Here is a 72,089-nt window from a genome sequence, read left to right on the forward strand (position 1 = left end):
ACAATCGAGGAATGCATGGAGACATTGTTACTAGCTGAAGTCCACCCTATTGGCATCGGGATCTTCTGCTTTACCCTGCTTTGATGATCTTGGCTGTACTGAGGGGTTCTGGCCAGATGTTCTTGTAGACTGCCTCTCTATTGGATTATGGGACGATTTTTCACCAATAGGGTTTATAAGTTTTTAAGTGGAAGAGTACAGAGATGAAGTGTCATTCTTGTCACACAGTGACATGATTTGTGACTGTTGATGTTGACTTTGAGCACTTGGTTATGTCAGTGTCAGGTTTCAGCTTTATAAAGTTACTCTGTTCCCTCCCTCACCCCCCACCACTGCCCATACCCTAATCTTTGGATGGGGAAAAAAAAAAGGGAGAGAAAACCAAATTTGCTCTCTCTCCTCTGGAGCTAGGCTACCCTTCTTCTCCTGTCTATGGCCATCACTGTCCATGGGTCTCTGGACATGGAGCGCCAGGCCTTGCGCAGATGACCTCTGGTTGCCGAGACCTTCAGCCTCAGTTCTAAGGCCTTCATGCATGGACTGAACCCCTTTCCCAGTTGCCCTGGCTTTCCAGCCTGCAGATCAACCACTGTGGGACTTCTTAGCCTTTGCCATTATAATAAATTCCCTCCAATGCATGTATGTGTCTCTCTGGAGAATTCTGATACATTGCTCCACCAGTGAAAGAGTCCCACATTATTATTAGACATTCCTAGATGCACAAGGAAACTTGGGGAATAGCGAGTCCTGATGGAAAGAAACTTATCTCTTAAAACGTAATCTCCTATCTGAGCCTCAGGCTTAACCCAGCTATGCCGAACTACCCGTGTTTAGTGGAGGGATGAGAAATATGGTTGTCTGCATTAAACTATGTCTGCGTGGCAGCAGGGGTCCAGAGAGAAATATCTCCTAGAAATACAGCAAGGTGAGTAGATTTGCATCAAAATTGGACCCTCTCAAATTTTCCCACTGCTTCCTTTGCTAAATGAATTTTACTTCCTGAACTAAGAGCTAGTTATTGTTAAGTGGGTCCACTTGGATGCGCCCAGCACAACACTGAGTGCAGAGAATGATGAGAATTCTTTGTGCTAACATCTGTGCGGTGGCGAGTGATTCATCAGTCAGCAACATGCTGGCCTCCTCCACCTCCCCGGAAATCATTCATGAAGTTCTCTGAATAGCATCTTAAAGGCCCCACTCTCAACTATATCCCAGGGTCAGAAACTTTGGAATTCATCCCTTACCTCTCAGCCAGCCAGGAAATGAACTTGACCTTACCACACTTGCTATTGTTAATGTGCTTCTGGACCCTCATGTGGGAGTGGAGTGCATCACCCAGACCTGATTCTTTTCAAAAGGCCAATTGAGAGAGGTCTCGCCTTGAGTCCTCCCTTGAGTGAGGAGCCACTTGTCCGTCACTTCCTGCGGAAATGAGGGCTCAAGCTGGACTGACATCCTCTGACTACATAAAATGGCTCAAAGGTGCCATGTTGACCTATATGGTGGGTGATGGGAAAATCTTTCAATTATTCTGAGAGTGGAAGAGAATGAGGAATCATCTAGGCTCAAAGTTGACCCTAATTTTTTCAAAGAAAATGATTTGCCAAAGAGCATTTGACCATTTAATGCTATTACCTGCGCAAGACATTTGGGAAACTGGGTGTTTGATGTTGGTTTGGTGTCACCTCTATGCATACTAATGATCACATGGCTTTAAAGGCTTTGAGGCATGTTCATTGGAATCCTTGTCTTCAAGGGACTGAGCTGAGCTGTGGTTAGGAGCAGAGTTCGACACTCGATCTTAGCCAAAAGGCCGAGAAGCGGTAGGAGCAGAGTTCTCTTTGGAAGGGTCAGTATGGCTAAAGCAAGATATTGTTGGCTTCATTTTTATCTTTCACTTTAAGACATTTTTTATTATAAGGAAGAAAAAACAAACTTGTGGTGCATTTGGCCATCAAATAGAAGTAAGTTTTATTTCTGTTTAGAATGTAGCATTATTGGTTTTGAGGAAGTTGGTTGTCAGAATGTGGCCCGACATCCCAACAGCTGGCCTTTCAGGAGGGAAGCGAGCAATAAGCCCTAGACCATCTCCTTTCTTGGATGGCTCGTATCTACCTCATTTTTTTGGTCCTCGCCATCAACATCTGTGGCTAGTCCAAGGATGTGTCACAGGTTGGCTGCTTCTGAAGCTTCCAATTTATGCCTCATCCTGTCAAGGCATCCTCAGAGAAATGATTGGTTGTATCTGAATCAAATCACAGGCTCCTGAGCAAAAGAATCTCGTGTGTGACCTGGTAGAGGAAGTTGCCCTGTGGTGGCTTCTTGTGGGTGGGAGGACTTTCTGCTATGTACTTTACATCCAGTATTATGTCCATTTGAAAGATGAGGAAACTGAGACTTAACTTGCTTTGCTCAAGATCATGAAGCCACATCAATTTCTTCTTCTTGAATAAAGATTATTGCAAAATAATTTTATTTTGGGCAAAAATTGATGCTATTTATGTTGCAGCCATTTTGAGAAGTAGGAGCTATCTTTTGTTAAGGGGGGTACATTGTTTGGTAGTTTTTTGTATAATTTTGTCAACAGGAAACATTTGTTCTTAAAATAAAATTTGAGTAAATTAGAGTAAAATTTTAGTAGCAAAGAGAATGCATCCTATAGTCATCCGGGACAGTTATGTAATCACCAACTTCTCCAGTATTTCCACATTAAAAAACGTAGTACATGAGCAGGAAGGGAATAGAAATTCTTCATAGAAGCAAGAGCCACCCAGCCTGTGGGCCCCGAACCTGAGGCATGCTCAGACTCCTGTAAGACACATGCTCCTAACACAAGCTCGAGCCTAAAGCAGAACTTGACTGTTAGTGAAGAAGTAGATCAGAGTCTCTCATCTGATTTTTCCAATAACTGCTTAAGTTTTTCAATTCTTTAATGTTTCCCCCTGAAATACAGTGTCTGAGGGTTGTCAAAAATAAAATTAGGTAAAATAAGAAAGAAAATTGAAAATTAATTGTTCAGACCAAGAATACAGCTCCCTAGCTGGGAGCCTTCAAGCCAAGGTAGTAAGAAGGTCAGCTTGCACCAGTTACCGTACAGCTTGTAAATCCCAGGGGGGAAGTGTTCACGTGCTGCCACTGCACCTTAGCCATTCTGTCGGGATGAAACAGGATCCTTGATATTCTGTGAACTTTGAATTTTTTTAAAAATGAGAATTTGTAGTGGATCTCTCCCAATTCTAGTTAAAGTGTTATTTTCATAGTTTAAATAATTCTATTCTTTTCTCTCTTTCTCTTCCATGGTTTACTATAAACTGAACTTATAAGACCTAAGAAATATGAGAAAAGAATTGGATGCTGATTAGGATTTGCATTTTTTGGAATTTTTTTTTAAGTTGATGGAAGTAAGGACACTAAGAATATCAACATTACAGCAACTGTGGCTTGCTTTTGTTTCACTCTAGTCCTTTGCTCTTGAGCATATCTTCATGATCTACATTATCATTCCATGCTGCTTTTCCATAAATTACAACTACCCTGAGGATTTTGTTTCTAATGAATACATTCTGACAGCACACTTTGCTTGCAGCCTGTCTCAATTTGCCATCCATGCAAACCTTTCTTAAAATAACCTTGTTTCTTACATGAGTATTATGCTTTGGAGTCAATTAAAAATACACAACATATAGTAAAAAGGGCAATTTGCTAAATTAATAAGAACCCAGAAAACTTTCATATGAACAGTGTAGATTTTAGTCCTGTCTTGTAAGTAGATCAAAGATCCTGAAAAGTGCTTAAAATTGATAGCTCTTTGTATGTATTTATTAAGTGACCACAGAAAAATTGGTTTTCATCGATACCCAAGAAATCCAATGAAATTTAAATTTTGCCTAGGTAGGTAGGTTTTTACTTGGTCAATTTGTAGAAAGACACACACACACACACACACACAGAGAATTCAGTAGCTGATATGTATGGAGATAGAATGGCTTCAGTTTATCCTACTTGAGAACAACGATGCGTGACTAATGGTCTCCCTTTCCTTATGAAGAAGGTGAATCCCTCCATGTTGGTGCCAGGAGTTTTAGCTCCTGTTTGGTATTTTTTCTCTGTGAGCAAACCCTAATCCGCAGAGTAAACACTTCATCCTTGATGTTTGAAATTAGTTATTGGACTAATTATTTAGATCAAGTTCCTCTTGATTGATTTTGATAAGACCTTTAGAAATAACTCTTGCTCAGTCTTTGGATGATCTTAGTGTAACTTCAGATTTGAAGGAAATATTTTCTTAGCTATTGGGGAACACATCAGTAGAAAAGCTTAAGTGTCACTGAGTCAACAGAGATAAGGCAGGTGTTCTGTCTTTAGAAACAGCCCCAAAGATCAATAGCAAAACTCCACAGAAGTGGTTCCTTTCTCTTTGATGCCCACATCATGTGTTCTACCTATGGTGAGAGTGAGTGGTGGGTCAGGGCCTGGGGTCACACTTTTGCCCACAGAGGGAAAGATACAAACTATGGAGAAACACTGGTGTCCTCTGTCCACACGCGTTCCAGAACTTATTCCCTGAAGAAGGCTCCAGGAGGACTCGTTTACTCCCTGCTCTGTGACTTTTCTGCACCTTCATCCAGCTTAAGCAATGAGCATCTGTTAACAGATGTATTGCTGTCTTTTATGAGCCAGGCACATCTCCAATGTCTAATAATAAAAAGTGAGTTGGATTCAGGCTCTGTCCTCACCCGGTTTATAATCTGGCTGCAAGTACATTAAGGATGACTTGATGGCACACTGAAAGAGGGGCTGGGTGAGAAGTATTGTCATGGGAACACATCAGTGAGAGTGCTGGTGTTTTGAGGTTCAATGAGAGGAAAAACTCCTTTGTGTTACCTCCTGACTTCTCTGGGGCAGACCAAGATGGTTGCACTGCTGGGGATTTAGGTGAAAACACTACGTTTCATCACTTAAATATATGTTACACATATAATGTTGAATTTCATTTTTTCACGAACTTTTTGAAGTGCATTTGCATTTATCCATTCAGCAGGCAGTCACGTGATTCCTCTCCAAATCTGTCATCTTTCCATTTGGTTGGAAGATCATCCCAACCATGGTAAAGTTCTGTGGAACATAACCCTGCACTAACTTCTCTCCTCTCCTGCTATCCTAGTTCAGCCTGCTTCTTTTTTGAACAAAACAGGCATTTCCCTGCCCCAGGATGTTGGCACTTGCTGTGGGTCCTGCCAGGCTTGTGTTCTCTCCATCCTCCAACCTCATTTCCCCAGAACTTTGCCAAAATGTCACTCTTCAGATTATATTCTCTACTTACCTTGTAGGGTTCACAACTTCATTAAAGTAGCACTTTTGTCCTTCTTACCTTATTCTATTTTTTTCGTAGCATCACCAGATGGCAGAAGATAAATTAATGTAATCATTTGTTTATTGTAGTCTCTCTCCCTCAAACAGAAGGCCCAGGAAGGCAGAGGCTGTGTTAGTCACTGCTGAATCTCTACCAACCAATACTTTTATTTAGTGAATACTTAATGGGTGTTTATTGAATGGACAAATACATTTATTAAATCATATGTAGATTCTTAATGTTTGCATATCCTGGTTAATCAGATAGGTACCCCTAGTGGTCTAGTTGCCTTTCTGATCTATAGAGCCTTGCATGGGAAATACCCAACATTCTGATCCTCTCCCTTCACTGAAGGTGACTTTTGCAGGGTAGGAGTTGAGCAGGAGGTGGGAGGAGTAGGCAGGGCTATAGAAGCTGACTTGGATTGCAGTCATGAAGTCTTAAATCCATAACTCCTAGAAAATAGATTGGCTTTTGAGCTGAAGTCCCTAACAGGTGACCTGTGGTCACGTTCCTTGTCTAAGTGGGGGATTGGTGGTTTTCTTGTGCTGAGTCAGTCATGCTCTGGTTGTCTTTGACACTGACCTTGATAGTGTTATCCGTCCATTGTTCTACCCAGACCCTCTCTCATGATCTTCATGCTGAGGTTACTTGTTTGCCACTCTTGGTGGTTCCTAAGAGCTGCCTGTCTCTCACTTCCACTTTACTCACTGGGTGTGCAGTACTTCTGAGTGTCCTCCATGCTACTTAACTGAGGAGGACTGGCAAGGTGATCGTAGTCTCCTCTTTTTAACTACATTTCTGTTTTTACTTGCTGAAGTGGTGAAAGTGATGGGCAATTTTTTTATTACCATCTTCTCTAAGAATTAAGATTGGGAGTCAGGATGGGCACTTGGCACAACAGAAAGATACTGCTTGGATACTTATATCCCATACCAGAAGGTCTGGGTGTGAGTCCTGGCTCCACATCTGGTCCTAGCTCCCTGGTAATGCATGTGTTGGGAGTTGAGTCATTGACAATCACCCATCTAGGAGACCCAGACTGAGTCATGAGATCCCAACTTCTGCCTGACCTAGCTCTGGCTGTTGGGGAGTGAACTAGCATGTAAGAAAATTTCTCTTTTTCTGCCTTTCAAATAAGAATACATTTTAAAATTTTGCATAATTGAGGCTGTGCAGCACAAATACTGTCAACATTCCCAGTAATTATTTCCTCCCTCACTGCTAGGAACTTAGTCCCAAATGGGCGTTGGGGTATGGGAAGTCCTTCTCCTTTTAGTCAGTTAATACAGTAAGGGTAGTTTCTTCCTTCAGTGAAGTGGGCATTGTGTGAACTATTCCATCACTTTGTTACATCTGAATTACTTGTCATAGTCTTAATAAAAACATACACCACTTGCCATGAATGATTAATTGTATTAATAAGCTGTTGAGAGAAAAGTGAGAGGATTGGGAAGGCTGGCTCTTATTTAGAATTTGAAACATTGCCTTGCTTGAGCTCTGCAGGCAGGAATTACAGAGCTCATGCTAGTGGTCTCCAGGGAGTCCCCCGGTGCTTGGTGGAACACGTAGTGTGGGTGGGAGCCAGAGACTGAAAGGAGAAGAAGGTGATTTTTGATTTTGCAGAAGTTCCTACTTCATGTAAAGTACTAGGCTCTGTCCTTTCTTCCAACAACCTAGTTGTATGAAATTCAATGAGTAATATTAAATTCTACTATATGCTGGAGCATTCAAGGCATAGAGATCAACCGATGATCAAAGAAGATGAAGAATCCTTCTCCTGGTGCTTTACTGCTGTGGCAGGAGACAATCAGAAACGAAGCAGCACATTAAAGATTTGATATCAGTGAGGCCACTAAATACAGTGGTGGGAATGAGTGGCAGAGAGCCAGTGGTCAGGGAAAGGCATTTTAGGTTGTTCCTTGAGCAGAGGTCCACAGAGGGTGAAGGAATGTGTGCTAAACAGGAGTCTTGAGGGAGAGATGATTAGTTTAGCATCAAGTGCAAGCCTGTCTCCACAGACTTGATGCTGGGTCATGCCTTCTTTCCATGGGAAGGGAATTTTTTTGGTGAGATTTCCTAATAAGTGATGCATATGGTTGTAGCCTGCTGCTGAGCATATGTGTTCAATGCCTACATGGCATTAGTGGCCACTGTACCAGCACACATGTGGCATCTTCCTACGATTGTGAAAGTTCTGTCCTCAAAGATTCTTAATGATTGGATATGTGATTGCTATCTAATTGACTAGGGATATACTTGCTGTGGGGAAGTTTGCATATATTATCTCATCACAACCTCATCCAAACCCCAGGTAAACAGGTGGATTTATTCTCATTTGTCAAGTTGGAATGTTCACAGGGTTAAAAATGTTACCCAAGGTAGTACTACAAAGAAATGCTGGGAGTGGGATTGGGCCATAATGTAGACTAAAGCAAATGGCTTTTTTTTTTTGCTAGTAGACTTTGCTACTTATAGGTTTATGTGAAAAAAAATTCTCTGTTATGGAAGCTGAGATGACTTTTACTGAGGAGGTGACTATATCTTTTCGCTAAGGAGTAACTTAGCATGTTCATTTGACCTCTTTCATCCACTTTTAACTTTAGTACAGCCAACAACCTATTTTGGATGATTCCAACTGGTATCACATGTGGATACACTTTGCTGCCATCTGTTGGGGGACTTGTCACAGCTCTGTAAATGCGCAGTGTCTGCGGACTTGACAGAAGTCCCCTGGAATTGTCCCAAGAACACTCTGGAAAACCTTAAGTGGTGATCCAAGTCCAGTTGGTCTTTTGTTAAATTGAAAGGGACTTTAAGTCTTCTTAAATTGTCTAAGAAGAAGTGAAATATTTAACAGGTGCTTGTGAGTGACTCCTGTAGAAACCACCCACATTCCCTGATATTTCAGAACTGGGACTCATTCCCACTCTGCAGGCACTTGATGGGCATGACTCAGCCATCATGGGGCCCAAGACTGAACTTACAGCGTAACTTGTCACTGCGGCCCACAGTCAAGAAGCATTAGGGAAGCACAGATCCGGAGTAAGAGAGGTGGAGGCAGGGAAGAGGAGGGCGGGAGAATAAACTAGAACAAGATGTCTAGTAGCATTAGTAACACCCACAACGTATCTGTTCTGTTATTTACCAGCCACTGGAGAAGCTGCTTTACCTGTGACAGCATCTAATTTGTATGACAGTCCCATAAGGTGGGTTGTGTTACTTCAATTTGCAAATTGGGAAATAAATTTAGTTTCAAAGTGGGACAATCAGTAATTAGATCTACATATTCCTGGTTATAGGACCATAGTATTTCTTTGAAGTTAGTTCAGAGAAACAGAAGGTGTTAGAACATATGTAACTGAAGCATATAATTCAGTAAATGGGGAAAACAGTAAGTAGTCCTTGTTAGAAACAAGAATAGATTGGATAAAAGTTGAGATAGAGACAGTCTCTTTAAATGAAACATGCTTGGAAAAACTGCTGCCTCCTAAAAGAGACAAAATAAGTCAATAAGTCAATGGGACTTTGGATGTACTACTGCACATCAGACATTGAAAAACAATGATTCCTGAAAGATGGGGAATGAAAAAAGTGAGCCCTACATCAGCCTGTTTTCTCCACGGGAGAGTTTTCAGACGAGGCTCAAAGATGGGGAATCGGGCAGCAATCAGCTGAGCACTGATGGGCACAGGTGTATGAGAAGATGACAAAGACTAGGGAAAGAGCAGAAAGAACAACCCCACATGTTAGAGTAACGATGCCTGGGACTTCTCAGGGCCAGAGTTGGCACCTTTGCTTCTCACCAGTGAAACTGGAAAGCTTCATGCTTCTCTGGGCATTGGGCAAAGTACGTGGAAGGGTCTTTTCCAGTTTTAGGAGATAATTATCCTCAAATAGCCACTGTCCTTGTGACACCTAATAAACCAGTCTGCAAAGGGTAAAACTGTTTCCTAGTAATCAACTACGTCTTGGGACAAAGTTTGAGAATCTTTGAAGAAATTAAAAAAAAAAAATCCAGTATGTACTTGGAGTCTCAAAAAGAGAAAGAAGTGGACAGAGAAAGTACTTGGAGTTATGATGGCTAAAAATGGGTAAAAATTGTAGGTATACAAATCCAAGAATTTCAACAAACCAGAAACACAAGATACACAAAGAAAATTATACCGAAGTGCATCACAATATAATTTTTAAAAACAAGAGTTGCAAAAAATTAGAAGCGACCTGAGGAAAAAAGAGCATAATGTATAGAGATGTCTAGAGAAATAAATATAGGAATGAGGATCAATTTCCTGCAGCATGATACGATGAGCGCGGAAATCTCATTAAAATCCTAAATGTAGAAGCTGCCAATCTATACCTGGAGAAAATATCTTTAAAAAAATGAAGGCTTTTCCAGACATACATAAGGTGAGAAGCTACAAAAGAAATGTAAGAAAGATTAGAAGAAATATAAAAGGAAATTCAGTAGGCAGAGAGAAAATAATAGCAAATGAAAATACAGATGTACACAAAACAATGAAGGGCACCAGAAATTATAATACATGAAGTTACTTCCTTACTATTTAAATGTATTTTTAAAAATGTAATTGTTGAAACTGAAATGGTAATTATAATGTATTGGCTGTAGAGACCGTGGTAGAAGTCTAGCACAAGAACCTGGGACTGAAACTCACAGGAAGGAGCGGCAAAAGCGACTGCAAATGAATAACCAGGCACTGAATGAATCAGCAAAATTGACCTGTAAGCCAGAGCAACACAGTTTAGAAACCAGCCCAAAGGAGAAGAATCTGCTAACTAGAATAGCAATGACCAAGAGCAAAAGAGGAGTCAAAGGTACAATGAATATTACTGATGTCTCACTCACAAAGCAGCAAAATCCTTTTTCACGTTTAGAGTTGACTGAGGAAGGCATTGAGAAAATAGGGAATAAAGAATTTTGAAAACTTGTTTTAAAGCTTCTCAAAAACATTGAGAAGCACGTACAGGTGTTCAATGAATTTAAGGAATATGTCACACAGGAAATAGCAACACTGAAACAAAATCAAGGTGAATTATTAGAAATGATGGACACAATGGAACAAATTAAAAATTTGATGGAACCTTCAATAATAGAATGAGCAAGATAGAAGAAAGAATCTCAGAATGAAGGGACACTGCTACAAGGCTGAATGTAAGAGTTGTGGAAATTCTAGAAGGCACAGAAAGAGAATATGGTTTTTTTTTTTTTTAAGATTTTATTTATTTATTGGAAAGTCAGATATACAAAGAGGAGGAGAGATAGAGGAAGATCTTCTGTCCGATGATTCACTCCCCAAGTGAGCGCAACGGGCAATGCTATGCCGGTCCGAAGCCAGGATCCAGGAACTTCTTCCAAGTATCCCACACGGGTGCAGTGTCCCAAGGCTTTGGGCCGTCCTCGACTGCTTTCCCAGGCCACAAGCAGGGAGCTGGATGGGAAGTGGAGCTGCCGGGATTAGAACCAGCGCCCATATGGGATCCTGGTGTGTTCAAGGCGAGGACTTTAGCCGCTAGGTCACGCCGCTGGGCCCGAGAATATGGGTTTAAAAATGCATTCAATGAAATAATAAATGAAAACTTTCCTGACTTGGGAAAAGAATTGGCAAACAAAATACAGGAGGGGTACAGAACTCCTAATATGGGCGATCAAAAGTGATCTTTGCCACAACACTTGATAATCAAGCTCTCTTCAGGGAAAAGAACCTTAAATATGCACGTGAAAAAAATCAATTGACACATAAAGGAACTCCAGTCAGACTCACAGCTGACCTCTCCTACGAAACCCTGTAGGGCAGAAGAGAATGGGGTGATTGTAAAAGGGAAAAAATTGTCTGCCCAGAGTAACGAACTAAGCCAAACTTTCCTTTGTCTTTGAAAATGTGTGTAGTGCTTATACTATACCAGACACTGTTGGCACTGGGTTTATTTGCATTCATTTATGTGATCCTACAGCCATTATACACTGGCAGTATATTGTCTCCTTTGTGGCCTGTGAGCAAGCTGAGTTACTGCAAAGTTAGGCTGCTTGTCTAGTATTTCATGGCGCAGCTGGGTTTAACCCCTTGCCATCTTGCAACCATTTCCATATCCTTTACCGCTAGTAGTAAGTGATATCTATTAGAATTCGGAGGAGATAGAAGACATTCTACAATCGGGTGAGACTGGGATGGGAGTGATCTCCCATCTCATGACTTCAGCTGTAGAGAAAAAGCCCTGTTCTTCAAGGAAAAGTGGAAACTAATTAGCATGCACCTCATATTGGAAGTCTTTCCTTCACCAGACCAACTTTCCTCTCTTCTGTTCGGCTCATCATCGCACTCTTCAAGTTCCTGGACTGATGAGTACTGTAACATCTGTCTTCTGGGGTGGAATTCTGGTTCTTCTTTCTCTGGGAATCTCAGCCCTCTTAGAAAACAATGTATATGTCCACTACCGTATCAAGTATTTTACATGTATGGGATCTTATAATGTTTGCCCAGCTTTGTGGTAGATGACATTGTCGTCATGGGAGGAAATGCCTTCTGTCCCTGAGTCATAAAGGGAAAGAATGAGAGATGGACTGGCCCAGGATTGGATCACTAATGTTTGCTCTAACTTGCATCTTCCTCATCTTTATATTCCTAGAACCCACCACACAGTAGGCACTCAATGAATGCTTATTGAACTGAGCAGAGCAATGGATCACCATTAGTGTGAGCCTGGCAGTTTTTGTAGGTGTCTAGACACACAGCACCTCTCAGCAGAACAGGACACAGGCATGTGGGAATGGGAAGATAAGAGAAGCAAGGAAATGAAATATTGATGAGCACTCACAATGGAAGGCTTGGAGTTGAGAGAGAACATGGGATCTTCAGGCAGAGGGTTTTATTTTTGTTGTACTGTCTGCCTGGCTCGCCTCTGCCTCTGAGTAGGTCTTTCTAGCTGAGAATAATTCATGCTTTATTTAAAGCCCACTCTATGTGCGCTGGCCCTGGCAGTAATTCTCTCATCACATTTCTGGTTTCTTTTTAATCATCTTCTGGGTAGATAAGTGAAATTTCTCGTTTGAGCCAAAGGTTGGCCCCCCACTAATGCTAAGACGATTTCTAGGATACACACCCGGTCTCCAACCTGTAGGCTGCAGACTCTCACTGTTTTGTTTCTTTGTAATTGAGATCTATCAGTTAGGTACTATTAAAGGACTCCAAGCAAAATGTGAAAATTCACTACAGGAAATGAGCTTTTCCTGGGGAAAAAAAAGTCTCTAGTGTTAATATTGCTGCTGCTTAGCGTAATCTTCCAGCCTTAGCTTCAAGATGCTGTTTGCTGCATTATTCAGAGGCAGTTTACAAAAGGGTTTTGATCTCTGGCTTACAGCTCCTGAAGCCTAAAGAGCGTGAAACTCACTTAGAGATGGTGTGGATTTGAAACACAGTCCTTCTCTCTGCTCCCAGAGTCAAGCTCTGCCTGGGGGTAGGACTGTTTCTTCTTTCCACATGGGAACCCAGCTAAGGAGACCCTGGGTATGTTGCCACTTTCTCTCCCCTTCCATTAGCCACCAAACAGTAGCACCAGCTCCCCTAGCCTGCCCAGAGGCTCCTGTAAAGGCAGAGTGATTGTCAGCCGTCTGGACGGAAAAGAAGGCAGAGGCCCAACAGGCAGACTAACCAACCAACCCAAAGCCAAACAAACAGGAAAACCAGCAGAAATGTCTTGAGGGGCTAGATTGGACCTCCACAGTCTTTTTACTGGTTTTCTCCAAAAATGCGGCTTGGTAGCCTTGTCAGACAGGGTGGTTTTAGACAGCAATAGTGTTGAAGTGATCAATTATGCAGGTGTTTTAATGCAATTAAGCCTCATTTATTTTTGTACTTTACATTCATTCACTAGAGTGGAGCTTCTCTAAGCCCCAAAGACACAGGATCATTTTAAATATTTATAATTTCTATACACGTCTCCTTTGAGAATATCATGAAACCCTGGATATATAGAACTGTTTAAAACCTGCTTGTTTACTCCTGCTGGGGAATTTTCTCCCTGATTAAATGATTCATTTTATTCAAGGCTTATGACCGAACTTAACTAAGATTTTTGTGTTCTAGTTATTAAAGCAGAAAATCCAAGTGTGCAAACAGCTAAATTCCAGCCAGGCTATTACGGAGTATTAGAATATCTCGTGGCTGTCAGTAACTGCTTCAAGAGAGGCTAGGAAAGAGAATGCCAAAGCCCTTGGGTTTCCTTTGCTTGGCGGAGGGCGCTAGGCTTCCTGCCTCTGCACAAGGAGGTGCGTGTGGAGGGAAGGGTGGAAGGGTTTCCCAGAATGTTTCATTCCGTTGGTCACTCTGTTTTTGTCTCTTTCTGGTCTAACAGCTAGGAGAGGGAAAGGGCTGTTTCCAGGAACTAGAAAATGAGGCTTGTGACAAGCAAGAGGAGGCAGACTCTGCGACCCTTGCTGGGACCCAGAAAGCAGCCATGATTAGTGCTGCTCCTCGGGCTGTGTGGCTTGAGACGCTGGGAGAAGCATTTGAAAATACTACTTACAAGTGAATGTTAGGCTTGGCCGCCATTTGCTGCAGTGACTCAAATAACCCTTGGGGTTCCTGCATCCTCTATGGGGAGCCTGGTTTCAAGTCCAGGGTCTCCTGATTCCAGCTCCCTGATAACGCAGACTGGGAGGCAAGAGGTGGTGGCTTAAGGCAGAGAGAAGACAGAGATTGCCTTATCTCATTAGTGGGTTCAGCCAAGACTGGGAAGGGCTGAATTCGGGGCCCAGAACTCAATCTGCACAGCACTGTGGAGCCCAGGGACCCAAGCACCTGAGCCATCACTTACTGCCTCCCAGGGTGCATAGGAACAGAAAGTGGAAATCCAGAGGCCGGGCACTCCCACTCTCCCGCCTGAGATCACAGACATCAACCCCTGTTTGTATATATATTTTAAAGGGGACATAGCATATATTTTTTTATGTGACATGCATTGAGGAATTAGTACTCGGAATGATTAACCTAATGGATCAAAGATACCAGATGGGAGACTGTTGGTGGAGTTGTGATTTAAATAATCTGTGTGTCTTTTAAATCTAACTGGAAAAGCAGAAAATCAAATGTTAAATGCGCAGAGAGTGGCTTGGGGGTGAAATCACACTGACCCTTGCCCCTAGTCTAGTGCAGATGGAGCTGCTGTGTTCCATGGGGACGGCAGCCAGGGCAAGGGTCCCGCAGGATAGCTTAGCCCCTGCGGCCTGAGCGTTCTCGCTGCTGGTGTTTGCACCTGCACATTTGGGGACACTCAGGTACAATCAACAATTAATGAGAATTTTCTCAGGAAGCAATGACTCCCTTTAGATTTCATAACCATGTGGAATTGTAGCAAATTTGTACTTTAAAGCAGCAAGGCCAGTCTGTCACCGTTTTCCCATGCTGGCTATTCCATTAAGAATGAATCCCTGACGTGGTATTCTGTGGTGTGATGAGCATGAAACAAAAATGGGATTGATGTTCAGATGGATCAGGTCCAAATTCCAACTCTTGAATTTGCTCGGAGTGAAACATGGATATGTTTTCCTCAGCATAAATTGTACAAACCACAGCCTCATGTTGGGGTTGTGAGCGGTAGCTGGGAAGCAGGTTTCCGTCTGTTGTGGGGTTCCTTCTTTGCAACCCATCCTACTCCCCCTTGATATTGCCTTGATTTTATCTGCAACACAGCAACACAGCTCTGTGGAACTCCCTGGGCCAGGGCAGACCAGGCAGAGCCCTGTCCCCGCTGGCTTTCCTTCGCAGAGGAGCACACAAGTTACTTCTCGGGTGGTAGGAGCACCGTCCCGAAGACGTAATCCCTGCACTGTTTGCTACAGGAAATCAGGAGGGCTTCGCTGAGTGAGGAATGCCCACTTTTAAAAAGAAATCGGTTTTTATTTTATTTTTGAAAAACAGAGTTTTAGACAAGAGAACCATGGCTTTAGATAAGAGAACCATGTCCCAACTAAAAGTTGGAATTGGAATTCACCCTGAGCTTACAACTGCTGTCATTACAAGACCTGTAAGAAAAAAGCTCATTACCTTCTTGGCTGGAGCATTTGCCGGTTCATGCCTGGCGAGGGTTGCTCCACCTCAGCGCTGTTAACGGTGAGAGCTGGGTGAGTCTTTGCTGGTGGAAAGGGGAGCTGGTCTGGGCCTTGAGGGATGACTGCTTGTATCCATGGCCTGCATCCTTGCATGCCCGCAGCACCCTGTGTAGTGCTGACAGCAAAAGGCCCATGGCCATGGCTCAGGGTCCCTGGGGGACACTCTCGCTTCTTATTGTGAGTAGCGGCTTGGCCTCAGACCTGGGGCTGGGGAGGGGGGTGATTCTGTGTCCAACTTACTCCATACCTAGGAGCAATTTGGTGTCCAACCATCTGATGATAAAGAGTGAGTGCAAAATGCATTCTGCTTAGAAATTGTATGAGCTTTTGATAGAGAAAAAAGGGGAGCATGTAGCTGTATGAGCTGCCTTTGTCTCTCAGTGTCTTGTTTTGGGACTGTGCTTAAATCAGTTAAGGCCCAGTGTAGTTTAAAGAGAACATCCCTCCTAATGCAATATCCAGGTTAGGATCTTAGCAGCAGAAAGCACAGTGCCTAGGCACACGGGCCAGTTGTCTACAGAAGCAGAGAGGAAGCTAGGCCAACACACACGCGCTTCAGTGTGTATAAAACGAACCTCATAGTGGCACGTGTTTTTTTCATACAGGTAATTTATTAATTCTCAGTTAATTGCCCCGCTAGTTTATCTTGCCAACAGCAGTGGGCTCCTCCGTCCACCATCTCCCGGAAGCATGGCCTTTCTTCACCCACACATCAGAATTTGCGGCAGAGAATGAATGCTAACTCACTGCCTCGCCGTTTCCTCGCATCTCGGCGGTAATGGAATGCGATCTCCTGATCCCCACGTGAGCACTGAATACTGACGCGCGCAGCTGCCTTGAACCTTGAAGAATAATGCCAAATTACACCGAGTCTGTAAATAGGAGGTGAGGGCGCTCTTCCCTCCCTGTAGTTGCTTGCCACAGACTTTAATATACGAGTGAGTGATTTATAACACTAGTGACAAAGCTGCAACACAGCTTGAAATTTTTTATAACGGCTGTAATACCACATCTATCATAATGAAAAATGTCTATGAAATCATTTTTCTGCCAAAGAACATCTTCCCAGATTCTATTAAGAACTTGCTATCTACATGAACACCACATATTGCTGAAGGATGTGGCTTTCAGATGGGGCCCCAGGGGTGGGGCCAAGTGCTGCCATTGGAGTGACTGAAACCGCAGTCATTCACCATCAGGTAAGATCTGCTCTTCCCCTGAGCACGAAGGAGAAGACAGGAGCAAGGGTGAGAAGGGTCAGTTGTGCAGCCGGATGGGCCCTCTGTCCTCTCTCCGGCCCTCCTCCTGCCTGACCTCTCTCCGCTCTCTTCCTCTTCTCTCCTCTTATTCTCTCCTCTCTTCTTCCCTCCCTGCCACCCTCCTCTCTTCTCAGGTGGCCTGAAACTCTCCTTTTGGGTCACTCTAGGCTCTGCCCAAGGGGCTCTGGAAGACCAGGGTTCTGTCAGGTGCCTGTTGACCTGAGCACCTGACAGAGAACCCCCCAAAACTTGGCCCACCTCTGTTCTCCACTGAAGCAAGGCCTCTGGCAGGCGTGTGGGGCACACAGTAGTGTGGACTTCTTGCCTGCTCCCACTTGCAGGTGTTTTGAGTCCATTCCTGGTCAATCCTGCATTGCATGATGTCAGTTTGTGGCCTTCAGGTCTTCTGGTTCTCCATTGACAGTGCAGATGGACATTGGATGTGGACTCCTAGCTATTCTGAAAACACATCACTGAAGGAGCTCCTGGTTGCATTGCAGATCTCAATAGCTATCCCTTTCTAGTATCTTATTTTGTTTTACATTTATTATTATTATCATTTTATGATACATTTCCATAGGCCTGGGATTGTCCTCTCCCCCTCCTCAAGTTCCTTCCCCACCCTCACTGAGTTCCCTGTATTAGTACTCTAGTATGGTTCTTCATAAACAATCGCATGTCCATCATTGCAGGCAGGGACAATGACGGAGTCCAGCATCCTATTGTCAAGATATAGTTAACAGTTTCATTGGGAGTTCATCTTTGATCTGGAAGTAGAGATGCATACTGCATTGTATCCTCACATCTGGATATGATAATCTCCAATACAGTTACTATACATTCTCTTAAATGAAAAGCCACAACAAAATCAACAACAGGAAGAAAAATAGAAATTTACAATGCCATGAAGTTAAATAACATGTTACTGGATATGATAGTTCATTACACAGTTACTATACATCCTCTTAAATGAAAAGCCACAAAACAAAATCAACAACAGGAAGAAAAGAAGAAATAAAAAATGCCATGAAGTTAAATAACATGCTACTGAATAACTAATGTGTCGCTGAAGAAATGAAAAGAAAATCAAGAACCTTCTTGAAGAAAATGATGCTACTGTATGGCCTATGAGTCAGTAAAGAATTTAATGAGAAAGTGTTTTGAAGGGATGAAACTAAATTTAAAAAAACGTCAAAATTTATGAGATATAGTTTCACCAGATCTTTGTTGGTGAAACATGTCTTCTGTAAGCAACAAATAGATTTAAAAAAATAATTATTTATTTTTATTGAAAAGTCACATATACAGAGGAGGAGAGACAGAGAGGAAAATCTTCCTTAAGTTGATTTACTCCCCAAGCAATTGCAGCGGCTGGAGTTGAGCCAGTCTGAAGCCAGGAACCTGGAGCCTCTTTCGGGTCTCCCACAGAGTGCAGGGTCCCAAGGCTTTGGACCATCCTTGACTGCTTTCCAAGTTCAACCAGGGAGCTGGATGGGAAGCAGGGCTGCTGGGATTAGAACCAACACCCATATGGGATCCCGGCGCATTCAAGGTGAGGGCTTTAGCCACTAGGCTATCAGGCCAGGCCCAGCTTTTTGTTGTTTTTTTTTTTTAACCAGTCTACCAATCTATGATGTTTGATTGATGAGTTTAAGCCATTTACATTCAGGGTTAACATGAATGGATGGTAATTTTGTCCTGTCATGTTAGCAATGGGTTGTTAATTGATTTAGTCTTCTGTTGTTATTTTACTGGGATGTTCTTCCCATTTGCATTTAGTTTTGGTGGGTGCTATTCCTCGTCTCTGTCAAGAGAACATCTTTAAGTATCATTTGTAGGGCAGGTTTGGAAGAGGCAAATTCTTTTAACTTTTCTTTACTGTGGAAAAATTTTATTTCATTTTCAAAGACAAAGGAAACTTTGCTGGGTACATTATCCTGGGCTGACATTTTTTTTGCTTTTAGAGTCTGGAGTATGTTGCTCCATTCTCTTCTGGCCTGTAGAGTTTCCTGTGAGAGGTCTCTTGTGAGTTTAATTGGCATTCCTTTATATGTCAGTTTTTTTTTTCATGTGCACATTTAAGAATATTTTCCTTATGTTCGGTTGAAGAGAGCTTGATTATTATGTATTGTGGTGAAGATCGCTTTTGGTCAACCCTGTAAGGAGTTCTGTGCCCCTCTTCGATGCTGTTGTTTCCCAATTCTTTCTCTAGCTTAGGGAAAATTTCCCATATTATTTCATTAAATACATTTGTAAACCCAGCTTCTTTTTCTGCAACTTCTGGGACTCCCATAACTCTTATATTTGGCCTTTTAAATGCATCTTTCAATTCTTGAACACTTTTTTTGGCCTGATCCAGCTCTGCTTCGGCTTCTGGTTTGTTTTCTCCTGTTGACAGGAAATATCTTCCAATTCTGAGATTCTTTTTTCTGCTTTCTTCATTCAATTTTGGAGAATCTCCACTGTACTTTTAATTTGCTCCACTATATTCTTCATTTCTGATATATCAGCTTTTATTTGATTCATTTCCTGTGTGACATGTTCCTTAAATTTCTTGAATTCCTGTATTTGTTGATAAGAAGCTTTATAACAAGTGTTTTGAATTCTGTGTCCCCCATTTTCTTGATGTCTTCCTCAGTTAACTCTGAGGATGGCAAAGGGTTTTGCTCCTTTGCAGGGGAGTTTGTAGTAATATTTATTATGCTTTTGTTCTTTTGCTTTTGGTCATTGTACTTCTAGTTATCAGATTCTTCTCCTTGGGGCAAGTTTCTAAGCTGTGTCATCCACAGGTGTACAATTCTATTTTACTTATTGTGGTTGACATACAGCTTTTATTTGCCATCATTTATGCCACTCCCTCCAGTGAGTTCCAGGTCTGGGTTCTTATGTTAGACTTCTACCCTGGTCTCTGTAGCTCCAGCTCCTGGCACAGCATTCCACATCCTGTGATGCCATGCTGAGGCTGCACCGTTGTCTGTACAACCTTTCTCTCACTTCCTGTTAGAGCAGTTCCCATGATTAGGGAGACAGCAGGTGTCCTATATAACTAGATTGTTGGTGGTGCTGATCTTGCAGGAATCTTGTTAGATCTGAAGGCCATACTGACCTATTTTGACCTTTATGATGCCAAAGTCGATATTATTTCTCTGTGAGACCAGTGCAATTCACTAAGCTCAGTGAGTTTGCTCCCAGCTTAGCACATGTGCAGCTCACTGTTGTCCCTCCAATCTTAGTCTTTCCACACTGTACAAAATGGTGTCTGATGTGCCACTACTAGAGTTCTGATGTGCTGGCCATCAGGTCTGAGGGCTTCCTAGACCTGGGTGGAACCTGTAGGATGCCATATTATTGCAGTTCATTGAGCCAGAAATGAATTCACTCCCAGCTCAGTGCATGCATAGTACTGTCCCATAGTCTTTGCCTCCCTATACAAAAAGGCACCCTGTCTTGCTCCAGGGGGGCAGACTGTGCTGTGAAATCCACCCGGTTCCTGCATTGTCCATCTGGGACTTGCTGCTCTGTCTCTGCTCCTGGTCAACTTAAACAGACAAGCAGGACAGGCAGTTCTTTGTTTGTGTTCTTTTGCTTTTGGTCATTGTACTTCTAGTTATCAGATTCTCCTTGGGGCAAGTTTCTAAGTTTCTTTAATAGGGTTCACTTCCTAAGCTGAACAACTCTTTCCACCTTGAAAGTGAACAACTCTTTCCACCTTGTTGCTGGTGGAGTTCCAGCTGCCAATGTAGTTCAGATCACTGCTCACTGAATGCCACTGGGCTATCAGTCACTGCAACACCACAATGTGTGTCTGCTGGTTTCCCACATCCGTCGGTCCCCAGGTGCCCCTCGGCTGTTGTTCTGTCCTCTCCTAATTCCTGGAATGTGCCCTCTCTGCTTCACAATGGCTAATGTTTCTCCATCTGTTTAAACGTTTCCTTACTCTATTCTGCCATCTTGATTCTCTCCCTTCCTAGTGTGTTAAACTCGGCAAGCTGTGAGCTTCTCCCTTCCTTTACTTTCTACCTCCTCCAGCCTCTGGAAACCATCATTCTGTTCTGTGCCTCCACAAGAGCAACATTTTTTAAAAACAGATTTATTTATTTTAATTGGAAGTCAGAGTTACAGTACTGGGAGAAAGAGACAGAGAGAGAGAGAGATCTTTCATTTGTTGGTTCACTCCCCAGTTGGCTGCAATGGTCAGAGCTGAGCTGAACTGAAATGAGGAGCCATGATCTTCTTTCAGGTCTCCAAGGCAGGTGCAAGGGCCCAAGGCTTTGGGCCATTTTCTGCTGTTTTCCAAGTCATTTAGCAGGGAGCTGAGTCAGAAGTGGAGTTGAACCAGCACTCATAGGATTGTCTACACCACAGATGGAGAATTATCCACTGCTTTGGCCCCAGCAACATTTATGATTTCCCATAGAAGTGAAGTCCAGCAACATTTATCTTGGTGAACCATGTGTTGGTCAACTTGATTAGACCATCTGTGGTGTACACATGTTCCCAATATCACACTGAATTCCATCATCAAGAAACCAATATGTCAGAATTATTCAATCCGTGCTTTTCAGCATGGCCTAAGTAAAGATGTTGCGTTATGCCGTTGGTGCCTGAAGGGGATGGGTCTGGAGCTGTGTAGAAGAGTTTTTGTATGGCATTGAAATTAACCTGGTACAGAGTCACATCAGAGTGGGATAACGTTTGGATTTTAGGTGGAACCCCTGTAATAACCACAAAGAATCGCTACAAGAATACAATAAAAGGAAATTCAAATATTTTGCCACAAAAATCAATGGAATCGCAAAGGTGGTGGTAACGCAGGAAATGAGAGACCCCCAAAGCTATAAGGATAGAGAAAAGCCCAGCCAAGTGACAGAAATGAGACCTTCAAGTAAGTGGATTTATTTAAGCAAAATGAGTTAGACACTCCAATCCAAAGCAAGCTATTAACCAAAAGTTAAAAAATACCACATGCTAACAAGTATATAGAGAAGCAAGAACTCTAGTACACTGTTGTTTTGAATGCAGATTCGCACAGTAATTATGGGAAGCAGCACAGATATTTTTCAAAAAGCTAAAAGTGGTCTACCACATAACCCAGTTGTTGTGGAATGCGGCCAAAGCTATTGGAGTCAGCTCATGAAAGACGTAGCTGCTGTCTCATGTCTGTTGTAACAGAGATGTGGAATCACCTTAGGTGTGCACCAGCCCATGGCTGCATAAAGAGCATGTGGCATATTTACTCAATGCAATATTAATCATAAGAAAGAATGAAATCCTAATATTTGCTTGGAGACCGTTATGCTAAGCCAGACACAGAAAAACAAGTTCTATGTTTTCTCTCATATATGGAAGTTAATATGTAGAATATAAAAACAGTGCAGATGCCCATTTGAATGGTATATAAAGTATAGAATGCTGTCTTCACTTTCTTTTATCATCTGCATAACAATATGGCTTTCGTTCCCCACTTCATGATCCTTGTTATAAATCTCACATTATGTGTTGTATTATCTCTGTTGTAAAGCAAAATAATATGTATATGTATGTATATAATATGAATGTGGCAAAATGTGAGAAGTCATTAAATCTAAAAAGAACAATTTTAATAAAATGCTTCAGTGATAATGAACTATGAAAGAAAAAAAGAAAAAGAGACCCAGAAAGTAGCACTTCAGATCAAAGACATACGAAAAGGATAAAGGCTAACAGAAATGAGATCTAAAGATACTGCAAGCTAAGAAGAAGCAAAGGGCAGTGTGGATGGCCACGGAAAGGCCAGAAAAAAAGAGGCTTAAGTCAAAAGAATCTGTAAGATACAAGGACAGCACATGCTAAAAGTTTAATATAGCAAAGGGGTAGTTTTCTGAACCTAAGAAACACCCTCCCCCACCCTGCCTACCATGTAGAAGAGGCGGAAGGAATCAGAGTGGAGTACTAGAGCAACACACGACGTCGCCCTGCTGCCTCAGGACACAGGCCATCACACCTGCAGGTCACAGGATGCAGAGCCCGCTCAACTGCAAGGGAGGCTCTCTCCCGGGTGGACTCCATGTTGGGCTCCAATGTCAATCTCAGAGGTTTTTAAAGACAGAAATCATCCAAAGTATCTTCTTGGAATACAGTGAAAAATCAGTCCCCGAAGGAAAAGGAGAAAATTCATGATAAACTCTTAAAGGACCCTAGTCAAAGGAGAAGCAGCAAGCACAGTTAGGAAGTACCTGGGTGGACTTGGCCTGGAGGATGTGTGTGGACCACCCATGTTCCTTATCTGAGTGCCTGGGTCTGACTCTTGGTTCCAACCCCCCCAATTCCAGCTTCTTGACAGTGTGAGCACTGGGAGCAGTAGGTGGTGACTCAAGTGGTTAGACCTCTGCCATACAGGTGGAGTACCTCTAGTGGATGTTTGGCTCCTGGATCAGGCCACAGCCACATGCTGGCCCAACCCTGACTGTGCAGACTCTTGGGAACTGAAACAGCAGGGAACAGTTCTCTGTCTGTGTTGCTCTGTCTCTGCCTCTCAGGTAAATAAATCAGTATTAAAATGAACAAAATACTTAGAGGTAACAGGAAAACCAAGCAACACAAAATAGTAAAGTTACAGAACACATGGAAGCAGTGCTAAGGAGGTAATTTCTAACTATTGATGGTTCCATGAAAAAAAGAAGCAAGCCAGCAAATCAACAACCTAATTTCACAACTTAAGAAATTAAGAACACAATAAATCTAAATCAAATGGAAAGAAACAAGTAAAGATTAGAGCACAAATTTGTAGAGAAAACCAAGCCCAGATGTTGGCTTTTCAAAAAGATGAAAAAAAATTGACCATATATTTCCCAGATGGATTAAGAAGCAACAAAATCAGAATGATAGATGTACTATTACTACTGACGTTACACAGATGCAAAGGGGGAGGGAGATGGAGTACTGCGAGCTGCTCTTTCCCAACAAATCCGGTAACCTGCATGATGTGGACGGAAGCCGAGAGGCACCAGAACAGCCAAGACTGAGTCACAAAGTAATATAGAATCTGAATAGACTGAAAGCTAATAAGATGATAGAGTTACAAATTGAAAACTTCCTGACATACTAACCTGGGATTTGATGGACTCATTGGTGAATTCCACCAAAGATTTAAAAAAGAACTTATACCAGTCATTCTCAGAGTCTTCCAAAAACTGAAGACTATTAACTAGCATTGCCTTGATATCAAAACCAGAGGGAGTGACAGATTAATATCTCCTATAAACATTGATGCAAAAACTGCTTCACAAAATATTCAACAGATAAAATACAGCAGCACATTAATATGATCACATGGGATGACAAAGTGAGATTGATTCCTGGAATGCAAGGATGCTTTAACATTTGAAAATTATTTGATGTAATGTATTAGCATTGTGGATGTGGAAAATGCATTAGACACAATTCAACAATCTTTATGACTGAAAAAAAAAATAACCCACTAGAAATGGAAAGAAATTACCTTCTTACACAGCAAAGGTCATATCTATTAAAACCATGCAGATAACATTATGTTCCATGGCAAAAGACTAAGGAATGAGACAATCATGGGTGTTTTTACTCCTGTGAGTTAGCAGTCTTGGAAGTTCTTGCCAGAGACTTTAGGGAAGAAAAATAAATAGAGGTGGTAGAGATGGCTAGGAGAGAGCGTCCAGGCATGTGGGCAGGGAGGCTGAGCTCGTCTATTCCTGGCTTCCTGAAGGAGGTGCTCCTCCAGATGCAGTGGGGAACACCATGAGATGGTACCTGCATTCTGTACGAGGGCATAGGAGTGGGCACTGAGGCACAGTGATGGACATTCCCATGGGGACAGACAATGGACAAAGATAAACTGGCCGGGTGCATATTCAACTCCAGTGGGGAGATGAGGTGTCATCTCAGGATGTGACATCAGAATGGGGATCTGACTGAGGAGCATTCAGTCCAAAAATGTTCTGGAAAAGCGTCGTCTAGGCTAAGGAAACAGAAAGTGCAAAGGACCTGGGGTCATAAATCGGCTTAGGGAGGGATGGATCTCCAAGGAGGTCTGGGAGCCACATTTGGGTAAGGACAACCTGGGAGTTGGATGCTTGCATGTCTGTTCTGTATGAGTAATCTGAAGTTGAGGGATGACTACTTGTTTGGTGAAATCATCTTGCTCTGGCTCTCTATCCCAGAAACACTGCCTTTAGTTCAGAGGATAGTCATCATGCTGTGTAACTCATCTCAAAATAATCCCTTCTGTCCATCTGCAACTCAGTCCTTCACCAAAATCTCCCTTTGACTCTAGCCTAGTGGCTGTGATTCCAGTTTCTTCTAGAAGTTCACATCTTTAGGATTCTGCAGAGAAGTGAGATCATCTGCTATTTGTCTTTGTGAATTGCACAAGATGCTAGATTCATTTCTATCACCCAGAATTACATACACACATAAAAGCCACATTGTGCTCACAAATGTCTAGAATTCTGATTTGTCAATTAAAAGTAATACTAGGGGAGGTGTTTGGTGCAGTGGCCAAGCCACAAACCGAGACGCTGTCATCCCGCACCAGAGTGCCTGGGCTTAATTCCTGCCTACTTCCAATTTTATTTTATTTTTTTAAAAAGATGCACCTGAAAGGCAGAGTGACAGAGGGAAAGATCGAGTTCTTCCACCTGCTGGTTCACTCCCAAAACAGTCATGACACTTGGGCTGGGTCAGGCTGAATAGGTCCCCAACGTGGCTTCATTGACACTCCAGTACTGGAAGTGGACATTGCAGACAGAGCCTTAACCCCTTGCACCACCATTCTGGCCAATAAAAATTTTTAAAGTAGAAGAGGGGGGAATACATCCTAGTGTTGCATGGATGGTTCACAATATGAAAATAAATGTCTGATGGCACACCAGGCATTTCATTATATGATGCTAAACTATGTTGTAAAATGTTTATTCAAACACACAGTATTGACATAAAATAGACACATGGACTCACGGGGCAGGACAGAGACACTATAAGTTAATCCATACATTTACAGCCAAGTAATATTTTTTAAAAAGTGGTAAAAACATGTGCTTAGAAACTCTTTTCAAGACATAGAGCTGGAAGACCGAGCATCCATATGTGGAAGAATGAACTGCTTTCTTTCATCAAGTAAAAAGAGCACTCAAGGGCCCAGTGCAATAGCCCAGGGGCTCAATACTCACCTTGCAGGTGTCAGGATCTCATGTAGGTGATGGTTCGTGTTCCAGCTGCTGCACTTCCCATCCATGTCCCTGCTTGTGACCAATAAAATAAAATAAATCTTCTTTTTAAAAAATTCGAAAGCCGTTAAAAAATGGATCAGAGACTTCAGTGTAAGACCAGAGATTCTGAAAGCAACAGAAGTATACATGGGAGATGCTTGTGGAAATTAAAATGGGAAAGGGGTTCTTTGGACCAGACCCAAAAAACATAGAGGAACAAAAGGAACAATAGACAGGGCTTTCATTAACTAAAGAGGTTCCACACGACCAAGGAAACAATCAAGAGAGGCAAGAGACAGCCTGCAGCATGAGAGAAAATATTTTCAAATATTTAAGTCTGACAATTGATTACTAACCAGGATATATAGAGAACTCAAGCAACTTAATTTAAAAACGAGCAGTACGTCAGGAGTTTGGGTTCAAGTGCTGATTGTAGTGCCAATTCGAGGTTCCTGTTGAAGGGCATGCTGGGAGGCAGCAGGTGGTGGCAGCTTATGTGATTGGCTTCCTGTCGGTCACATGGGAGACTAGGTTGAGTTTCTGGCCCCCAACTTGGACTCAGCCCAGCATAAGGTTCTGCAGGCATTTGGGGAATCAGCGCATGGAAGTGTGTGCTTTTTCTCCTTGTCGTCTTTCTGCCCCTCTCTTATATCAGAACATTATATTTTTAAAAAGGGTAATTTTGCTTTTTTATATCCATCACACAGTCTATTCCAGAGCTTTTTAATAATCATGCCAAACAAACTTTGCAAACTAATCAGTTTTGCCTCAATTTCTTCCATCCCAGTTATATTTGGTAGATTAATATGATTATCAGATAAGTGTGTGAAGAGCTATAAATGAGGTATAACACAGGGTTTATGTTGGATGGTTGAGGGAAGCGGCATTAAGCCCTGATAGACGTGAAGGCAAGGGAGCGAGTGTGTTGTCTTGAGGTGTAGGATGTGACTAATAGGTTTGTGGTGAAGCCAGAAGTAGGGCAAGTGGCAGTGGCATTTTAATTAAGAAACTTACAAAAAAAACTTAAAAAAAATTTGAAAGGCAGAGAGATAGAGATAGGCAGAGATCTCTCATCTGCAGGTTCACTCCCGGAATACAACAGCTAAGTCCAAACCAGGAGCCAGGAACTCAGTCAAGGTCTTCCTTCTATGAGACAGGGGAGTCCCATCTGATGACCCCCGGGGCCTCCATCAGCAGGAAGCTGGGGTAGGGAGTCCCATCTGATGACCCCCGGGGCCTCCATCAGCAGGAAGCTGGGGTAGGGAGTCCCATCTGATGACCCCTGGGGCCTCCATCAGCAGGAAGCTGGGGTAGGGAGTAGAACCTGCAGCTGCCAAATGTCCCGTCCCTCATTTTATTTTTGAATTATGCATTTCTGTAGAAACATTAAGAATCTATGATTTTTACAAGACAAAATATCTTGAGGGATATTTACTCTTGGACATGGATGCTTTTGTCTGAGCGTTTTACTCATTTCTCAAGCAAAGGCCCAGCCCTTGGTGCAGCTCTGGGACAGTTTGGTTACAGAGTACGAGCATCTACTTGTGATGGGAGGGCATTGCATTAATCTTGCCCAGTGCAAGAAAAGCCGGATTGTATATGATTTTACTTCTGACATGGAGTTTAGTTAATCTTCAATGTACAGCTTCTTTGTTTTACAATGGAAGACATTCTTTTCTTTTCTTCAGATTCCTACTGCAAAGAAAGCCAGATAAAATCAACTCTGGCCAGTAAATGTGTTCATGGTTTCACTGGGTTGCTGAGTAGCAGACGTCCCAAGAGGAGTGCAGTCAAATAAACCCCACGTTAGTGCCTCAGTGTGTACAGCGCTCAGTGCTATGAGAAAGCCGCAGGAGCTGAGCTTGGGAAATGGATGTTAGTGCTGGGGGTGGGGGTGGTACACTGCGTCAAGTCTCTGCTTGCAGTTCAGCTTCCTGCTCATGCATCCTGGGAGGGCACAGATCATGCTCCAGTGCTCGGCTCTGCCAGCCTGTGGGAGATCTGGAAGGAGCGCCTGGATTCCCCTGGGGTGGCCCTGGCTGCTGGGGGTGTTTGGGGAGCAAGCCGGTGGGTGGAATCTCTCTCTCTCTTAAGTAGCTAAAAATCAATAAGCAAAGAAAAACATACACTGGCAGGAATCTCCTGAGAAGAAAACCAACAGGGTAAAGGAGATGGTGGGGAAATACACTTTTTGGTGTTAAGCCTGTGACTGCAAAGTGAAATGCAAGTATGCCATGGTAAAAATAAAGTAAAACCAAGTAAGGAAGGAGGATGGTGCGTGGGGAAGAGGGCAGAGAGCAGAGGGTTGGGAGAAAGGATCAGTATGCTCCTAAACCTGTATAAATAAAACAAGTTACACAAAAGAAAAAGGGGGGAAAATGAAATATTCCTCTTTTTGTTCAAAATAAACAACCCCTAGCCTTAATCTCATCAGGCTGTTAGCGTCTGATCATGAGAAAGGTTTAGATTCCATTGTGTTTTTTATTCGTGTCGCTGTTTCTCAGTTTTTCTAGAATAGAGGAGTCTCACCTGCCTGTGATCCCTGGGGTCTGTGTATGGTTTTCAGCGGCCCCAGGAAAAGGGAAGAATCTCATCTTGGTTTGTGCCCTGCTCGACTAGATCTTTCGCTCTGGCCAGATCCAGCCGCGTTTCTTCAGGAGACAGAGAATTTGAAGATGCAAACTGATCCAAATTCTCTGGCACTCACAGCCTTTGGTGCCCTGCTTGCTCCACCCTCCTCCCCGCCCTCATCCAAGAATGATGCATGGAAACTGGTAATAATGGAGGTTCAGTCTCCAAAAATGACTTAGCAAAAGGGCTTGGGGGTTGGCTATACATTTGAAACAACTTGTCATTCTCTTCTAGTTTGTGGTGCAATCTGTTTTTTCGTTATTGTTTTCGTTTTATAACAGCTTTTTTAGGATATAATTCACATTCCTGTTACTTCGCTCATTTAAAATATAAACTTCAGTAGATCTGGTACATTTGCAGAATTTTTCAACTGTCACTATAATCAATTTCAGAACATTTTATCACCCCGTAAAGAAACTCTGTAGCTATTAGAGACTCCCTATTCAGTACTCTCTCCTAAGTGTAGGCAGCCAAGAGTCTACTTTTTCATCTCTATAGGTTTGTCTGGATATCTTGTTTAGGCAGGTTTGTACAATATGTTGGCCTTTGTGTTTGTCTTCTTGCACTTGGCATAATGTTTCAAGGCTCATCTATGCTGTAAGGGTGTGTCAATGCTGCCTTCCTTTTTATTGTTGAAAAATATATTGTTGAAAAGTATATTTCAATCAATTGCTTAGGAAAAAACACTTGATAAAAACCTTCATTATTCTTGTATTAGACAAAAATAGCATATGCTGGGGGATTATTAAATTGTTTAAATGAAAGCATAGATCTTTGTTATAAAACAGGGTGACAGAGCAAGAACAAGAGTGGGAGAGAGGAAAGAGATCTTTCTTCTTGGGGTCACTCCTCAGGTGTCATCATGGCTAAGACTGGGGGAGATAAAAGCCAGGAGCCAGGAATTGTGTAATGGTCTCCTTCATGGTTAGCAAGGGCCCAAGTACATGGGCTGGCCATCTTCTACTGCTTTCCTATAAGGAGCTGGATTGAAGAAGTAGAAGACCTATGATGTGGGACTCAAATCATGTTGCTGGGGACAGATTAACCTGCAGAGCTACAGTGCTTGACCCCAAAGAATTGATGCTGTTGAGGTGACCAAGTGTGTTCTTGGCAGTTTTTGCTCATTTTTATGCATAGATTCCAGACAGAAATGGATCCTATGTATTATTTTTTATGGTAAGGAAATACATATACTAATTTATCCTAGGAAAATAGTGATACTTTCGTTTTAAGTGTCCACTCCAAAAATAAAACAATTTCTAAGAAGTCCTTTGTCTATGACCTTAGAAAATTGATGATAAAAAGAGGGAAAATAACATGAATATCTCTAACATATCAACCCAAAATATGAAAGTACAACTTTAAAATGCTGATTGTATGTTGTTTTCTTCAGTAATTTTCAGTCTGATTCTTGAGGAAGATAGCTTTAGGTCAGAAGTTTTAAATGATAGTTTTTCAGTTTCTTTTTAAAGATTTATTTATTTTTATTTGAAGGGCAGATTTACAGAGAGAAGGAAGTGCAGAGAGAAAGATCTTTCGTCTGCTGGTTTGCTCCCCAATTGACTGCAGTGCCTGGAGCTGAGCCATTCCCAAAGCTGGGAGCCAGAAGCATCCTCCGGGTCTCCCACATAGGTGCAATTCCCAAGGCTTTGGACCGTCCTCGGCTGCTTTCCCAGGCCACAGGCAGGGAGCTGGATGGGAAGTGGAGGAGCAGGGACACAATACAGTGCCCACATAGGATCTTGGTGTGTGCAAGGCGAGGACTTTAGCCACTGAGCCATCTCACTGGGCCCCATTTAGATTCTTTATCTCTGAAGCATATGGAAAATTGCATAACATGCCAACTTGGTGTTTGAGGGGGCTTCAGAAAATTCATGCAAAGATGAAATTGAGAGGGCCCAGCAGCATGGCCTAGCGGCTAAAGTCCTCGCCTTGAATATGCTGGGATCCCCTATGGGCACTGGCTCTAATCCCAGCAGCTCCACTTCCCATCCAGCTCCCTGCCTGTGGCCTGGGAAAGTGGTTGAGAATGGCCCAAAGGCTTGGGACCCTGCACTCACGTGGGACACCCGGAAGAGGTTTCTAGTTCCTGGCTTAAGATCGGCACAGCACCGGCCGTTGTGGTCACTTGGGGAGTGAATCATTGGATGGAAGAGCTTCCTCTCTGTCTCTCCTTTCTGTATATCTGACTTTGTAATAAAAATAAATAAATCTTTAAAAAAAAGATGTAATTGAGATAATATACATTTCTCAAGAGCTTTTAGGAAGTCCCCTGGTATTTTATTTCAAATAAAGTATTACCCTTATAATTCTAAATATGAAGTTCTGGACCTTCACCTGGTCTGGTTCACTGCATGTTCAATTTGATATTTCTGCATCTCAGTTGTCTCATCTGTAAATTGAGACATATTGTGAGCGACAGCCGCTGCCTGCTTCGTGGCTTGCAGCTTACCTGCCCGTGGCCTGAGGCACAGCTTCCGGCCTTGGATGTAGAGCGTGACCTCTGACGTGACTGGAGGGTCCAGGGGAGTAGACATGCCTTCCGGCCAGTGACAGTGTCTTTGGCGGGTGGTGGGAAGATGCTCCTCCTGCACTCCTCTTCCTTGACCTTTATGAGCTTGTAACCGTGCACAGGAAGCAGACATCCCTCAGCAGTTGGTCTCCAGGAGTTCTGTAGCAGAACACCACCGCCTCGCCCTTGGTGGACTTGGGGCCTGCTGGCAGGAATAAACCTCAAGAACATATGCATTGCTCATCTCAGATACCTCAATGATGATAAAGTGCAAATGATTTGAAAAACATTAAGTGCTGTTTTGCACAAAGTTTATCAAAAGGCTAATTGGAAGGTTTGGCAGTGAGGACAGTAGGGTAAATCAAAGCCTATGGCACTGGCATCCCATATGGGCTCTAGTTCATGTTCCAGCTGCTTCACTTCCATTCCAGCTCCCTGCTTATGGCCTGGGAAAGCAGCAGAGAATGGCTCAAGTCCTTGGGCACCTGGATCCACATAGGAGACGTGGAAGAAGCTCCTGGCTTTGGGTAGGCTCAGCTTCAGCTGTTAGGGCCATTTGGGGAATGAACAGCAAATGGACGATCTCTTTGTCTCTCTTTCTCTCGCTCTGTTTAACTCTGTCTTTCAAATAAAAGTAAAATAAATATTTAAAAAGAAATACCGCATTTTAAAAAAGGACGATAAGGTTAATAAGATTGAACAATACGTCGGTTGTCAGCTGACTAATCCTAACATGTAGGTTTGCATGGCTTCATGCTCAGTGATCTTTCTTGTTGCCAGCCTGGGGAAAAGTAATGTTTTGAGACTGTGATTTTTGTGTGGCTGTGGTGACAATCCTCCCGGCATGGTATGGGGATAGCTGCCTGCTGTGGAGAGTCTTGCTCTTTGAACTTGAAAGATTTCCTATTTCTTTGCTATGCAGGCAATTATCACAGAAGACCAGAGATGCAATCAGAAGGCAGCTGCTAATTTTAGTGGCCCTAGAGCCACATATTAAGCTTCCTCACCTTGGACTTGACATTTGTAAATTAAGAATTCATTTTACTTATGTCACCTTGTTTGCTCCTTATTGACTCTGTGAAGCAGGAAGGATAGGAACATTGTTCCCATTTTATTTTTTGAAAGATTTACTTTCATTGGAAAAGCAGATTTACAAAGAGAAGAAGAGACACAGAGAAAGATCTTTCATCCACTGGTTCACTCCCCACAAGACTGCAATGGCCACAGCTGAGCCGATCTGAAGCCAGGAGCCTCTTTCAGATCTCCCATGTGGGTGCAGGGTCCCAAGACTTCGGGCCATCCTCTACTGCTTTCCCAGGCCACAAGCAGGGAGCTGGAGGGCAAGTGGAGCAGCCTGGACACAAACCGGTGCCCATATGGGATCCCAGTACCCGGAAGCAAGGATTTAGTTGTTGAGCTATTGCTCTGGGCTCATTCCCCATTTTCTTGAGGTGAGAGCTGAGTTTGGAGTAAGCAACTTATGTGATACAAATAACACACATCCCTTTATGGAACCACGCTGCCTCTTCCTGTGCGTGTTAGTGCTCTCAAGTCTAGACTCTAAAATATGCCTTCAAGTTCATTCAGGAACATTTATATCTTACCTATTTTACGTGTATTGTTGTTTGCTGCATTGTGTGTTGTGTAAGCTTCTGCTGTAAGTGGGTATCATGGGTATGGGCACTGTGGGCATGGGTGCCATGGGCATGAGTGCCGTGTGCATGAGCACCATGGGTGTGGGTACTGTGGGCATGGGTGCCGTGTGCATGAGTGCCGTGTGCATGAGCACCGCGGGTGTGGGTACTGTGGGCATGGGTGCCATTGGTGTAGGTGCCGTGGGCATGGATGCCGTGGGCGTGGGCACTGTGGGCACGGTTGATTCTTTTCCTATAGCCTGAGTTGTGAGTGAGCTGCTCCCCACTCCCTGAGAGGACTGGATAAACTGATTTTTTGTGTGACCTTGTTTCACACGACAATTTATTTTCAAATGCCAGTTCTAGCAAGTCCTGTGGCATTTTTACTCTGGGTGGGTAACATTGCCCTGTTTCAGAACAAAGAAATCATACAATTCTCTGGATATGTTAATACATACATCACACATATAAATTTAAAAGTATATGAATGTAAATATTCTCTACGGGTTGTGTATCTTACATTGTGTCATGCATATTTCCATGTGTCCTTAAATGTTGCATGAAAATGTGACTTTTGTTGGCTAAATTCATACTATTTCCTTAAAGGGATTTAGTATCAATTATAACTCTTTGATTACCTACGATATTTTCCTAAATTATTCAACTCTAATATTTTGGTACATTTCTGTTTATTTCCTTAGGACAAATTCCAGGAAATTTAGAAAATGAGAGTGATATTGTAAGGAAAAATGTCAAGAATGTTATTAGCCTTGGGTGATAATATTGCAAACGTACTCTAGTTGGGGCACAGAGTAAGTGCTGCCCCCACATGTTCTCTTCTTCCACTCTGGGATAATCTCACCCAATCCCCGGGACAGTCACTCATCTGCTTCTTGTCATTGATTTTTTTCCCCATTTTTAACTTTCAATTGATATGCACATTTTAATAACTGTCAGATTTTTGTTACTTTCTATGACTGAATAATGTTCCACATCTACACTTTCCATGTGTGTATATACCAGCTTATTTTATGTTACTTTTTAGATTCTAACAGGTTCTACAGTTCATCGATTCCATTCTGAGAATACAAGGCTATTCTCTTTCTTCACCTTTTTCTCCACTTTGTCCCTCCCATCATCTCTTTTTCCTTCTGTCTCTTCTTCACTTTCAAGATGGTGTATTTTTAGATTTTAATAAAAGGCGTAATGGTTCAGTAAATAAAAAGTTTAACAAGTGAAAAACAAAAAGACCTTATCTTCGTGGCAATATGGGCAAGGGTTGTAAATAATAATCGAGTGGAAAAATGACTCATCCATGTATAGTAGATGTCAAAGTAATCACAGATCATTAAAACTATAATGGTGCAGCATTCTTAACCATTAGTTTGACGAAGATGTAAGACAAAGTTTGACAGACTTTTGCTTGCAACTGATGCAGCAGACATTTGTTTCTTTTCCTGTTTTTGCTTTTGACTTTTAAAAAATGCTAACCCCACACATAAGGGAGAGCATGTGGCATGTGTCTTTCTCTGAGCATCTTACTTTGGTCAGCACGATGTCCTCCAGCCACATCCATTTTACTGAAAATGAAATATTCTTATATAAACCTGAATGACATCCTACTGTGTGCTTTTAGCACATTTTATTTATCCGTTCACCTGATGATGGACAGTTTGGTGGAGTCCATATTTTGGCTATTGTGAACACTGTGTTGTGGGTAACTCTTTGATACAATGTAACTCTTCGTGTATACCTAGTGGGAATGTTGGGTCTCATGGGAAACATATTTCCTGGGTAGGTAACTTTCCATGGTGTTTGTCACAGCCACTGGACAGATGTGCCTTCCTGCCACAGTGTGAGTGTTCTTTCTTCGCTGCATCTGGTACTCTGTCTTTTGGACTTTCTCTCTCTGACAGCATGAGGTGTGATCTCATGGTGGTTTGGATTTGCGTTTCCCTAACAGCTAGTGATGTGGAGTATTGTTTTTCATGTATTTGTTGGCCACTTGGATTTCTCTTTTTGAGAACTGCTCATTTTTTAACTGATTTCCTTTTTGTTGTTGAATTTTTAAGCTGCCGGTATGTTCTTACATGTTACTTTTTTTTGTCAATACGCCACAGCTTTTTCATCTCATCATCCATTGATGGATGCATTATGGCTCTGGCTTGTCATATATAACCTTTGTTGTGTTGACATGTGATTTTTAAAAATTTTAAATCATGAATTATATTTTGTCAAATGCTTATTGGAAGGGTCATGTGATTTTCATCTTTCATTATACATATTGATTTGCATATGTTGAACCATCCCTAAACCCTGGAATAAATCTCATTTGGTAAGGGTGGTGATCTGTTGGATGTGTTGTTGGATTCATTCGGCTCATATTTCATCCAGGATTTTGTGTCTGTGGTTATCAGGGATTGTGGTCTACAGTTTCCTTTTTTGGCTATATCCTTTATATATATGTATGCCAGCCTCATAGAATGAATTTGGAAGAATTTTCTCTTTTTAGATTGTTTAGAGAGTTCTTTCTTGAAGGTTTGTTATACTTTAGTGAAGCCATCTGCTCCTGGGTTTTTCTTCATTGGGAGATTCATGGTTACTGAATTAGTCTCATCATTAGTTATTGCTATGATAATGTTTTCTATGTCTTAATAGTTCAGTTTTGGTAAGTTATATATTTTCAGAAATCCAAATTATTGATAAAAATTACAAATGTATTCTTTGTCTTATTTTAGTATTAGTTGTAATATCTCTTTTTTCATCTCTGATTTTATTGATGTGTATTTTTCTCTCTCTGTCTCTCTGTTTTGTCTAGTCTGGTTAACAGCTTACCAATTTTGTTTATATTTTCATAAAAGTAGCTCTTAATTAACTTCATTAGTCTTTTATATTTTTAAAAATTTCGATTTTGTTTATTTCTAGTAAGTATTTTTGGTAGAGTTTTTCAATGTCTACCGTGTCAGTAAACAGTTCTATTTGCGCCCTTATAACCCATTCGGTTTTCCTTTTAGCTGTATTATTAGCATGACAAGAACCTCCAGTGCAGCATTGAAGAGATGCTGTGAGGGCAGACATCCTTGCCTTGTTTCTGATTTCCAGATGAAGCGGTTAGTCTTTCGACATCTCAAGGGATGTTGGTTAGAGGGTTTGCACTTCTTATCAGATTGAGAAAAATCCCCTTTTCATTGGACCGAATGTTGGCATTCATCCCAGTTCACATGCTGGAACTCTAGCCCCAGGGTGATGGTGTTTGGAGCTGGGGGCCATTGAGGGGTGGCTAGATCATGACCCCAAAGTGGTCAAGGCTGAAGAGCCAGCCAGGTGTCTTTTTGCTGTTCATAAACCAGGAGGAGGACCTTCCCCAAGAATCCAGCCCTGCCACGCCTCTGTTCATGAGATTTATGCCTCCAGAACTGAGATGATGAATGTTGGTTGTTTATGCCACTCAGCTAGGATTGTTTCTTCTGTTGTGTGTTTAAGTCTGCATGGTGTGAACTCGTACAGTCACCCAGTGTGTATGTTATTTCCGATATTACTGATTTTATCCCTACCAGCTCCGTCGTTGCAAGCTCTGCCTCTTCTTTATCACCCATAGTCACACTTTCCTTTATGTTTGTCAACCTACACATCATGATTTTAATAGTTTTCTTAACTTTATTTTTTGCTAGTTCCATGCTCTCTGTCACTTTTGTTGTTCTTTCTGTTGATGGATATTTTTCAAGTTTTGAGGCTTTATTTTCCTATCTTCTTTGTTACCTTATAATTATTAATGGGATCCTGGGCAATGTGAATTTTGTGTTGTTGATTGCTGATTTTATTCTCTTCCTTTAAATCGTGTTGGATTGCTGTTCTGCAGTGCTGGTAGGTCACTATGAAGTAATTGGATCCTTCTGAGACTGGCTTCAGGTTTTATTAATCAACACCAGAGCATGGATGTTTTAATTTCACAACTAACATGGAACTTTCTGAGGATTCTACCCAGTGCTTCCTGTGCTATGAATTCTTTTTGTCTCTGGTTGCTGGTAACTTCTGGAAACTGTTCCCCCCATTGTCTTTCCACTGGAGTCCTCCTTTGGTCTCGTTCCTATCTGAATTCAAGGAGTAGAGTTGACCTTCTGCACCTCCAGAGCTGTCTCTCCGTGCAGCTCCGTTCATCCTCGTTGCTGATACCCCAATTGCAGTCCTCTCCAGTGCCACGAACTTTGATTTCTCTTCCTCATCTTTGTTTGGGTTCCTTTCATGGTCCTGCAGCCTGGAAGTTGCTTTCACATAATGAGCCAGTGCACTTGCAACGACTCCCCTTTTGTAGCTGTTTTGCCTGTTGTTGCATTATGTAACCCATTCTGTTCTATATTTTTGCCTGTTTTTTCAGGTGTTTAAAGTACTTAGCCCATCTTAACCGCACATGGAGGTCCTTACTACTATTGTTCTCTTAAATTCAAGGGAAGAAATGCATTCTCCTCTGGCCTGTAGGTCATCAGTTCGTTCTGCTGCTAGCACCTAGGAGCAGCTGCTGCTGGACACTGTGATTTCTCAGAGATTGCCAGTGAATGTCTAGGTTTGGCTGTACTTGTAAGTGGGTTCTGTTTGGATGTGAGGAAATTCTGCTTTCTGGCCATTTCGTTGTTCATCCAGTCAAAGTCTCTTCTCCCTGTGTCCTCCGTGGTCTGCTCTTCTCCGTTGTGTTTACTGCCTCTCTCTGCCACGAAGGTGTCTGCCTTCCCTTCCATCCTGGCCCCTAACATGGAAGTTGATGCCTTTGTGAACTGCTGCTGCCTTACTGCTATGGCTGGAACCTCCCCTTGCCTTAGCTCAAACTTGCTTTCTCTTCTATTCACATTTGTAGAAGGTTTTTCATATACTATGCCAAACTATCATAGTGTGTATGGGAGTGATGGCTACATTCTCAGCCACATCCCAAATAACAAGCATACAAGTGAATAATGCGAAAATGATAGAAATGCAAAGATCAGGATGTTCTCAGGACAGTTTGGGATAATGCAGGAGGAATGCTCTGTCTATTCTACTCTGAGATAATGGGAGTCGAGGGGGCTTCACGGAGGGAAGGACACCTGAACTTGCTTGGAGGGTGAGTAAGAGTTGACTAGACAATGAAGACTGAGCTTTTATGACTTCTGTTGGTGTTTGTGGAATTGTGTCTGAGCCTGGTTTAATTTTTGCCACTTGAACTTTCTGGCTTAATAACAGCGCTTGAGGTTCTTGAGACTACTTTTCAAAATGTTTTTCCCTCTAGTCCTGAAGTCAAAAAATATATTAGCAGAAGGAACCCAAGGTTTATTTTTGGTGAATTTGAGAAGTCTGTGCAGTGGTGTCAGAAATGTTATGAAGAATAGAGACGTACCTGTAGGAGGTAGCTAGGATGAGATATCATTCCAAACACTTTAATAAATGAAAAATTCTTCTATCACCCAACATTCAACTCTTGTCAAATCTTTGCACATTATTGAAACACATACCCTAGCTCACTGCCTATTAATATTACTGCTTAATTATAAACTTATTGCTAGGAGTTTCAGTCATGAAATAAATCTGTCTCAAGTCAAATTGAGCATTTATTACCGAATCTAATTTAGAAGTATGGAGACCTTTTTCAACTGCTAGAAATGATGAAATGAAGAAATTCTTTAGTGACATTCTAGTAAATGTTGCATTTTAAAATAATTCAGATCAATCTTACTTTAAGAAAACCTATAACATCTTTAAACTTTCAAATTTCTAAAATTATTTTCTTATGTTAGATTCATATTAAAATGTGAATAACATTAGAGGATTCTAGTGTAGCTGAGAAATTCCAGGTCTCATTTTTATTAAATATGTGGGGAATGAAATGCTTTCAATTAGCACTTGGATCTTTCTCACAAAGTATTATTTAGAACAAATGGAGTTCAGAGACCTTTTAAAAGAAGAAAGACCAAATCTTTTTCAATGACTCAGAAGCATAAAAATGGTTAGTTCTAAGAAGCCATATCTCTCTCTGACGCAACTAAATTGACTGAGGATTTGATGAAGTTGGGATGACCCCAGGTAACCTCTGTCAGAAGGAAATCAGAAGATTAAAGGGGTAGACAATCAGAGAAATTTAATAATGTTTGACTAAAAATATTCACATGGCAAGGTAAGAAGTACAAAGTTCTTCTGATGTTTCTGGATGATTAAAGAGCAGATTTCAAATCAGACATAGGAATGAACAATGAAAGCAATCACAATGGCTGTGTTGTTGAGTTTCCCTGGTGCCCGGTATGGTGCCCAGCATTTCCTGAGCAGCATCTTTCTCCATCTTCTGCTCTGGTCTGGTGTCATGGCGGAGCTCACTGTGGTGGGATTCAGACTGAAGCCTGTGTGAGTTCTAGGGTTTCTGGGACCACCAGGCTCTTCTCTGCTTACAACTCACCTTTCCCTGCACCCTACGTGAAATCACCACTACTCTGAGGCAGCTGCTCTTATTTTCCCTATTTTTTTTAAATAAGGAAACCAAGAGCTTGGCAGCTAAGTAGCTTCCTCAAGTCACAGGGCTGATCAATGGCTGCGTCAGGACCAGGCAGTTTGGTTCCAGAGCCAACTTGCCTGCTTGTGGCCTCTGAGTCTAGAAGGGCTGTGCACGGTCAGGGCTCTGTAATGTACAAGGCGTAGTGCAGTCACAGAGAGAACTGGCCAGGATGTCATGCCGTAGTTCGTAAGAGGGACTAGGAATAACAGCTTACACAGGCCAGGTGGCTGTTACTGGGAGGTGGTTATTCATGGGTCTTTCTCATTTCTGTATGTCTTGGGATTTTTGTGAAAATTATATTAGATATATACATATATGTTTATTTAAAATTTTACGTGAAGTGAATGACTTTGTCATTCATGATATTTAGGAGCATAGCAATACTTCTATCCTACCCTTCCTCCTTCTGCAGTTCCCACCCACCTTCCTCTTCTTCACATACTTATTTTTTCCCCTAATTTTACAATGGCACATTTCCATTTTGCTTTGCAATTACATGCTTACCAATTGATTAGGTGAAAATATCAACACATAGCAAGTCCGACTATTCATTGGGAGTATGGATGAAGGCTTTACCGATAATCAAATCCCAGGCTGTCAGCCCCACCCATGTATAATATGTCCATATAATATATAATGTAATATATCTATATATAATAATATATAACATAATACAATATAATGTATAATATATAATATATCTATATATAATATAATATATAATATATACCCCTTATATATATTCTATATGTATAATGGATTTCAAAATTATGTTTTTTACTAACATGTATTTGCCTTTTAATTCCAGTTTCCGTGAGTTTTTGCGATATCATCACGTGAGAGGGCTGGAGGTAGGCAGATTGAGGATAGTATAGTAGCTTCAAAAATTCAGCAGGCTCTCCAGCTCCTCCTGCTGTGGAGTCACCATCTCTAGTTATTTCTGAGGCCACACAAGTTGGAAGGAAAGTGGCAAAAATGCTTTCTGAGATGTTTTACAAAGTGACTTGTGCTGCTACCTAGTAGCCACTCATAGATACAAAGGGAACTGGGCAATATGTTCTTTCACCTGAGCAAGATTTCATCAGAATATAATCAGATTCTGTTCCGAAGAAGAAAAGGAGAGTGGATTTGGGCAAATAGCATGCCAGTGGTGTTGTTGCAGCTCTCGTACTAGGTAGAAGCAGAAGAGAGTTGTTTTATGTGAAGTTTTACAGTCCAAGTAAATATTTGACTCCAATCTCAAGCCCCTCTCTCCTTTCTTGGAAAAGTGCGATGTGAAGTGTAAGAAAACAAATATTATTATTGCATTCACATCCCAGCTGCTAATAGAGACCCTTGTGTGCATAGGGTGTTTGGTGGTTGGAACTGTAGGCTAACGATGAGTTGGAAGGACATAGTAGCCCCTGGAAGTGCGTTTGCACCAGTAATGACCCTTGTGAGCCATTAATCTGCAAGAGATGCCCTATCTCTAGGTCACTGCTTTATAAACCGAATATCAATACAGGCTGCCAGAGGCATGCTAATTATTTCTCTGGATGAAGCCATTGCAGTTGGTCTGTGCACAAAACTTTTGATAAGAAAATGCATCGGTTCAGTGAGTCTGCGAGAAGCAAGCCTTTTTAAACTGTAGGCATTGTCAATACCTCTTTCTGTCAGACCCCGTGAGAGGGATTCAGAGCCCTTGGTCAACACCAGCGTCCTCTGATGCAACTGCATGACTCCAGAGAGGTCTGGTGCGAGAGTTTTGCCATTGTTTCCTCTCTTACATGTATTCATGGTGTTACTAAAAGCGGTTCCAGGACAGGCATTTAGCATAATAGTTAAGGCGTTTAGGATGTTTGTATCCTGTGGCAGTGTGCTTGAGTCCTGGCTCTGCTTCTAATTCTGCCTTCCTGCACATGTACATCCTGCAAGAGAGTAAATTTTGGTTCACATCTTTGGGTTCTTGAGGCTCATATAGGAGATGCAGATGAATTTCTGAGTCCCTGGGTTTGCCCAGCTATTTGGGGCATTTGGGCAGTAAACCAGCAAATGGAAAACTGCTCAGTGTCAATCAGCAGTCTCTCTCTCGCTACACTCACCTTTCAAATAAAATGAAAATAAATATTGCCTCTGTCATACCTTTACTCTTTCTACTTCTTTCCTATCATCCTTTCTTCCTTTGTTTTATTTTACTTGTAAAAAGACCCCCACTGACTCACTCCCCCGATACAAGAGCTGAACTGGGCCATGATGAAGTCGAGAACCAGGAACTAGATCCAGGTTTTCCATGTGGATATTCAGGAGTCATCACCTCCTCTTTCCCGAAGTTTGCATCACCAGGATGCTGGAATGGGAAGCAGGCACGGAAGGTAAGTCGCATCCCAACTCCTTTACCAAATGCCCATCCCTCTCTTTTTCTGTTAATAGGAGAAGCAATAATAATAATAATAATAATAATAATAATAATAATCCTTAAAGGCCATCATTGCCATTTTAATTTTTTTTCGCCTGACTATGTGCCACTCAATCAATCTGTGTTTTCTCAGGGATAGTTCTGCTCTGGGTACTGTCCATGTCAAGGTGTCTAAGGCTCACACAACCCCTCTTATGGTGAAGCAGGTTTGACATTTTGCATTCCATTTCTCCTGTCTAGCATTGTACCAAAAATATTTCCTTGTCACTATGCTGTCTCTATGATGTTCATCTTCAATGTCCTCGTAATATTCCATCGTACTGATGTATCCTAATTGCCTCCACTGTTACACTCCTGTTGAGCCATTAGGTTGTCTCCAGTTATTTGCTATTATAGGTAACAAATATTTTTAAATTTTTCCTAAAAATAAAGTAAGTAAACACAGATGATTTTTCAAGGAATATCTGTGCCTGTAGTATTATTTTGTTAATTTTTTCCCCGTGGGAAACATTCCCTAGAATACAATTACCAAGCAAGAAAGAGAAGTCCATTTCTCCTGCTAACATGTAGTAGAGTTGTCAACTCCCTAAGTGCAGACCCCCAGCAAGTGCATTCCCATGGCTTTTCATGACATCTTCTCAGCACACTGGAGAGGCTGTTGAGAGCTCCCTCGCTTCACAGATAAAGAAACTGAGGCATCCTGAGGGTGAAGCCAGCACCCCAGAATGGGCATCTGGCACATAGACCGGGATTTTGCACCAGGCCTCCATGCTGTGATCACAGTCTTCTGGCAGTATCTGCTCTGGAATCACTCACTCATCTTTCTTCATGAGCTTGTGGTAGTTTCTTTAAAACTGTCCAACTGAGGAATAGCAGTTGGAAAACTTGCACAGGATTTTCTATCTATACATTCATCAGCTTAGACATTCTCTTTCTTCTGCATATTCATCAGGTCATGACTAAGCATCATGCACCTTCATTATATGGTCTCATTTGTCACCATCATCACCATCATCATCGTCAACATGCCACAAAATGTAGGCTTGGGCTGTTCTATCCAAGATCTCTGTCCTTACTTCGGCCTTTTCACTGAACTTTGTGAACCAAGTACTTTGCACAACCTATCTGTTGTTATTATCAAGGATTATCCAGGATTTAATCCCTCTCCCACCCCATCAGAGAATCATCAGATATATTTGCTGGCAGATCATGGTAAAATAAAAGTTTTCATTCATTTATTCATAATCTAGTCATGTATTTGTGTGCTGTGTGCTCTGGTCTCTTTCCCCAAGGCGCTGTTTGGAAAAGTTGGTGGACTGCTTCTCTTTCCAGGGCATTTGGCTCAGCAAGTCCTGGCTGTGCTGTTGGAGCCTGGCTTTAGTCACCACAGACAGCCTTGGATGATGAGCTTCAGGGACTCACTTTGCATTTCCTTGGCATTGAGTGTTCTAAATATCTTGGAATTGGCACGTAAGTTTTCTTATGATCAGATTAATTAAGCATTCCTCCCACCAGATGAGCATAAGTCTGATTAATTAGAACATAAATGGCTTCAACAATAACTCTGCAGTGGTTAAAACTGACAGCCTGGGGTGGTAAGAGGAGAGAGCCCATCTTTCTCACACCTTTTTCCGGAGGGAACGTTCTTTGAGCTCAGTCCTGTGAAGCTGTGTGACCTCAGCGTCAAGATGCTAAGTCTAGTGGTTGTGCTGGCCTTGGGCACGTCTGCCCGGCTCGTCACATCTCAGAGTTCTCCCAGGAGTTCTGTTCCGTTGGTTATGAAGAGCGTAAGAGTCTCAAGTGTGAGCAGCATGCGCTTCGCATTTCCCCACATTCTGAACGCTGAAAAGATTCCTAAAATCATTCTGAGGAACAGTTTGGGCAATCGCCTGACCTAGCACTGCTCTTCCAGAGTGGTAATGGTTAGATTGGATGGAAAGAACTTAAAATAGTTGGGGACACACAGAGAACATTGAAAAAAAAAAACTATTTCTAGGTGACTGAATCAAAGTTTAAACTGTGAATAATAATGATGATGAATGAATGAGCAAAACCAGTCCCATACTGCTGAATTAGATTCAGTCTCTTGTGTGTTCAATATTGGTTACATAACTCAGGGCTCAGTACAAAGCCAAGTATGGACTCCCCTGTTGAAAGTGATTAAGAAAAGCTGAGCGTTCAGTCAGCCATGAGGAGTTTCTGAGTGAGGCACCAGGGTGGCTGCGTGGGTCACATGCTGTGCCTATGTTCTCAGCTGTTTCATTCATTGGTTCATTCATGCTACAAATGCTTCCTCAACTCCTTTGTGATCTGTGTATGATTCAAACTGTTTGAAATACGTAATTTTTCATTTCAGGCGCTCTTTTCTAACAGCTTGCCCTTGCCCAAAATCACACACACACACACACACACACACACACACACACACACACACACACACACACACACACAGATTTAATCCATATTGATAGCAGGTTGATGAGAAAAAAAAACATTATGAATTGTTATGCCATAATATAAGGCATGTTATGTTCATTTTCCCATATTGATACAAATAGGAAACAGTTTCCAGTTTTCTTACTAGTATAGATTGGCCTTGTAAAGGAGAGAGCAGCAACCTGTGTTTATCAGAGGTGTAAAACACTTAATAAAGGACCCGGGAATCCGCAGCCCTGAAGTAGGTCTAATGACAAGAGGTTAAACTGGGACAGACACTCTGCATTCTCCTAATGATGGCCTTCCCAGTTCAAGTTGCCGCTCTTCCCATAGAGCAAGGGTGTTCTTTCTTCTTGCTCTTGCAACAGTCTGGTCTGGATCAGGATAAGGATGGTGCTAATGAGGCCAAGGTCATGGAGCATGATCCCTCTCTGAGGCCATTAGTTATCCTCAAAGAAAACCCAGAATGGCCTTTCTGCCTCAGGCAGCCGGTTCATGCTTCCTGACCAGGAGACACTGAGGGGCCATGCCAACGAAATAACAAATGAATAGGCTCGTGGAAACACGCGCTGTGTGTGACTTGGGTGCCCCAATCCTTCTCAGAGCCCTCAGCAGATATCAGTGCATCTTCACAGTCTCCTGTGGTGTTCAGACACAACCTCTGAATCCTTCTCAGCACAGCGTTCAGGCAGCTATCAGCGAATTATGCTCTTTGGGAGTAAGTATGCCCAGTCCTTGTATTACACATGAAGTTTGTTGGAACACAGCCCCTGGTTCATTGGTTTACACGTGTCAGTGACTGCTTCTGTATGACAGCCGCAGAGATGAGTGGTTGTGAGACCGTGACTCAGGCAGCCTTCTCGAACAAGCTCCAGGGGTCACGGCATCGGGCAGAGTAGCCACATACTGACTGGGCATCTTATCTAGACTGCATGGGAGCAAATGTGTGTTCTGAAATTGGGAATATATATATGTGGATTTGGGAATATTCACATGTATATGTATTATTGCAGTATTTTAGGGATGGAACAGAAACCAAACATAAAATTCACTTTTGGTCGTAAACACCTAATACATATGGCATGAAAATAATTTCATACAGTATGTTTAAGTACCTGCAAATTGACTTTGAGATGTTACAAGAAGTCACTTGCAGAATTTTCCACTTGTGGCATTGTGTGGTGATGGAGAGATTTTGAAATTTAGAACGTTTCTGATTTTGGAGTTCTGGATTAGGAAACTAAATTTATGTCTATTTTTTTATTCTTGGTGTGGGGATTATTATGCACATTATGAGATGATTATTCCCCCACATGGGAGCTCCTATACTACCCTTTCTGTTTATTTAGAAACAGTTAACCATTTGCTTTCTTTGCTTTTAGCAGCAAGTGTGGCATGGAATGCTGGGAAACTTCAGGCCGGTATTTAAAGAGTCATTATTTCTAAAGGAATTCAGAAGTCTTACTGTGAGTCCTAATAAGTCAACTTATCCATGAATTATCAAAATTAAATATTAAAATATTTAAAATGATGGAAACATGTATTTTACTGAGGGAAGAGCAGCACCTTTCATCTTCCATGTGACCAGCATGTCTCATTTCGGTCTTCCTTCCCAGTCTTCCTCATGAAAGCCTAGGTTCCGTAAGATTCTCCACTGAAACTTTCCTAACTGAGCCTTCATACACACAGATTCTGGCTGTTTTCTCTTGTTAGAACACCTGCATAGTTTTTGACTCACTCTTGTGGAAGCTGGAAGTCCAACAGGTGGTGACAGCACCTGCCTTGTCTCATGGTGGAAAAGCAGAAATTCAAGTGCAAGCAGGAGAGAAAATAGAAGGGACTCCCCTTTTAACGACCTTTTGCAGATGGCTAGCCATTTTGTCACTTCTGACATTCACCCGCCCTTGAGGGCTCCACCCTTGTGACTTGGTCACCTGTTTGTACAACCAAGTAGGAAGGCAAGCTTACAACAGGTGGGTTTTTTAGGTCAAATGCTGAAGCTATAGCACATCAAAAAGCCACAGTGTTTGAACTAATGCCGTTTGTCTGTACAATTTAGTCACAGAGCATTCATTGTAAAGACTCCACCCACCTCTATTCCGATGCCCCCTGAAAGGCAGTTGCCTTGGGCAGACCAGAAACATCATATGCAAAGTTCAAAATCCTATTTGGTGTGAAGAAAAGGAGGGCCTTGTTCCAGGGAGCTTGGGACTGTGGAATCTGTGGTTTCAGCTTTCAGGTTGACTAGAATTAAGTGGGTTTTGAGTTGAAAAATGGCTTGAACCGAGGTGAGTTAGGGAAAAGCAAAGTTGTCTTTCCCTGGATAACCATTTGCTTTAGAGTTGTTCCCAAATCCCTTCTATAGGTACTGTGTCTGTGGGCTTTGGAGAAAGCATACTTTTTCTAATTTAGCAGTATTCCTTGTTTCCTCTCCCAGAAGGAGCCCCATTCCTCACTCCGAGGATGACCAGATGCCCTGGCCATGAGGACTAGTTCAGGTGATACTTGTTTCACAGGGATCTATTTGGAGAGACTCCTAGGACTTGTGTGTCAGGTGCTTCTTACCGTGCTGACCTCAGAATGCTGTTGGTCTGGTGCCACAGAGGACCATGGAATGAAATCCAGGGATGAAACCATTACAATAGATGTAGAGCTGAAGTGATGGAGAAAGATGAGTTCTGTTTACGTTGCTTGAGTCTTTCAAATAACCATGCCTGCAGCCTAACCTGGATCTTCACAGCTATGTATAAATCAAAAAGTTATTTTTCATTCTTAGGCCACCTGAACTTGGATTTGTGCTCCCTGCAATCCTAAGTAATCCTATATTCTCTAAGATAGGAAGGCCAACTTTGTGAAAGTCACAGAAGGAGATGGGATCTTGGAAACTCTTTCCAGGACTGCGCATCCTAGGTTTGCACTCTCTGTTGAGTTTCCATGGTATTTCTATCAAGTTCATCAGTCCTTTGGCGTCCCTTGTGAAGAGATCAAACTGGAAAAGATGTGAAAAATCCAATATGTTAATCAACACTATATAGTTTTTTTCCCTTTAACTTGCTGTCAATTTTCTTTGGATCATTAAATGCCCCAAATATGAAACTTCCTCATTGATATGGGGAGCATGTAGAACTGCCCTGAATACAATCGCCATTTCCATGGTTCCCAGGTCCCTGAGGCGCAGAGCAGTGTGTGTGCTGGTCATGATCAAACCTCTGTGTCTAGCTTTTGCTTAACTCTTCAGTACCGAGTGGTCTGCTGCATTTAACTAAGTGCTTTCTAGAAAGCTCTGTGTGTGTGTGTGTGTGTGTGTGTGTGTGTGCATGTAAACACTTAATTTCTTTCTTCCCAAACTGACTTTAAACATATCAGGTGGCAATCAGGAAGATGTTATGCCACAGTCATCAGTATCACCATTCCATATTGGTCTTCACCTCAGAGGCTAGGCAGGCTACGTCATTGCTCTTTGGTGTCTTGGAGAAATTCACAAGAGAGATGATAAGAAAGTTTGGTCCTAGCTTGATAGTTTTATTGTCTTTCAGTATTCCCAGAGACATAGGGAAGGAGGGCAGAGCCACATGCTAATGCTGCCTCAAAAGCTGGGCTACTTGGTACCAGGAATTACAGTGCTCATGACACACAAATTCCTCCTTATGCAAGCCTTTGTTTAGGGTTCTTTAAGGCACATCATAGTCACATCTCTATTATTTGATTGGAAATAGCCACCAAGAAATTTGGGGCAAATTCTCACACCAAATGTAGCTCTAACTTTGCATTCCCACTAATTCTTTGGGGGGAAATTTTTTGGTATATTGTGAGGTTGCCCTACAGCATGATGTTGGCTTTCTGTGTTTTTGTTTTAAGATTTATTTATTTTCACTGGAAAGGCAGATGTGCAGAGAGAAGGAGAGACATAGGGAAAGATCCTTCATCTGCCAGTTCACTCCCCAAGTGGAGTGAATGGCCGGAGCTGCTCCTTTCCAAAGCCAGCAACCAGGAGCTTCTTCCAGGGCTCCCACGTGGGTGCAGGGTCCCAACAAATTGGGCCATCCTCCACTGCTTTCCAAGGCAAGAAGCATGGAGCTGGATGGGAAGTGGAGCAGCTGGGGCATGAACTGGTTCCCATGTTGGATCCTGGCACTTGGAAGGCGAGGATCTAGCCACTGAGCCATCACACCAGGCTCTCTGCTGGCTTTCTGATAACTTCATCTGCCTAGCATTTGTTTTCTCTTATATCGAGCATCATGAAGTTTGAAAATCATGTATCCACTTGGTCACTAGACACCTGTGCTATTCCACATCTTCCCGGTGGTCTCATGACCAAGTTCTGGCAGTGAGGATTGTTTTACTAGGAAAGAAATTTGCATTCTGATAGAAATATAAGCATCGAGTGACTGCAGATAATCTTGCCCTCACCAGAAGCTATTGAAAATGCAGTCAGTGCAGAACAGGACAGGACTGAGAGATGAAGAGGCTAGGTCCTGGGGACATTGTTTGAATGCCTGGGCTGGCTGTTCCTGAAGCCAAACCTATCACTCTAGACTTCTCAGGTAGGCAAGTCAATAAATAACTTTTTGTAAAGTTCGTCCGAATTGGATTCCTGTCACTTGTGGCAAAAAGAATCCTGAGTTATACAAGCAATCACAGGACCTAGCTTTATTTGCTAAGGTCTCTCACCTGTGTCCAGCATCAGTAAGTCAGCAAGTGGAATGCTCAGGATTACAAGGGCAGGAACTAGAAGAAATGTGAAAAGCAATTTAATACAAAAGGAGTGGAATTGCTCCATGAGGGTGGCTCTATTTAATAGATAAGGAAATTCTATCAGAAAGCCGTCACATTACTCACTGCTAGAGCAATTAGGATTCTAAAGAATAAGTGGGGAGCTCAGCATATTCACAGATTCTTCCCAAAGACACATTACTGCTCGGGTTTCTACTGAAACTCTGTATAAGAATGTGCTTTATTGATGGTCTTTCCAACTATTTCAGAGTAATTGAGGTGGTTTTGTATATTGGACATGTGGGTTTATTTCCAGCCATTCTCATTCAGCCTCCTGTGAGGGACAGGCAGAACTGTGCCTCTTTCATCTGGTCTACCGACTGCATAGGCGAGGCCATTGTGGAAGAGCAGGAGCGTGGGAGCCATTAGAAGGACCAGGCCTCATTTGATCACGTGCAGGGCCATCCATTTTTGGGTGAGTTAGTAAGTCTGTGCCTTAGTCTCCTTTTGTGTGAAACACAGATGGGGTTACCATCTTCATGGGTTGCGATAGTGACCAAGTAAGATGATTTACTCTTACAGTCACCAAGGTGATGCATTCACAGTTCTCAGGTTGTGGCTGGGACTGAGGCTGCTCAGTCAGTGGGTCAAAGAAACTCACTTGATAGCTTAGGGATCCTATTCCCATGTGTGACTGCCCTGTAGCCTCTTTCCTCATTTTGTCTCAGTAAGTTTTAGATAACAATTGTCAGCATAGTTGAGTTCTTCCTCATTGGTAGCTGCTGTACAGGTGTTTACAATCCAATCCTTAATAATGGCTTCAAGGGTCTTTCTTGTCAGGCACCATGTGACAGGTGAAGAAATAGGGACTCAGAGAGGGTGAAGGTTGGTTGAAGGCCAGCCAGCCCAGAAGTGGTAGGGATAGGGGGTCCAAACTCAAGTCTGATTTGGGAGGTTTAGACTCACTTAGGCTGTGACCCACAACCTAGCAGGTTGGTAGTGCCTGGGAGTTTGTTAGAAACAGAATCTCAGATTCTGATCCAGATGCACTGGATGGAAATCCATTTTTAACAGTAACTTTATCCATTCACCTTCAGTGGTCTGCTTAAAATGGGAAGCCACCTGACCCATTCCAACTGTGTGTTGAAATGCTTATCAAATCTAGACTATTTCATTATTTCTTTTCATTAAGACAAGAAAATTATTCTTGAATAGAAGTGGAACTATGCTTAAAAATGTAGTTTAAGTCATGGGGTTGATAGTTCACCCTCTGTGGCCAACTTTTCTGAAGCTCTTAAAGGGCTCTCTGTTTCTCTTTGCCAATGAGTTAAGTTACACAGGGCTGCTTGTCAATTACTGTCTTGTTGATGATGATGCATCTTGAAAAATGAGATTTTTTGACTATTCTGCAGTTGATCAGTTCAACATATAGACATGGTTTATGGGTAAGAATTTTTGACAGGCTCAGAATTACTTTAATAATGAGAAATTTGAGGCTATCGATTGACTCCAAATCCCCCACAAATGTAAGAGCTTTTTTGGAAAACACAGCAATTGAAAATGCTCACTTGAAGAGAAACCAACAAAACCTGATTCCTGGAAATTGTTTCTTTTTCCTACTCCTCTGTTACTTTTTATTTTAACCATTGTAAGTTTTAATGAGGTTTTTTTTTTTTTAAGCATTGTAACTTTTACTTATGGCTAAAAGATTCCTTGTATAGTCTGTCCCTTGAGCTTCTTAAAAGAAAAAGAGAAGAAGATAAATGAAAGTCAAAGTATTGCGTCTTATCAATTAGCTTGTGTCTATTGGGAACAATGCAGTGGGGTTGGGAGTGGACTGTGCAGCAAGGAGCCTGACCTTACCCTCCTATTCCTTCACCAGCTAGGCTACCTGAGATAGGTGATTTAACCTTTCCTTACTTTGGTCTCCCTAAAAGTGAAATAATTTTTCAAGATTGTTGGAGAAGATGAACAGACTTAGTCATAGCTTCAGAGTGGAATAAATATGAAACCTCACTATTAAGATGACTTGAGGAAGAATCCACCATTGACTCACTGTGCGTCTACTTTCTGGGTCTGTCAGCTCACCTGCATCTATATGTATTAATCTCTGCAGGATAACCATAATACATCCGGGATCCGGGACAACAGGAGCAGCTTCCAAAGGCACCAGCAGTATTCAGTGTCAGGACAATTTAGAGGGTACTGTTTAGGTTAGGCTGCCAGAGTCTGAATCCCGCCTCTACCACTTACTCATCAACTACTTTTCCGGTTTCTAATGGGCTTCGATCTCTTCACCTACTCAAGGTGAGGTAATCCTCTTACCTTAAGAGGGTTGTTGTAAGGCTTGTTTAGGAAAGCATGCAGCACTGCCTTGCACCTCATGAATGCTTGCTGAGTGCCAGCTATCATCCTTTTGCTGCTTTTAATGACAATACTTTGTGAAGGTCTGGTTGTAGATTCATGCGCCTGCACGCTATCAACCCTCATTGAATCCCAGTTAAAACAAATGCCAAAATTTTTTACTGGCAAGGACCAAGAGAGGAGAAATGAGCAAAAGACCTGGGGAATGTACTTATCATACTTAAACATTCCAACGGATTAATTTTTAGTTAACTTTGGGGTGGAAAATGGTGTTTACAGCAATAAAAGAAGAAGCAGGAAATAACAGTGCACACCAATCAAAGAAAATGCAATAAAATGTTCTACAAGAGTGGTGATGCTGCTCAGCTACCCTCACATTGGCACCTTCTGTTATCTGCTTAAACCATATCAGCTAGCAAATGGAAAAATGCCTGTTACAAAACAAATAGGGAAAAAAAACCCCAATAGCTGCAAGATTAAGTCATCTGGAGCAGGTCTATGAATGTCTTGAATTCTAAAAGTTCAGGAAAGAATTGAATTCAATTTGCATGACATAACGTGCCATTCCAACAGGGAAATGACACTGTACTGAAAGGGGAAGCAAGTCAGGGAAGAGGAAGGACTTGGCCGTGAGCAAAGTGGACTCTGCCTTGGACAGAGTGGTCAGTAACAACATCTCTCAGGAAACACTGCTGAGATGTGGATGGCACAAGGGAGTGAGTGACATGCCTGCCTGGGAGATGCACATGGACAGGAGGACAGAGGGTGCCAGGGTGAGATGGGAGGATGGATGCAGGGCTGAAGGATGTTTGGGGCCAGAGTGGGAAGTGGAGTCAGTCTGGGAGGGTGGAAAGGGCATGAGCCTACACACAAACCTGCCTGAAGCCTGAGTAATCTTTGAAAGTTACTCAATTCACCAAAGCCTCTGCTTTCTTCAACAAAAAGGGCGATTCTCATGAAGAACGAATCAGATGATTTCTGGATAGTGCCTAATAAAGCGTTCTAGGGTGGCAGGTGCTCAAAAAGTTGTAGCTGAGAAACCAAGCAAAACACAAGGCTCCCAAGACTTAGCAACTCATGAAGCCAGGTGGCTAAGTTGTTTTCTTCCTTCAGTTCCTTTGTGTTCTTCTCTCGGGCGCTGCGTGCAAAGGGAGGTCACTGGGGTGGGTTTATGAGTGCCTTTTCCCCCAGGAAGCTTTCTGTCTGGTGGAGGTGACAAATGGGCAAGGGGCTTTCTAGTAAAATAGGATTTGAACTCTAACAGGCGAGTGTATGCTCACAGAGTCTTGTGTTTGTGTCACAGGATCCCTTTCCTTTCTAGACAAATCTTGGCAAAAGCTTCTGTCATCACAGGAAGCAGGATTTATGTCCTGATGGAATTTGTACTGATGGCTCACTGATTTGAAAAATAACCTTTTAATTTTTCTATCAGAAGTATGAGGGTGGGAGGAACAGCCAATGCTTCCCTTCCCAGATGTGTCAAGGAGTTAGGAAGGAAAGTCAGCAGAGGCATTATAATATGACCTATTGAATAAAAAAAAGGTGTGTTTGAGTGACACCAGAGGAGGGAACCAGCATGAGCGTTCTGCCCAGCCGTATTTAGTATTCATGAATTTCTCCAGTGATCGGCTGATGCTCTTAAAGAAAAAAAATCATATGCTACTGAGTCTGGGAAATACACTCTAGCCTTTAAAATACCATTGCCTGGGAACGTGCAGCGGATGGGAAATGTGCTTTGAAAATAAACATTCTCAGAAGGCTTAAACATAAAGACCACATTGTCTCAAATGTTCCTGAATGTATTGCCATCGCGGCCTGGGAAGTATGAAGTAAAGTGACTCCTTTTCAGCAAACTTTCCAAAATGACCTGATAAAAGGTGTTGGACATGTCAGATTAATCTACAGGGAAGACAACACGTGCCCTGCTCCCCTCTCTTGGCACGATGTCAGTATTCAGAGAATGGGCAGACTCTTGGCTTGGGGCAAATTAAGCATTAATGTAGAAGTATGTTTACTGAGAGAACAAGTCTGCAGGTTTTCCAAGTTATCAAGGATAACTAAAAAATATTAAGATGACTAATTTAGAAGTTCGGTATTGTCAATGGTTGCATTTTTGATCTTTGAAAATGATTTGAGTATTTGGAAAGATCCAGAGGCATTTATTTTGAATGCCTACAAAATATCTCAAACTGCACATTTCCAGGTGGAGCTCTCATCTTAGCCCGTTTCCACGAAGTGGATCTTGGTGACTAAAATCAAAACTAGGATCAGATGAATAGTTTAAAAATCTATTTATTTGAGAAGCAGAAAGACTGGGATTGTGAAAGAGAGGGAAAGAGATAGAGCTACAGAAGAGGGGGAAGGAAAGAGTAAGCGAACTCTCCTATTCTCTGGCTCACTCCTAAGATTCCTACAATGATTGGGGCTCAGGGCTGGGCTGGAGCCAGAGCCAGGAGCTCAATCCAAAGTCTTGCTTGTGGAGTCATGGCCCCAATGTCCGGAGCCATCCCCTACTGTCTGCCAGGGTCTGTACTGGTGGGAAGTTGCAATCAGGAGTGTAGGCAAATCCACTCTAGTGTGGGACTTGGGCCTCTTAACTGGCAGTTTAACCACTAAACCAAATGCCCCACTTCCTGGGCCAAATCCCTTGTTGGATATGGATTTTGGGAGTACTGGGTCTTCCAGATTTCGAGGACCCTCCTTTTAAAATGCACATAGATATTTTTTGTACCTGTTAACAGCATGAGCCCATGAACTTGCTGCTGAGTCCCTCACAAAGCCCTGGGTGGGGACTTCTCCCTGACGCCCCACTACTAGGTTTTCCCTTCTGCCTCCTCTCCATCCACATCCAATTCTGCCTTTTCTGTTTAAATAATCCTCAGATACACACACTTCTGTCTGTAACTACACCAAGGATTCTTTTCATCCAAGCCATGACAATGTCTCTCCTGGATATCTAAAAATAGGCTCCTTCCTGGTTTCCTTACACACTTTAGCCCTCCCTTCACTTTTTTTTTCCCTACAGAGCCACTTGAGCATCTGTTTAAAAGAGGACGTGGGCTGAAAACTCTCAGTTGTTTTCCCATGCATTCCAGAGGCTCCTGGTCCCTACTGTCACAGAGAAGCAACCCCGCCCCCCCAGTGGTCCTCTAATGCTGTGCTATGCTCACTCTCTTTGTAGCATTTGCCACAGTGCACAACTGCATGATAATCTGTTTTATTTGGTTATTTGATTTCTGTTTATCTTCCTTCTATGTATGATCTAAGTATCATATATTTTATTTGAATACATACTCAGTTAAACATTATCTATTCATACATTATAAATGTTCAATAGAATATTAGCTGAATAAAGAAGGAATTTAACAAGCTGAGGAGTCCTGCATTGGTTAAAATCAGAGATGCCTGTGAAATAATGAGAGGCTTTCCTGGGAAAATGGATGAACTGAACTGAAGGCCACCCCAGAGTGAACTTTCCAGAATGATGTGACTAATGCAGCCTGCACACACAACTGCATGGAAGGAAACACAATTCAAACCACGTGCTGATCTGCAGAGACTCCAGTGCATGTTAGCAATTCATCTTGTGTCTGTATGCTCGTACCACCCATCATTTGAAGGGCTTCGGAAAGGGTATGAGACAAGGAAACCCGAGGCCAGGCATGTGTGAGGGATGGGGAGGCGGTTGGTGAGGGTGATGAGTCACCGTGGTAGCAAGGAGAACGCACAGTGTTATTCAAAGCTCACCATGTGGTGTTGCTGTATTCAGTGCTTTACTTCATCTTTCTACCAATACCAGCAAGTGAGCAGTTCTGTTTTCTTCATTTTATGGATGAGGATGCTAAGGCTTCAGTAGCAATAAAGACCTGTTTGTTATGTCAGACAGCTGGTACACTATGAAGTCAGAATTTGACCTGCAGCTTCCTACAAACTCTGTTACTTCCTAAAAGGAAATGCATGTTAGTTCAGTTAAACAGCATTAACAAAAAGGAGGCATGAGTTATCTTGGATCCATGCAATTTCTAACAAGTTCAGACAAGTCCTTCTCCCTGGGGTGGGACAGGGACCTGTGGCTGCCAAACCTGATTCCTAAAGTCGGCAATTTTCCAGGTACCTTCTTGGCAACTTGTTACATGAAAATATCATGCCCACTAAAATGCCTCATTTTCTAATGCTGTTAAAAAGAAAGATTGGTGCTATTTTAAGAATTTTGTTCTAATATTGTGAAGAATTGCAGCCTTTCCCTTCAGCATGATTTTCTCATTACAAACATCCTTTGATTTTTCTGTCTCCTTCATAGAATGACACATCACTGATGTGGATGATAATAAAGACACAAAGAATGTGTCATGCTCCCAGGAAATCGCAGAAGAAAGCTAAAATGAAGTGTGTGAATCTAGGCATGCATTAGCCTCTTGCCCTTTGTTAGGGAGCAAGGAGCATCTGAAATACAAGACTCTCAGAGACCACCTCTCTTCATGCCATTGGTCCCAGGAATCCTTGGTCTTTGAGGACGCTTGCAGGGTGAGAGTGAACACTGTGGTCTGCAGGCAGCTGAATTTCTAACTCGGCTGTCTGAACTCGGCTCGTCCAAACGGGGACGAGGAAAAACAGACAAAAGCAATCCAGAGACTTTTTATTCTGGAACTTCCATTCTTTTCCAACTTGAGGAGGTCTCATCATGGAGACCTGCGCTCAATGACTGCAGGAAAGGGAGCTCAACCAGCCTGCAACTCCAGAGGTTCTCTCTGTGTCTGAGCGTGGCCCCGACGGCGTAAGCCAACTACATGCTACAACTGCTGTGGTGAGACCAGCCATCCATTTCCTTGTTCTGAGGCGAAGAAGTCCTTTATTAAGCTTCGTTTTGTTTCAAATTGTTCTAATAGAAAATGTGCTCATCCTGACTGTAAAATACTCACACAATATTGCAGTATTTACCAGAACACTCGTCTTGTTCTCATGGTGGGCATGGCTAACCCACCCTTCACCATGTCCATGTCTGAATCCTTGGAAACTGAACCTGGTATCTTATTGAAGCTTTTCAGATGTCACGTTCAGACTCTCCAGATGGAGGACTTTCCTGGTTGTTCAGTTGTCCAGTATTATCTCATGGGTCCTTGAAGGAGGCCAGCAGCAGCCTCAGAGTCAGGGGAGGAGACGAAAGAGGAGGTTGGGGTGATATCAGGAGGGGGCAATTGCAACAATCAAAACCAACAAGTCTACTGTCACCAGTTTGCTGTTATCTTCAGTAGGTTTATCTTTTTATGCATATCTATACAAGTCCTTCCATCATTTCTCCTCTGTATAATTTTAAATGTGTGCTTGCAGTGATGTAGAGAGCATTTTATGATATATAAATGATATGAGTGATATACATGTACGTGTATCAGAGCAGTAATTGTAACAGTATCACACTATACCCAAGGTTAGGGGTTTTCATGTCTTATACAGAGAAGTTTGTATTAAAAGCATGAAGTAGTTCACTTTATGCACACCTTAACTTTCTGCACAATCAGTTACCTGTCGTCAACTGTAAATGCTAAATGGAAAATTACAAAGTGAAACAGTTCCCAAGTTGTAAGTAGCGTGCCTGTCTGAGTGGTGTAAGGAAATCTCACACTGCCTCATGAGGAGCATGAGTATCATTTGTTCGGTATGTCCCTGCATTTGCAGAGTGAACCAGCAGCAGGACAGTCCTGGCTGTCTCTCTGAGTCCTTACTGAACACGTCAGGGACTCAGTATGTGCACGGCTTCATGGACTACGGGGAGGGTTGGAACATGTCCTCTGAGGATGAGGAGGTATTATTGTAATGATGAGTTTCATTCAATATATTAACAAAGTTTACAAAATTCTCTAATCAGTGCATTTCTTTTAGATATTTTTTATTTCAAGCTTTCCCATTTGATCCTTCTGACAGCCTCTGAATCTCTATTAAAATTGACCGTTTTCTCATCCATACTCCTTATCTTTCCTTCTGTTTTTTAAACATAGAAATTATAGTTATTTTAGTCATTTTTGTTAATTCCAGCATGTGAGTCATTTGTGAGTCTGCTTATATTTCTTGTTTTTCCCTGGGAAATTAATCTCATTCTCGTATCAGTTCCAGTTTCTTGTAATTTTTTCAGTTTATCCTAGAGAATGCCCCAAAGTGCAGTGGGTGCTGCGGATGGCTCTTTTACTAGCTGAGGTCAGCGGGGGAGGGGGTTACCTGAATCCATCCGAGAGCACAGAGCGTTGAGGCTGGGCCGCAGTCTTAGAGTCAGCGTACTTCTGCTTTGTCCTTGTTTTTGACCTGTTGTTAGTTATTAAGACGGTGAGATTTCCCTTGACACAGACTATTTTTTTAAAAAAAGCAAAAAGTATGGTCCAAGGGTCCTGTTAATGACCTACTTGTTTCACAAACTGTAAAATTCAGCTTAGATTAGCTCCTGCTCTGAACTCATGCTGTTGGCCAATGGAAAAAAATGCAAATAAGCTCCAGTGTGAAAATGATGTCTTTATTTTCAGATTCATTCAGGTTTTGTTTTTGACATGTCTGTGAATGTTCCGTGAACTCTGTCTTTTGTAACCATTTTCAAGGTTTCCATTTTGCCATATGAAGTAACTTACTTTAAGGGAGTAGATTATAAAGGCATTTGTTCCTCTCTTCTGAGTACACTGCCAACCCTTCTTCATACCTGCCTACTCCCACTAGCGAGTCCAAAGAAGCTTTGAAAATACGCGTGAAGTTTTTCAGTCAAGAAATAGTATTTGTTAGGTGACATAGCTCTATGTGCTATGTCATCATTACAACATTGAGACAGGACACCTGCTATTTTCTATTTTATAAACCGCAAAAATGGGGACAAGAGGAGGGAATTAAATTATTGGTAGTGACACAACTAGAGAAATGGTTGAATAAGTTGAATATGTTTCTTTCTGTATCCACATGCATGCCACTGGGATTCTGATGCTCGTGCTGTTCCGGGAAAGGGTGGATTACAGCCTGGATGTGACTTCCTGTGGGTAACAGAATGTGACTCTCAGGATGCTACATCCATTCATAGTTGGACTCAAAGCCTGGGCTTCCAGGCCAGTGTCTCAGACCCCTGCTCCTGCCACAGGCAGCCCAGGCTGGCCCCCAAGGAGGGCAGTGTGTGTGAGGGAGGGGGCGCTGACCTACCTGGTGAAGGTGCTCTTGAGCCACACACGTGAGGTCTCCAAGGTTCCACTGCACAAGGGTGGGAAAGCAGCGCAGAGACAGCACTTTCCGTCTGACTCTTGGATGTAAACAAGAAATAATAAGAAACTGTTATTTATGTAAATCCACTGAGGTGTGGGGCTGCTGCTTACAAGCAACAACTGACATAGGACTTCATAAGACAGTGTGATTAGTTGCAGGTGAAGAAGCGGGACATAGATGTGAAAAAATGGGTTTCTAAAGATAGTTCTACAGCTCATTGTGTCTTAGTAACTGTCTATTTGTACAGCTTTTCTTTAACATTTATTTTTCTTTGAAAGGCAGAATTACAGAGCGAGGCAGAGGGAGAGAAGGAGAGGGACTTCCCATCCATTGCTCCACTCCTCAGGTATCTGCAACAGTGGGAGCTGGGCCAGTCTGAAGCCAGGCGCTTCTTCCAGGTCTTCCACAGGTAGAAGAGCCCAACTACTTACATCCTCTTCTGATGATTTCCCAGGCACATTAGCAGGGAACTGGAGCAGAGGTGGAACAGCCAGGGTTCAAACTGGTTCCCATTTGGGATGTTGGTGATACAGATGGAGGCTTAGCTTACTATGCCTCGGTACCAGATTCTCTACTGTTCTTAACCCATTCATGCATCTTATGTTATATGGTCTTTAGAATTTAGATTGTACATATGCTGTGAGATCATTCAATGGATGAAATAAAGCCCTTAAGTTGCTTAAGTTAATTTTGAGAATTTTCTTAACACTTAAGCAGACCCTTAGGCCTCATATACCTTCTTCAGTTCCAGGTTATATTTAAGCTGTTTTAAAACTGAAATGACTTTTAAAATTAACAGTAAGTGTACCTTGATAATCTTCGAACTGCCCTCATAAACCATGGCAGTTTGAATTCTTATCATTTGTTTAAAATCACTTACAATCTTTTGGGGGAAAATCATATAGGTCCATAGAGAATAGCTAGTGGCACAGAGCAGAAATTCTATCAGTCCTGTTTATGGAAGAGCAAGTATCTTCAAAGATGAGGAGGAGACTTCAGGAGTCAACTGTAGGGAAGAACTAGAAAGACGTTGTTATTGGCCAGTGCTAGTAACACTGACCACCCAGGCCTGGCACAGCAGGTGCAGACTGAAGTAGCAGGGATAGAAGTTATGTGTGAATTTAATAGCGAGGGCTGGCCTGATTATTGCTGCTACTGATTATCCAATCTGCCAGCAGCAGAAAGAGTGCTGGGCCTCGAGGATTTCCACAAGTGGCAATGCTGGTCCTCTTGTTACTCGAAAGTTATGTTTCCCTTTGACTTCTGCTGATACCCATACAAGTTTGGATGTTCTTATCTGGCTCACAGGACTTCTTCCAGCATCATATTCCAGGTCTCAGTACTTGTCCCCGCAGCATAGATTCTGGCACAACATTTTGCAGGATCCTTTACAGCAGAGGAGGTATGTTTGTTAGTTTGTTGATCTTAATACTTCCCAAAGCTGCAAGTCTGATTCAACAATACAATATTTGAAGGTGTGACTGAGGCATCAACTTGAGGATGGTGTCCAGGGAAGTTAGCATGCCATCCTCTAGGCTTTGGCATACCACCTGCATCAAGTATGTTAAGTGGTTCTGGGTTCCCAGCAGGGAAAAGAAAAGGGGGCTTTGGTATCAAGCAGTAAAGAGATGAGTGGCTCACTCGGTATCATTTGCTGTGATTGATGCAGGAAATTTCTAGTCCCAAATTTAAGTTTTGCTTCCTGGAAACTTACTTGCCTCATCCTTTTCCTAGCCGTGGTTCATATAACCAAATTGTTTAAATTTTTACTGTTGAGTGAACTCCATTTTCCAATTCTAAATTCCCAAGACAATAAGCTGGAGGGAAAGTGGTGTAGCAGTTAGCAGGAGTTTGATAAATCCAGTTCCGGTCTCTGCTTTCTCACACAAAGATTATGTGAACTTGGACTTGTTTCTTTGCTCTTTGATTATGCTTAATTTTCTCTAAAATTGCTGTAATTATCAACCTAATCTCCTAAGCTTTCTAGGGGGAGAATTAAATGAGGTAATACATGTAACAGGCTTATAATAGATCTAGACACAGTAACTACTTAAAAATAGATGGGTATCATTTTCATTGCAACTAGAAGTACAACGCTTACTACAGCTGACACTAGTACAGCTACTACTGCGTTTCACAGGGCTAATTGGAGGATTTAATGGGGCTGTGTACATCTGGATCTCAGTAGGTACTTGGTAAGTGGTACTTATTAGGTTAAACACAAATGGTACCAGAAAGGGTGGCCCAGTGATCCTCTGGACAACACTGCCTTTACAAGATTGCAGAGTACAGGACCAACCCAGTACTGAAGTAGCTCTGCCTGTGCTCTGGTATCATCATCACAGTTAGCAGCGGTTCTTTGAGCTCTTCACTGCTCAGGATTCCACACCTGTCACTTCCTCCCATCCTCATGCCAGTCATGAATGAACAGGTCCTGAACAGGTTCTGTTATCATCCCCTCTGGCAGATGAGGAAGCTAAGGTATGAAGAGGCTAAGATCAAGTCTAGCACCGTGACAGTCTTCCTCGAGGGCCACCGTGCTGTGCTGTCTGCCATCAGCATGAAGTGTCCAGTACTGTGGAACGTTTATTATGTGTCAACTCTGAACAGGGGCCTTAACATTGTCAGGGCAATGTGGGAAGGAAGATAGACCTGAAGCCACCAGGTCTACTAGCTGACTGTGATTTATCTAAATGCTGTCTTTATATTAGTTGATTAAGCTTTTATTGCATAGAAAACTCTAGCCAAGTTCGAATTGGGTATAAGCTTTCCAGTCTCAAAGTAAACTCCCCACAATTCCACTTTTTATACAATTCATTTTGACAGCTTGGCCAATGAACCCTTCTGCACTTTCTGTAGGGTTTATTTTGTTCTGAAGGGAGAGGGTGTGATGAGAAAGCTACAAAAGTTATTACCAAAAGTAATAAGAAGTAAAAGATAATTATAATTTTCTACTAAGTCTCTCTGATCCACATTTTATTAGTTGCTAGATTGCATGAAGCAGAGGTAGAGTGATTAGCAGGAGTCTCTCATGTTTTGAGGCGTCACATTTTCGCTTGGAGCATCAAAGTGCTTCATTCATGGAAATCTGTAGGAGGTCACCTCAACAAGACAGCCAGTAGTCAGGTATGGAGTGTTGGATTACATGTGTTCTAATGGAAGCGTGGTGGCACATTTGATCATCCAACTGTAAATGACTGCAATTTTCTTTAACCCTCTAGAGGAAGTTATTATGAAGAGCCATTATAAAATGGTCTCAAGGAATATCGAGAACTTTCTACCTACCTATACACAAATGCCATTTTTATTTACAGATAAAAGTTATAAAATTGTCAAGCTTAAAGTGATCTGAAGATTATTCGTCGATAGGAGACGCCTCAGTCATTTTCTGCTCACTCAGTCTCCACAGCTCACCCATTCACTGAGCTCATTCTTGCATCCAGAAACACGGTCACCTGTCATGCACCAGGCACCAGCGCCATAGCCTGAGGACCACAGATGTGACTCCTGGCTTCGTGGAAGCTGTTGATTAGGAGGGAAAATGGAAGATTTTCACACTACTCACATGTGGAGTTGATGTATTAAGCCTTAACATTAAAAATCATGTCATGCATGTAACAGGCTTATAATAGATCTAGACACAAACTGGGGGAGGTGGGGACCTTAATAATAGAGCTCCATGGTCCAATTGATAGTTACCAACCACTCAAGACAAGTGCAATAAGAGTTTAAAGATTCTATTCTTTAGTCACAGTAGTCACATTTCTAGTACTTACCAGTCGCCTGTGGCACCTGGCTGTCGTGTTGGATGGGGCAGGGCTAGAATGTTAACCATTATCATGACGAGTTCTGTGGGACAGCAATGCTGAAAGAGTGATGCTTTTAGCTATGTGAAGCAGGAGGTATTTGTTCCTGAACGAAGTGGCATCTCCTACAAAGCTCCTGTGGTAACGAGCAGCATGGTTCATCTGAGAACCTCCGGGAAGGTTGGGGTGTGTCTGAGGAGTCACGTGGTCCACCTCCTTCAGAGTGAGAGTCAAGCAGTGTCCAGAATCTGCAAAGCTTTGTAGAGGTTGGGCCACGATTTTCTTCTAAAAGCAGTAAGAACTGCCACATGGCTTTATATAAGGGAAGGGGTTGAACCTTTGTTTATATCTGGGAAAACATTACACTGAGTTCTTCCATTACACAGACGGAAAACAAGCGCTGAGCCCTCGTGTTAAAATGAGACAAATGGACTTCGATTCCATAGAAAGACACAGAGATGGGGAGAGAGATGTTGTTAATTTGTAGCAGTTTTTCTGTATCATTTATCCTATAGATTAGAGCTACATTTTCCATAAATCAAACACTGTTCTCTCTGTTGTAGAGAGGAGATGCGGATGTGACTAAGATAAGCAGAGAGGGCCCGGCGCAATAGCGTAGTGGTTAAAGTCCTCTCCTTGGACGTGCTGGGATCCCATATGGGCACTGGTTCTAATCCCAGCAGCCCTGCTTCCCATCCAGCTCCCTGCTTGTGGCCTGGGAAAGCAATCAACGACGGGCCGGGACTTTGGGACCCTGCACCCGTGTGAGAGACCCAGAGGAGGCTCCTGGCTTCAGATGGGCACAGCACTGGCTGTTGCGGCCGCTTGGGGAGTGAACCATTGGACGGAAGATCTTCTCTGTCTCTCCTCCTCTCTGTATATCTGCCTTTCCAGTAAAAATAAATAAATCTTAAAAAAAGAAAAAGATGGGAGAGAGTGCTCTTGGGCTAGCCGTGAATACCTGGTTCCAAATTGGCTTAGTGCCTTGAGGCCATGTATGCACGCTTCTTTTTCAAGTCTGTTTGCAGGAATCAGTGAATCGCCATTGCTCCTTTGAGCAAATAGCTGACCCAGAGCATGTTTGGGGGTGGGGGGTGCTTAGTGAATACAGCACCCAAGTTTGAATACTTTCTACTCCTGGGTTCCACTCTCAACTGCTGTTAGCTCTTCTCTGTCTGGGAGTGGATTGAACTTGCTGCCCATTCTCCAGTCACAATCCCTGACTTTGTATCAGAGTTTTGTCTTAGATTCCTTCTGCTATGGCCTTATTAAGGTCAAGTCTATTTCAGACCCGAGGATACTACTCAGTCCCTCGTGGGGGACTTCTGTCCTAAAGTCATTCCGGGGATCGTTCACTCTCAGTTTTAAAGTCCATTTCACAAAGTAGCTGCTCCTCCCATAAGTGGATCTTGAAAGACATTTGTTTTCTACTCAAGTTGAGGACTGTTCTGCCATGGGCTTAGATTTGTTCACTGTGCTATACAACTTAAGCTGAAAGACCAGATAATTCTCTTAGGGATTCACAGTCCAGAGTGATCATTTCCAATTCATGAATTGACCTACCCATTCATCCAACAAAAAGTGTTGTTTCTGCTCTGTCCTAGGCACTTGGCTGGGTATAGGAACTACAGTTCCAGGCAGGAGAGCACCGTACGTCACTCGGTGTTGAAAAATGTTGAGGAAAGACTAAGTAACCTCCATTGTGACAGACAACAAGTAAATAAAAGCCGGTGGGAGGTTTCCTTAAGGAAGAAGTGCTCAAGCCACCTCGAGGAAATCTCAAAGTAACCCAGGTAAAGCATGGCAGAGAGGGCTCGCAGTGGGAGTAACCCAGGCAAAGCATGGCAGTGAGGGCCCACACTGGGAGCCCTGGGTGTGTTGAGCTGGCATGGATGGAGCCTGGCAGAAACGTTACAAATTTTGTAACTGGAACATAAAGAGCTGCTAAATCATGCTAAGCCCAGGTGAGGTGAATGTCAGAGGACAGGGAAGGCTTTGAATTTGGTCTTGCTGGTCTAGTGATCCAGGACAAGGAGTGAGGCATTTCACCATGGAAACGATGCAGAGATTCATTGAGAAGAATGGTAGGAGAGTTACTGTATTCAGGACCAACAGTTAGAAAATACTTCAGCGCGTTGGTGGGAGATGGCGTTGGCTTAAAGTGGAGTGAGGTGGTCAAGACAGGATGCAGGAGGCGGCTGACTACTAAAGAGTTGCCAAGGTCTCCCCATCCCATATGCAGACGAGGCAGCATACCTGCTGACATTTCACTGCAGAATTAGGTGCTGTGCTGTGGAAATACACCTGATGTTTGTTTATTCTCAAGAAAGTTACAGTTTCAGAACTTTCTGACCAAAAGGAAATAAAGAAAAGGAACTTCAAGCACTTGACAGGAAGGAGATGTTCAAGGCGGTGAAGTGAGCATTGAAAAATCCAGGAAAGGGAAGCAAGGGGGAACTGAGAGCCAGGGAGCTTTAGGATGCTTTTCTTTCCCGCGTTTCATGTATCAAACGGACCCCCTTATTCCAGGACCAAAGCAAAATGACTTCTGTAGGTCGTCTTTATGAAGATATTTCTAACCTTCTCCCTTTAGAGAAAGTTACCTCATGCCAGCCTACAGCCAACTTTCCAGTGTGTCAGTGTGCGTGCATGTGTGGGTAAAAGCACCCATACACACACCAACACACGCACACTCACACCCTGCACTGCCAGCAGTTGGTATAAATCTTGACGATAACTCCCGTGTTATTCTTTTTCTATTTGACATGATGGTGTTTCCATAGCAATGTGAGTCTGAATTTTCAAGAAGCCATTTGATGGGGTTTTGGCATTCGATGTACAATCATGAATCGGACACCAGTCTGACTTCTTGGGTACCAGCTTGTTAGGAAGGCAGGTTGAGGAGGAGTGGATTACTGAGTGTGAAGTGAAATCTTTTGGCCTCTGCCATGGTTCTGATGAAAACACATCCATTCATGCTTTCTCTCATGGGTTTCCATCCTGGGACGAGGAGCAATTGGAAATACAGGCAGCTGAGAACTGCTTTCTTGGTCTAAGATTCAGAAAATAACAGTGCACACTGGACATACTGTTAATTGTACTCCATCACTTTCATCATTTTTGTTTAGGAATCTCATCTCATTTATTTGAAAGCTGCTATTCAGTTGGTTGGAAAATGTTGCTTTGCATCTTTGCATTGTGTTCTTGTCATTCCATTAAGTCAGTGCTTTTGTCGTTAATACATTTATGAGGGCCTAATCAAGGTTTGCTCTTGGCTTGAGCATCTCTGGAAACGAGTAGGCAAATACTCATTTCATGCTCACTGTACCAAAACTCAGACAACTCATATGCCCCTTTATTCTTTTACTGCTTTTTGTTCAAAGAAGCAAGAAGCCCTGTGACTGCAGTTTTGGTTGCAAGGGGCTCAAAGCAACTTCAAATAGGGCATGAATACATGGACCCCAGTTCAGCCAAGTCCACATACAGAGGATGCCCGTGTAGGATTGGGCAAAACCTTGCCAGGAAATTTCCTTCTCCATTCTCTGTTTTGTATCTTCTGTCCTTGTCATCATTCTCTAATATTTTCAGCAAAGAAAATTATCAGCTGCTGGCCTCACGTCTTCCCTTCCAAGTGCCTGACACAGCGTGCAAAGGCAGGGTCTGGTATCCTCTACCTGCCAAAGTAAAATCCGAGTGCAACTACTGTGGTTAGTCTTTCCTGAGTGGCATGCTCCTCCCTGGATCAAATACCACGGCAGAGGATGGGGCATGATGATTGGGTAGGCCAAGGTCACGTGTCTGTTCTTATAAGCAGGAGGAGGGTCAGTGGAGTGAAAGGAGCTTCTGAGCGGGAAGCTGAGTGTCAAAAGCAAAGCCAAAAGCACAACAAAACAACCAACCAACAAACAAAATGTCCAAGACCTACAGTGCCAGGCAACCTCAACTTTATCCATGGAGCATTCCCATTTTTAGGATTCAAAGATGTGCACACCCTGGGAATTTTGGAATACAGATTCCTAGGACTCTGAATATTTAATGCCATGGGTCTGGGATTGTAAGGCTTCCTTGGTTATATCATTAAAAACACCTGTGAGTATGATACTCAAGGGATAATAGTGTGCAGGATCTTGAAACACTAAACAAAGCTGAATTACTTTCACAGTACAGTATTTAGCTGAGCTCAAATTCTTCAGCAACCATTTTCTGTTTTCGCGAGATGTCAACTTGCTGTACTGATGGAGAGGCAGGAAGAAATCAAATTTGAGGGCGAAAACCAGGACATGTTGGGAGGAAGTTACTGTGAAGAAGAGGCCAGCAAGTGCATAGGGGGCAGTGGGGCAGGGAGACAGGAAGCATCCCTCTGCTCATAAATGTACAGTGAAGATGTGTGTTGCCTGTTGACTGTTGGCATCAGGATGCCCTTTTGTGTTTTGGAAAGTAAACACCTTGGTGAGTTGAAGAATGAGCTCCCACTTTATAAACTGAAAACCCCAGGAAGGCGCTCTCCTACTCCTCCTCGCAGCCACAGCTTAGATGTGGCTTCTAAGACTTGGACTTGGGAGGTGGTGACATGAACCAGCAAGACCCTTGGATGAGGTGAGAGCAAGGCCTCAGAAACGGGAGTAGAAAAATCAGGAGTCAATGTGGGCGCCTTCCTGAGGTGGAGGGACATCATCTGAGGCTGTTAGCGTGGCATGATTCCAGGCGTGTTGATTGGCTGTGGAGGTCTGAGCAAGAAGATATGGGTGGTTGTGGGAGCTTGCCGCAAGTCTGTGTTATTCCCCACTTGGACTATTCTAGTCATCAGTGATTTTCTATTAAAGCTGTGAGGTGGCTGAGTGGCCAAAGTCTCTATAGAGAAATTTCTCTATTATAGAGTTTTTGAAAAAAAAAAAATCTTTAAGGAAAATCCAGTCTGAAAATGGTTGCAATCGGCTGTCCTGTTTAGCCCATAGACACAGCCCATAGACAGGGTAGCCGGCTATTTTGGATAGACAAGGAATTAATTCCCCAAATTCAGGCAGATGTTTAAGCTCTAAAATCTTAGGTTAACAGTTGATGAACTAAAGGTGGAGAATTGATCCAATTATGGCTTCTGTGAGGTAGGCCTGATGGGAGGTCTTCAGGTGACCACTTGACCTGAGAAGGCCAAGTTGCAGTGAACGGAGGAGGTGCAGGGGTGTGGAGGGAGGCAGTTGCTTATGCTGATTCCCACTAAACTTGCACCCCCGTTTTCAGACTCCCCATATGATCATACCTCTGCATGGCTCTGCTACTCCCGGCCTGGCCAGATGTCAGAATAGAGGGGTTGCCTGAGCCTCCCACTTATGGGACAGAGTAAACCTTTTTCTTCTCAAGAAGCTCCTCTTGGGAATTTCAGACCAGGCAGCATAAAGCTAATACTCATGTACATTTTGAGCTAGTATTTTTCCACCACAAAGACAAGTAGCTGGCGTTACTAAGCTGACATTGTTGACTCCACAGTGACTGCCTTGCCTTTTCAGTTATGTTGTGCTGGTGTCACCGACTAACGACTCCTGACTGGCATGGCGCCCACCTGGACTGTTGTTTTCAGTCAGCAAAAGTTGACTCTGATCAATGTTGTAGAAAAGGAATTTATTGAAGTGTATTCTATGGTTCACAGGACATCTTGGAGGACCGTGTTGGAAATGATGCCATCAGAAATGATACCAAAGCTCCTGCAATTGCACTTAGACCCCCCAAGATAGGATGGGTTGGCTCCTAAACCAGACCCCATAGACAGCTATGGCTGCATCAGCCTCGCTGGGTGCTTCAGGCTGGGTGCTGCCCCTGACCCACTGCACCTGCTGCTCTCTTCTGCGGGAGGGAATCTACAAGGACCCTGCAATTCTTCAGACTTAGAAATTCAGCCCATAAAGTGAATGGGTCTGACTTCAAGAGCCCAAGTCACATTTCTGATTCCTTGCTTCAGTGATAGCTAGAAAATTTGACTGGAACTTGCAGCTTTTGGGGTGCTCTGCTTTGCACCTGGAAAGAGTTCTCAGACAGAGCCAGAGATCTGGGTTATTACAGCCTATAGGTCATCTTCTACAGTAGTCCTTAAGGCTTTTGTCTATCCTTACTACATAGCAAATCCTAATTAATGTGGATTTAATGGAGTATCAGACTAGAGACATTAGGAAAAAATAATAGGGGGGAGAAAAAGAAGAAAAACAGAGGAAAACACAGAATGAAATAAAACCAGCAGGGGGAGCAGCTCAAGGTGAGTCACACCTTGAAAAGCCCTCGCTCAGAAGCACAGCCCCTTTGTTTCCTCCATCATTTGCTTTTCCCATCTCTGTTTTGCTTTGTAATGGCTACAGAACCCATGCAGGACTCTGTAAAATTCACTGCCTCCTTTCCCTTTTCTTTATGGTCAGGAAATATTGGACCCAGTTTCGAAGTGGTTCAGCTCAGTCAATCGCCAAAACACCAGCTGTCTGCATGATGAGTTGGTCCATCTAGGAGGCAGCTATTTAGCCAACAGACAGATGGCCAAGAAAGTCAAGTTAGTTGGATGCTGTTTGTCATTCAGGAGGCTTTTTGCCAGCGGAAATCGCCAGCAGCCAGCAGATTCCGAAGCTGTAGACTGCCATCTTGGATGTGCTTCCAGGATCCACAGACACTCAGCTACAAAAGACAAAGCAGGACAGGTGGTGCCTCAGTGAGCCCACATCACGTAGCGAGGAGGCACGATGCTCAGAACACCCGTGGTAGATCAGGGAGTGGCTGAGATTATCACAACCCGGTGGGGAGCATGCGAACAAGGGCCAGCTGTGAAAACGGGTATGAGGGACAGCAGGGGCTTCTTAGAACGCTGGCTCCAGAAGCATGTTACATCTCCTAGTGGACAAGGATGGTTTATTGCACATCATAAGTAATCAGTGAGAATTAGAGAACACGTAAGCTAATTTTTGGGACCATCTAGTGTTAAATTGGAAATACACTGAAAAAAAAGTGACCCAAGACCTCATGCATTGTTTCAGCCAATGTTTAAAATATCTTACTCTGTGCAGCGACTATTCTACTGACACGTTAGGATGGGCAAAAAGCAGTCCACTTCTCTCCTCACGGAGCTAAGAGTATAGCAGAGAAGCAGCTTTTAGTTAAATAAGCAGACCAGTGAAGCTAAGATGTGGCTGAAAGGTGCATGGAGCTGTGAGGCCGTAGGAGTGTTTGCCCATTCACCCACTGACCCATCTAACTGTATGCACGTATCTTTAACATATGCATACAGTCCCCAAGCTCACTGTATTATGGTCAGTTCCCTTTATGAAAAATTCCGTGCTCTGAAGCATATTTTCTTCCTGTACTAAAACTTTAATTCTCAGTTGCCTGCCTCTAGAAATACACTTATGGCCTCCAGGTTTGGTGTTATCAGGACAAAAAGTGGTTCGGAACAGACTAGAAGCCCCTTGCATATTTATTTCAGCTTTTCTTGTGTGGTTTAGTAGGAAGCCCTTCGCATTTGCAGTCAGATCGAGCGCTGAGACTCTCAGATAGCAAATCACCTCATCTGTGCGATGTGATCATGAGACCTACCTCCCACATTACGGTGGCAATTAAATGGGACAATTTATCAGCAGTCAAGGTTCCCTCAACCCCCTCCCCCCAAAAAAAAACAATAGCAGATTTTAATTCTGTTGCATGGTTAGACTCTAAAGTTAGAACACTAGGTTAAACCCCCCTGGAGTCAAACTTATCCTTGAAAATCCTGTCAAAATTTTCAGCACATTGGTTGACATACCAGCTCCTGGGGAGCCCAACACTGCCAGTTTCTCTTTCAGAATCATAACTGATGGCTGTCGCTTCTGCTGAAAGCAAGATTAATAACTGGGTTTCCTTTTATCACTACATTGCAGGAAATACTTCTCTAAACGCTAACATCGTCCTCAATGACGCATGATGCTCGCTGCAGACTCCCGTCTTAGGCCCAGTGTGGACAGGAGCTCATGGGCTGCAATGAGGAGTGTAATCTGCTGAAGTTGGGCAATTAAGAGTCTAGGATCCTCCAGCTGCCATGTAAGTAATTGGAACCTCAGGCCCTAGAATCCGATCTGTGGCTTGAGAACCCCTGGGTGTGTAACAGCTGTCCGATTTCTTTCCCACCCCCTTGACTCTTCTCTGGGTGGCTGTGTCTGCCCAGCTGTTCTTGACTTCCTATACAATTTCTGCTTTGGAGAATCTGTCTGTGCCTGCTCAGAGCTTCTTTCTGATGAGACATGATTAAGAGATTGGAGAAGAAAGAAGTGAGAAGACAATTAAGCCCTTTGTCCATCCCCTGTGGGAAGCTCACAGATCTGGTACCTTAGCTCCACTCATGAGTTTCAGCTATGCAGAATCACTGGCATTCGTCTATCAGGGATCTCCTGCCCTGCAAACTTGGCATTGATTACTGTCTGGGTGTCTAAACCTGGGCATGCTTCATTCTCCTCCATTATGTCTAGGAGGTTAACTTGTGGCCACTTCTTGTCCACAGTTAATGGACCTTGGTCCAGGATATTATGGTCTAAAGCTCACCTTTAGACACTGGTAGATTGCAAAAGTTACTGATGATAATTGCTACCCTTAATTGACACCTCTGGCATGCCAGGCACTGCTGAGTTCTCTGTTCACATTCCCATATTCAGTTCTCATAACAACTATGAACTGAGTGTTGTTTTTATGGTTTTAGTTTTCTTGGCTGAGAAAGGTTAACTTGCCCCATGGCCATAAGGCTAGTAGGAGATGGAGATTATCTTAAAGGCAGAGTAATGGAAAAGAGGGAAAGATGGAGAATGATACAGATCTCCAACTGCTGGTTCACTGCTCAGAGGGCTGCACCAGCTGGGTCGGGGCCAAGCTGGAGCCAGGAGCCAGGAACACCTGGGCCTCCCACGTGGGTGGCAGAGACACAGGTACTTGGGCCATCACCCACTCTTCTCCCAGGTGCATTAGTAGGGACAACGATCAGAAGTGGAACAGCAAGGACTCCAACTGGCACTGCAGTATAGGAGGCTGACACTGCAGTGTTCCAACACTGGACCCCTCTGCGCTGTGTGTAACCCAGGGGCCTTCAGCCTGACTGCAGATGGACTCATGGAGAATGCTGCCCATCAGTGACACCTGCGGGGTCAAAGCTCCGGGGTCAGCTAGATCCTGGCAGACATAAAGCAGGGTGGAGCGTTATTTCAGAGTAGGGCCAGTCTGCCTGGGCATGAACCTCTTGCTTGTTCTTACAAGTGGGAGCCATAGGTCTAAACCCCACCTTCCTTATGTGTTCAGCAGGAGGTCATAGCATGCACCTGACGCCGAGTGAAGCTTTCCTGGCTGCTAGCACGTGGAATGAAAGGCAGAGTGCCCCTGAAATGCAATCAGAGATGGCGCTACGTCTCTTGACCTTCACCAGTTACAATGTGATTTTTTTCTTAAATGCATGCCTTGGGACTCTAGGTGTCTGTGCGTCTTAAAAGTTGAGTGAATGATTTGATATTGATGAGTTGGATCAATACAACAAAGGAAGGAAATTGCTGCTCAGCTTATGCCACTTGTGAGAGAGAATACTAGCTCCCTTTCTCTCCAAGCTTTAATTAAGTTTAAATGATGGAGAAAGAGCGTTCACATGCTAGGCTGCTGTTGTATAACGTGCCCAGACACTTTCACATTTTATGAATGTGTTTTAGATATGGGTCACAATGTGATGCATGATTGCAGTGACAGAATGATAAACAGCCAAAGCAAAATTAGCAGTATCTCCTTTTCATCCACATACTCTTAAAGTTAACAATTTGCTATGTACCTTTTCATGTATTCTTTCTTATTTTATTTATTTATTTATGGAACAGGGATTAGCACAATTCAAAGTAATCTCTCTTGCTCATTCTCTCCTCAGCATGTATTGCTT

Source organism: Ochotona curzoniae, unplaced genomic scaffold (genome assembly GCF_017591425.1).
Source record: "Ochotona curzoniae isolate NIBS_2020 unplaced genomic scaffold, NIBS_Ocur_1.0 contig_3520, whole genome shotgun sequence".
Lineage (NCBI taxonomy): Eukaryota > Metazoa > Chordata > Mammalia > Lagomorpha > Ochotonidae > Ochotona > Ochotona curzoniae.